This window comes from Grampus griseus, assembly GCF_964374135.1.
Source record: "Grampus griseus genome assembly, chromosome: 5".
Taxonomy (NCBI): Eukaryota; Metazoa; Chordata; class Mammalia; order Artiodactyla; family Delphinidae; genus Grampus; species Grampus griseus.
The window spans coordinates 18,608,488-18,680,576 of NC_138998.1; the positions used below are offsets into that span (position 1 = coordinate 18,608,488).

The 72,089-nt window shown below is 41.4% G+C and overlaps 2 protein-coding genes across 2 annotated transcripts in view; both read left to right on the top strand.

The window, feature by feature from the left end:
* Nucleotides 1–6,254: 6,254 nt before the first annotated feature.
* On the top strand, nt 6,255–14,504 carry TM4SF1 (transmembrane 4 L six family member 1). The gene is made up of 5 exons (XM_082655230.1): nt 6,255–6,590; nt 8,107–8,196; nt 8,287–8,432; nt 10,822–11,002; nt 12,828–14,504. The coding sequence occupies exons 1-5, from the start codon at nt 6,414–6,416 to the stop codon at nt 12,840–12,842; spliced, it is 609 nt and encodes a 202-aa protein (XP_082511356.1). The 5' UTR covers nt 6,255–6,413; the 3' UTR covers nt 12,843–14,504.
* A 44,338-nt stretch (nt 14,505–58,842) lies between these two features.
* The window catches only part of TM4SF18 (transmembrane 4 L six family member 18), a 13,611-nt gene continuing 364 nt past the window's right edge, over nt 58,843–72,089 (top strand). The window contains exons 1-5 of the mRNA XM_082654168.1: nt 58,843–58,921; nt 59,013–59,206; nt 61,899–61,988; nt 67,487–67,629; nt 71,317–71,497. Of these exons, the coding sequence (XP_082510294.1) occupies nt 59,030–59,206; nt 61,899–61,988; nt 67,487–67,629; nt 71,317–71,497 (591 nt within the window). The 5' untranslated portion in view covers nt 58,843–58,921; nt 59,013–59,029. The remainder of the gene's footprint in view (nt 58,922–59,012; nt 59,207–61,898; nt 61,989–67,486; nt 67,630–71,316; nt 71,498–72,089) is intronic.

Here is a 72,089-nt window from a genome sequence, read left to right on the forward strand (position 1 = left end):
TGAGCAGACAGCCCCCAAGAAGGCAGAGCTAGACCCACATCTGGAGCTTCAGAATATGGAGCAGGTGCCCCAGCAGGTGTCTTGTCTGAAAATGTCAATGAGGCCAGGGAGTTCCCTGGCTTGATGAGGGGGTAAAATGATGGCTGTGAAATGTTCAGCTAAGACTACCAGTTGGAGATGAGGGAACTGAGAAGTAAATGGGTGAGGGGAAAAAATGGAACTCTGTTTTAATCTTGGTCCAAGAAGCTTATTTTTTTGTTTGCATTTCCATTTGTTTGTTTTATATTTTAGATTCCACATATAAGTGATAACATAGAGTATTTGTCTTTCTCCTTCGGACTTCACTTGGTATGATAATCTCTAGGTTCACCCATGTTGCTGCAAATGGCATTATTTCATTTTTTTTATGGCTGAATAATATTCCATTGTATATATATACCACATCTTCTTTATCCATTCATCTGTTGATGGACATTTAGTTTGCTTCCATATCTTGGCTATTGTAAATAATGCTGCTGTGAACATTGGGATGCATGTGTCTTTTTGAATGAATGTTTTTGCCTTCTTTGGATATATACCCAGGAGTGGAATTGCTGGATCATATAGTAGTTCCAGGTCTCTGGAGGGACCTCCATACAGTTTTCCACAGTGGCTGCACCAATTTATATTCCCATCAGTGTACAGGGTCCCTTTTCTCTGCATCCTCACCAACATCTGTTATTTGTGGTCTTTTTGAGGGTGGCCCTTCTGATGGGTGTGGACTGGTGACTCATTGTGAGTTTGCCAAGAAGCTTATTTTCAACCCAAGAATAAATTGAGCTACAATCTAAAGTGAGGGGAAAGCCAGGAAGCTGTGGGTAGGATGGCTCACCCCTGCTCCCTCTCTCTGCCTTCTTCTTACTGTGGTTGGATACCCTGATTTCAATTTCAAGTAAAGAACAGCTCCTGGCTTCTTCACCTGGTCCAACGCTCACCTTTCCCTGAAGATGCCTGCTCCTCCATATACATGGTTGCAGAGATAGCTTATTGAAGCAAGTTATTCAGGCCCCCCAGGCATGGGCACACGTCCCAGTCTTGTCCAGTGCAACTCCCTTCCCTCAGAATCTGGGGTTCGGATGGGTCTTTTGAACAGAGAAAAATGTAAACTCGGGTATCATCAGTAGCCATATTCTTTCGTGTGAGAGAGAAAACAAGTTTTTATTAAAAAGAAGGAGGGCTTCCCTGGTGGCACAGTGGTTGAGAGTCCGCCTGCCGATGCAGGGGACACGGGTTCGTGCCCCGGTCCGGGAAGATCCCACATGCCGCGGAGCGGCTGGGTCCGTGAGCCATGGCCGCTGAGCCTGCGCGTCCGGAGCCTGTGCTCCACAACGGGAGAGGCCACAACAGTGAGAGGCCCGCATACAGGAAAAAAAAAAAAAGAAGAAGAAGAATGAAGTCATGGACAGAAGAGTCAAAAACATAAGATGGAGATTGAGGAGGACATTCTGGATTTCCCACGGAGTTTGGTTCCCCTTGTCCATGATTCCCACCATCCCATCTGCATCCCTACCTTTGGAGTTCATAACTAATGTCCCTTTGGGTAAAGCAGCTGGAACTGGCTTCTGTTATTTATAATCAAAAGAGCTCTAATGAGTATGGTTATTATTTATGAATGATTATGTTTTTCAAGTGTCAGTTGAGTGAGAAACTAGTGCTTTCCCAACAAGGAAGGCAAAATACACGTGGAAGAAAGCAACCAGGAGGCAAGAGATATGAGTTAAAATCTTCCTCTTAGAATCCCACAACCACGTAGAATCATAGACCACTGACATTAGTTCTTAAAGGTAACCGCTTTCTACTGCCCACTAGCTAGATGACATTGGGAAGAGTCTTTAATCCCTGTGGGTTTAACTATAAAATGACCATAAAGATTCTGTGAAGGGGTGGGAGCTGAACCATTCACTCTATTGAGGCTTCTTCCAACATTACAACCTATGCTTACATTGATATTATCTTGATATTATCAAAAGGAGTTTTCCCTGGAATTATTCTTGAAGTCACATTCCACACGTCAAAAGGTTAGGAGAGCTTGTTATAAGAGGCACATGACAGCTGCTCATGTGCATGACGGGTAAAACTGAAATTTTTCTAATTTAAACATAACAAATGCCAATTTTGCCTAACTTTTCGTAAGACATTTTGGCTTCACTTAAGAGCAAATCAACTTTGAACTGACCATATTCAACTTCCCTATGTATTTGAACAAAATTTAGCAAATATTTATTGGCAGCTAACCAAATGCCTGACTGTGTTAGCTGTTGTGCCTTCAAAGGAGAAAAGATAACCTGCTCTCTAGGACCTCAGTGGAGCTGGGGAAGCTGGTGAGGATGCGCATTAGTGCCTCGTGGTCTGATTGGTGCTCGATGGGGGTGTGTTAAGGGCAAAGTGGGAGTGATGAGCCTCTGGGAGGTGGGCAGGGGTATGATGGGAGGTGTCACGGAAAAGTGATGAGTTCGGCCTAGCGAACAAAGCTGTGGGGATGGAATGGGGCAGGGAGGAAGGACAGGGCCCTCTGGCAGTGGGACAGCATACTCAAAACGTGCTCAGGGACATGCAGTCCTGTAGTGCAGTATAAACCACTCTTTCCAAAGGTATTTGTGAGTTGAGGTTGATTCCAGATGCAATGAGGGAGATAAAAGTGAACTTTTAATAACTGTAGGAGCTCCAGTATTTAAAAATTAGTCACAAAAAATAATAAAGGGATCCAGTGTATATGGGAGTGATGGAAAATTAGGGACGTAGATATAATGAATCGTAAATGGAGTAGAGACATCTTGCCTGGGAGAGTGTGTTGATGAAAATAGTAATAATAAGTAACATTTAAGGTGTGATTGCTAAATGCCAGGTGCTTCCCACCTTAGACACGTTGACTCACTTCATACATTGTAACTCTGTGATGTAGGTTCTATTATTATCCTGTCTCAGAGGCCCTCTTCCTCACCCATTCATTCCACTTTCCTGCACTTATCACCAATACACAATGCATTTTATTTCTTTAGCACTACTTTTTATTTGTCTCCTTCTGATAGAATGGACTCTTCTTAAAGGTAGGGATTTTTGTTTATTTACTGCTTCATCCCCAGCACTTAGAAAACATAGTAGGAGCTCAATAAACATTGGTGAACAAACGAATGATAGGAACTGAGGTACAGAATCGTTGATAACTCGCCCCAAGCAAACAGCCAGGCAGTGGCAGGATCAAGGAGCAGTATTATGGACTCCAAAGCTAAGAGGGCTCTGGAGTGAGATTGTGGGCTCACAGAGAGGCAAAATAGAGTTGGGGGGCTGGAGTACCAGCCTGCTAAGAATAGCCTTAAAAAGTCATTGATTCATTTATTTATTCATTCAATTTTCAGCAAACATTTACAGAGCACCTACTATGCAGGAGGAGAGGGGAAGACAGACAACAGAAAAGGAAACAAGTGAATACATAGAATAACTTCAGGGATGATAAGTTCCAGGATGATAGCAGAACAGGGGCATGTGATGAAGAGTAACTGAGGCGGGGCACAGCATCATAAGACAGGGTCCTAGGAAAGGGCCTCTCTGAGGTGATGTATGAGCAGAATCTTATAGCTTGAAGCCCTGGAAGAAGATAAGACTCAGAACAAGGAAGACAGGAAGGTAGAGGTGGGGGAAGTACCAGCGGTGGGAGTTGGAGAGTGGAAAGAAACCCATGGCGATAGCAGGTCTGCACAGGAAACTGAGAGTTCACGGCCAGGAAGAACGCCAGGGTCATCTGTTGGGCAAAGTCTGGCTAGGACCAGAGCCAAGTGGTTAAAGAAATTGTCCAGAAAACCATATCTGATCTTAAACCGAGGGCTGAAACAGAAAAGACCCTGCTTTAGGTTATCAGCTGAGAGGTAGAAGCAGAGGGTGGGCAAGGGAAAGGGACTCTATATTACAAGAGAATTTTGTCAGCTCAAGCCTGAAAGCACCTTATGCTGAGTTGTGACGTGTCGCCACAATTCGTGCGTGCACTGTCTTCTGGTAGAGCTGAGGCACCATTGGAGGTGACAGTGGCCTTAGAGAACGTCTAATACAAATGAGACTTTCCTGGGCTGTGGACTGGACCAGTGATCCCCAAACCTGAGTGAACATAAGACCCATCTGAAATGATTGTAAAAAATGCAGGTGGCTGGACCCCATCCTGGTAAATTGCTATTCAGGACGTCTAGCAAGGGAACAGGAATCTGCCTCTGTCACGCAAGTGGTCTCTGGACAGGCCACACCTTGAGAAACGTGGGAAAGGATCCACTAACGGGCTTCAGGGAGTCCGTGAACCCCCAGGAGTGGAAAGAAAAATGTGTGAGTTTGCATATACATACATTTCTTTTTCTGGGGAGGGGGTCCATACCATTACAAGACTCAGAAACTTAAGAAGCACTGACTGAGTCCTACCCCTTGTCTTAGCAAGTAGGAAACAGAGTCCCGGGAATGTACGCGACTTGCCTGACGCTCAAAGCTGGCCGAGAGCAGAGCTGGGCTGTCACCCCAGACTTTCTCTTTCCAAGGCCCCCCTCCCTCTCTTCTCCCTGCACCAGTGACAGTAGGGGTGGAGTAGAGAAGGAGGAAGGGGATTGAAGCACTTGGAGGCAAAGTCGTCAAAGGGTCTCTCTTCCACTTTTTAACCTCTATCTATGGGATAGGTCCTCAGAGGTGAGGGTTAGAATGACGATGCCTCAACAGAGGACCCAGTCATTCACCTGCACTGCCACCCCAGACCCTGACACCAGTGGAATTCCATTTCCAGTAGGACTTACAGCCAGGACAGAGGGCACACGTGCCTGGTTTTTGGATGCATGGTGGTGATGGGTTGATGTTCTTGTGAAGACCTGCCTCCTTATAACTGAGCAGGGGGGTGGTTTCAGGCTTCCCTGTCTGCACTCAGTTTTCCATCCATCTATTTCTTAGGCCACTCTGGGTACTCATCCTTCTTAGGACACTCAGGCCATATGCTTCCTCTTGGGTCCTTTTCCCAGTCTGGATCCCACATCATTAACCCCAGCTGGCCGCTCAGTGTTGGTACGTGTCCTGCCCTCTAGATTTGATCCGAATCCTTCAGACTCTGGCCTCGGCCTGAGCTTCTAGATTCACCAGTGGGGCTCACCTTCCTCTTTTGCACGAACAGCTCCTTGACCTTTTGCCTCTATTTGGTACTCATCATTTTGTCCTGGTGATGGGGTCCCTCCAGTCCTCCTGGCCTCACCTGGCCACTCAGTCCTCCCCCTACCCAGCTGGCCGGTGCCACCTGCTATTCAAGGGCTAAACTTATTCAGAATCTGATCCCTCCTTCTGCAAGATAACCATACCAGAAAGTTAGTCTAACATCCTTTCTTTGCTTTGCCTTTGGAGCCTGCGACAGATCTGACTGGTAGACTACCGCTTGCCCCTGTGCCCTGCTCAACCATGTGTGTTTCTCCCAGTAATTCCAGACCCTCTCAATCTTGTTTCCCCACTCTGCTTGCCAAGTTCCTTTCTCTTCCGCTCCTTTCTTTTTCTTTCTTATTCTTTTTAATCCTTCTCCCAGACTTTAGGCCTCCCTTAGACCTTCCTGGCAACCCTTCGCCTGACAGCAGTACTCAGGAATAAAACGGTGCCTGAGCCCTTTGTGTTAACTAATGCCACCTTTGTTGTGGTGCCAGATTTGTTTTGGAGGCAGATGTCCGGGAAGGCTGGACAGTAGGCGCAGTCCTGCCGAGCACACCAGAGGCAGAGGAAAGAAGGCAGCTCTGTAATTTTCCCCAAAAGCATCCTTAAATCCGTGGGTGATGGCTTGGACACCTTGCCTGTAACAGATAAGGAAACGAGCTCAGAGCTCAGGAGACTTGCCCCAGGTCTCGGATTAAATCGGTGCAGAGGTGAAAGTGAACACAGAGCCCTCAGACTGGAAGCTGTCCAGACAGCTGCATGGAACAAAATCACAGCCCCAACCAGAGCTGTCATGCTGTGGACGCTTGGCACTTACTGGAAAGTTATATTAGAATTTCCTGTGGATTTTTTTTAATCCTGCGAAGGAGTTACACAGTGAATTCCTTGTGGAGGATTAATCATCTTCTCTCTTGCTATGACTGAGGCGGTTTCTCAAGTCCTGCCCCTGGTTTCGCTTGTCCCAAGGATTTCATTTGAAGGGCGGGACATTCCCCCACGTCCTCCACTCCCGCCCCCGCCCCCAACCGGAGCCTGCCATCAGGACCAATGAAAGCCAAGAACCTCATCCACCCGGTGACTTAGAACTCCGAGTATTTAAGAGGTTGCAGGAATGGGCTGAGAATGTCTTTTGCTTTCTCCGCAGACAGGCACGCTCTCATCTGATTTGGGCCATCACCGAGCCAAGGCGCAGGGTGAAGGGGGAAAAAATAAACTCTGCCACTATGTGCTACGGGAAGTGCGCACGATGCATCGGACATTCTCTGGTGTGGCTCGCCATCGTCTGCATCGTAGCTAATATTTTGCTGTACTTTCCCAATGGAGAAACAAAGTACGCTTCTGAAGACCATCTTAGCCACTTTGTGTGGTTCTTCTCTGGCATCATAGGAGGAGGTTTGCTGGTAAGTCATTCAGAATCATTCCAGCCTTAAAGAATTGTTTCTTGTTAGACGAGATGTTTTCATAGAAAGTTTTCTATGAGGCATGTTTCCAAATCCAGGAATTTTGTTCATTCTTCTTTTGAAAGCAGATGATACAAAAGTTGAGATAGATATAGTGTATTGATTTTATTAGATGTTGTTTTACAAAATCCCCTTTCAATGAAAAGTGAACTACTTTTTTGCTAAACTCTCTTACTTTACAGCTAGAAACAGATACTAGCTTTTAAATCAGATTTGAAAAACTATAGTTTCTAGTCCCGGAGCAGGTAGTCATTTAACCTTTGCTCTGGGGTGCTGGGAGAAGTCCACTGGTTCTCTGTCTAAATCAACAGAGTTTTGGATCCAAATTCTCTGCTGTTTATTCTCAGGCATCAGTAACAGAGAAAAATATTGAATTGTGAGTGCACGGCTATTGAGAAAGGACTATAAATTTTCTCCTTTATGTAAGCTTGCTGTGTGGCATTTAGGAAAAATCCTTCAGTTAGCAGCAAATCAGTGGTTGAAGGTAATAGTGGAATGTGTTGTTTGTTCCAAGGTTTGTTTTGAAGTGAAGTGAGAGGAATTTGCCTGCCAACCTGGGAGCTGAAAGTATTAGTTTCAACCACAGCATGGAAATACTGTGGACAAACTTGAGTTTGCCTCTTTGAAATGCTAAGATTGAGAATTTTGAACAGAAGTTTTATGGAATTGCTAATACCACACAGAACATTTTTCTTAGTCAAGTAAAAGATACTTAGACTTAATACACTAACTATGGTATGGCAAATCTGCTTTGAATTTAAGCATTACCATCATGTGAACATAATCATTTGTCTTTTTTTTCCCCACTAGTTCTCAGGTCTGTTTTTGTTTTGTTTTATTTTTTGAGGTATAGTTAATTTCATAATCATTTGTCTTTAAGACAACACCTTGCTTGTTTAAACTTCTTTTGATCTTGAACTCAAAGTATGTCAAACTTATGTTATTTTAAGAGGTTTATTGTGAAGCTACAACCATGCAATGTGTCTTCAAAGAAGCACTTCACCTCTATTATACAGAGCTTTCATCTCTCTTGTTTATAAAAAAGTTTCAGTTATTCTGTTGAAGATTTGTTGTTATCTTCTATGTTTTCAAGAGAAAACAAACAAACCAACAGACTTAAAAGACAAGGTTTAATAGTTTCCGAACAGAGTTTGCCTCTGGAACTATGTTATGAACTCTTACGGATTAACACATGTATAGGTAATTATTTTACCCCTCCCATGCTACAACCTGACCCTACCTGATGTGATACATTACATGAAAACAAAGGGATATTACCCTTTAGAGCATTTTTTCTCTCCTCAGCGTTTCCATTCTTTGAGATATTTTGTCAACCTAACCCAAAGACATTTAACAGTGTCAGAAAGAAAACTATTTTACCAAAAGATGCTGAGCCTGACTGACCCTATGGACCGGGGGAAAGACAATGACTTTAATTTGCGTGTTTTCTAAACAGATGTTCCTGCCAGCATTCATCTTCATGGGGCTGGAACAGGACGACTGCTGCGGCTGTGGCGGCCACGAAGACTGCGGCAAAAGATGCGCGGTAGGTTTTCCTGCGCCGGGTGGGGAAGTGGTCCCTAAGAGGTAGCTGCAACGCTCTGTGTCTCACTTCTGGTGATCCTCCTTTCCCTAGATGTTTTCTTCTGTACTGGCCGCTCTCATCGGAATTGCGGGATCTGGCTACTGCGTCATTGTGGCAGCTCTGGGCTTAGCGGAGGGACCAAGATGTCTTGATGCCAGTGGCCAATGGAACTACACCTTTGCCAACACGGAGGGAGGGTAAGTGATTGACCCCCATCAGGTCGCACATTCTTATCCACCACGTGTGTATAGTGGTAAACCCATCCAACTAAAAAGGCATCAACCATTCATTCATCCATCCTCTCAACCAGGTTTATTCTCACTAACTCAGGCACAATTTAGGCAAGGGGTATCAGAGGATGAATGCCCAGTCCCTGACCCAGAGAAGCTTTTTAATGGATTCACTGACTCAGTCCTTGTGATAACGGTATGAGGTGACTTCCACTATTGCAGCCACTTTACAGATGTGGAAGTGGAGGCACAGAGAGATGAAGTAACTTATGCAAAGTCACATTGCTAAGACATGGCAGTCATGATTTGAACCCAGGCAGCCTAGCTGTGAAGTTTGTGCTTATACAGTGTGTATACTATGCCAGAGCAATTGGTTAATTTTACTATTTTCTAAGAAAATATTATGGAATCCTTATATAATATGGATGAAAACCATATGAATTTAACCAAAGCCCAGGGTCAATCATACTACCCCCCCAAAACACACACACACTCACATATAACATAATAACTGTGTATAACACATCCTTTATTTAAAGTGATCAGGCGGTATAAGACAGATCTTATTCATGACTTTAACATCAGGAAAATTTAAGTGGCTCCATTGTTTTATGTTGATACTTATTTCTTATCCATTATTGAGAAAAGAACAGAAATAGCTGATGGAAACTGATGTACATAATGATAAATGAATGACATTCTGTTTTGAATTTTGAAAGGTTTAGTAATGAGATTTGTGAGTGAAAATAATAAGAATAGTGAATTTGAATTGCCCTTGTATTTTCAAGAATGTTTGTCTCCCATGAATTTTGTAGCATATAATGAAGCCATCAGACCATGAATATGGAATTAGATAGACCTGGGCTCAATCTCAGCTCTGCAGTTACTGTCTCAGTAACCAGGAAAAGGTGAACTGAGCTCTCTGCACCTCAGTTATTTCATCTGTAATAAAATAAAGCCAATGGCAGTTGTCTGGAGGATTAATAAGATACTATGTATAAAATATTTGTCACAGAAGCTGACTCATCATGAGCAGTGCCATTCTTAGCTGTTAATATTATCTACTAGCTTTCAACAGGTACAGCCCAATGGTAGCTTCTGAAGGAAAATCAGCACTCACAGGAGTTTGAAATTTTGGTGCTCAAAATTGTTATTGATCATGATTTTTCAGCTCATACTTTTCATGCTTTGTTGTGAACGTACTGAATGTACCAGTACAAACTGGTTACACATGTATACAAAAACATATGATCTACTGCACAAACCCACCTCTAAAATACATTATGATTAATCCAAGGAGAGGTGAGAGTATCATTCAATGTTTTTATAGCTGGTTATTTTATAGCCCCTCTCGTGATCCACCCCAGCTTCTGCAAGAAACCTCCTGCTTCTGTGTTATTCCTAATTTCAACTTGTCCAGAGATTTCAATATGGGGAATAACAAGCCAGTGATTAGTTGCTCAGTAGCCAAGGGGAGCCAGAGAAATTTTTTATATTGTGTTCTGAAATTATGGATTTTTGTTCCACTTTATATGCAGAAAGACGGGACCAGGAGAACAGAATTTTTTTGTATGTAATCAACAAATTGAATTTCTGATTGGCTCAATGAACCATTCCAAAGCGAGGTCTCTAATTTGCAGCCCTTTTGTTCTGTTGTGGTAGGAAGAAGTGATAAGGAAAGAATGATACCAGATCTCTTAGTGGAATTAAGTCAATCTTAGATTTTCCCACGTGATTGAATCCTACTTCATGAAGAATATATATGTTCAGATAATGACCCCAGTGTGGTTTGCTAACATTTTACAGTGACTTCGGATTGTTATTCATCATTCGATGACTTTTCCAATGTGTTGAGTACTTACTATGTGTCAGATACTGGCTTGGGAATTGGATATACAATGATGAATAGGTCTGGTTCCTACCTTCATGGAGCTCAGACTTGTGGACCAGATGCATAAGCAGCTCTTCTCCCTGGCCTAAGTTAGGTGTCCTTCCTCTATGGCCCCTTCACCCTTGGTTTACCTGATCAGTGTACTGGTTACACTGAGATTAGCTACTGTTTCTTCTCTTAAGTGATGCTTTTCCAGGACAGAACCCAGGCCATTATATCCCCAGCTCTGTCTTGATGTCTAACCCACACCGAGTGTTCCATAATCTTTGTTGAATTTCTTGTTTATTACGGCAACAAGATCTGGGCTAAATTCCTCATTTTGTGGAATGACTTGGATTGGAAGAATCTGATATAGGGCATTGAAGAAATCTATTGATTAATGAAAGAACACCACACAAAAAGTATGCTTGTGAGACATCCCACTGGGTGTGGCCATATGTCAGAAGTTTCTCTTTTTATCCACAGTTACCTTCTGGATAGCTCCACATGGTCCCAGTGCATTGAACCCAAGCATGCAGTGGAATGGAATGTCTCTTTGTTTTCTATCCTCTTGGCACTTGGTGGAATTGAATTCATCTTGTGTCTCTTTCAAATAATAAACGGAGTGCTTGGGGGCATCTGTGGTTATTGCTGCTCTCGCCAACAGGTAAGAATCTGTGTAAAAATGCACCATAGTTTTCACCCTAGAGAAAAAAGCCAACATCAAACCCTGCTCCAACTACCAGTGTTTTTTCCATTTTTGTGGCATAGCATTTACAGCATTCAGTTTTGCACTCAATAGTAAGCTTCCTTGAGTGTCACAGTCACTGGGTTATCTTGGTTTTTTGTAGCTGGCCCTGTGAATATAAAACAATGTCACCCATAGACAGAGTGCCCCTTCAGGATCTAACCCACTGCCCCTGCTCTGGTTGCAGAGACACAAAAGAAGTGTCCTTTCATTGCTTGCTCTCACATTCCCAACTAGTATACACAAGTAACAGCCATCATCCATGGCCCTAAGCATTGTGCTAAACCCCTATTCCAGAAAAGCCTATGATGCAGAGATTGAGCAACATTTCTAAGATCACCTAGTAAGGAAGTAACAGGCTTCAAACCCTGCGTCATTTTGTGCCATAGCTCCTTCTCTTAACCTGTATGCAGCACTTGCTGTTCTGTTGGGTTTTCTACAGTTCCTTCCTAATAAGGAGTCACAATAATGCTCAAACAGCTAAGCCTAGAGAATCACTAGTAGCCTTTGAATAGCAGCTCATTAAAAGTCTTTCACTGTGAAAGAAAACCAGGAAGCACTTGTTTCCTGGGGATATGATTTTGAGGAGAAATACGCATTTGTTAGTAAGGAAAGGTTTTGTTTCTATATTTTCCTAAAAAACATATATTACTGAATTGATGGAAGTCCAGCTTTGGTCCAATTTTTTTTTTTTATGTCTTATTCTGTAAAGCAGGATTAGATAAAGAAAACCTTACTTAATTTGTATTTTCCTAAGCATTCACTTCTCTGGTTCAAGGTCTCCTAACTTTCTTTGAAAGTAAGACAAAACCTAATGAAAACAAAAAGCCCATTGCTACCGTGAAAAACTTTGCTGAACATAGATGGAAACTTTCTACGATTTTTGAGGGGAAGTTAAAATAAAATTCTAGATTTCCTTATCAGGCAAATACAGCAAAACTAATAATTGCCTTGGGAGCTTGCCAAATTTCCAAGAAAACAGCGGCGTGGAAAGCCTTCAATTCGGAGTTGTTTCCAGGCAATATGGTTGCGGTGGGGGAGGCAAAGAATGCTCTTGGGATTACTATAAAATAAGCTATCTTTAGCCTTGAATTTCCTACAAGGCAGAGTTTAAATTAGGTGAGAACCCACTGCACTTCAGCGCTGGTGCATCTAGGGGACGGGCATAAGTGTCAACGACCAAAATTGCTGTAGTGGTTCGGCAGAATGACACTCTCCTCTGAGTGGGGGGAACCAAGAGTCCCACTGGGTTTCCCATCTGAGTCACTGTAGGGAGGCTTCTTCCCAGGCACTGCGGGTCAGATCTGTTAAGTTTGTTTGTAAGACAAAAGACAGTTTCAAAGAGCAAGGTTTTTAATGTAGATGAGTCAAATCTGTAACTCTGTAGCATTTAATTCAAAAGTTGCCTGCCTTGAGCCCCCATCAGTGTGAAACTCCCAAGGCATTATCTCTTAAATCCCTGAGATTAAAAACCCACCCCAAGCATATTCAAAGCCAGCCAAGCATCATAAACTGCAGTTTCCATGGCCTCTTTCTGCAGCTTTTACTGGGGAAGGACAACAGTCTGGTTTGTTTAGGAAACATTTTGTGAGCATTGTCAAAGCTCTCAGTATTGTTGACCCAACCTCTGCTGAAGCTGAGATCAGTCTGCTTTACGTTTGCTTAAAACAAGAATTTAAAGCACTGAAATGTCATCATTGTTTAGCCTGATCAGAACCTGATGCTTATTTCATTTTCTTTACAGCAATATGATTGCTAGAAGAACCACCCCAAGATAAAACTACAATCTTCCTCAATGTCACTGTAATTTATATAATTTACTTGTAATAATTTGTAAAACTTTGTACTAGTGTGTCATACAGCACATGTTCTACTTTTATAAGTGTGTGTAAAGACTGGCATCTTCACGGGATGTCTGTTTGAACTTAGCAAAGAAATTCTTTTTTTTTAGGCATAAGAAAATAAACCACACTCTGGAGGTAATTTACAAACTGAGTGACAGTTCTCAGCCTACCTGAGATAAACTCTGGCCGAGGTCATGTTTTTTGAGAAACATTTACAAGGATAAATATCACATTCTGATTACTACTGTAAATATTTATATGTGCATGTGTTTATGAAATGAAAGATTTCTAGTTGCTTTTTTTAAGACCGTTAAGGAGAAAATCCAACAACCTGAAAAGATGTATTTTTTCACTGTTTATATGGTGTTTCCCATTTGCCTGCCTGCAAATCTCTAACAAGGGACCTTTTGAATTGATTCGTGTTATAAAAGAGACAGATACTTACCTGGCGTGGGAGGACAGGTTGAGAATGCGTGAAGCCAAATGAATGAGTCAAAATACACATGCAGCGAGTTGTCGCAAGGACTACCAGATCCTGAATTTTCCTAACACGTGGAAAGCTTTTCGTCCTTCAAAGACAAGACTGAGGATCATGGATTTAAAAAGAGAAAGGCCTGGATAATTGGACAAGAAGAAAGATGGGGAACGGAATAAAGCAGTTGATCAGCATCATGGGAACATGGGGGAGGAAGGGCGGGAGGACCATGAGGAAATACCCCCCCCCCAATTTGCTTGTTTAAATACAACAAATAAAGTATTCACTACCATTTTGTTGTTTAGTTTCATCATCCTTTGTTCCAAGTTCCTCCTTTTTTCTTCCTTTTTTTTTTTTTTTTTCCCAGTCTGCAGGTTGTACGGTCTCCATTGCTAGGGGCTTTGTGTCTTCTGGTTTCTTTATCCTACTTTCTCTTCTTCATCTTCTCCCTCCTCTTCCACCTTCCTCTGCTATCCTTGCATTTGGGCCATCATCTTAGTTAGGCAACCTTCCTTTCCACTGGGTGCTCCAGACATCCAGCTCCTGAGGAATGTAACAGACATTTTCTCTCGATATCTTACATCTGTTTTATCGTTAGGCTCTCTCCAGTGACAGGATCCCCTGACCTATTGGGAATTGTCTTCAGAAATTGTCAGCTTTTGGAGTTTATTGGCCTATGCAACAGGCAAACTAGTGAATAAAGAAGCTTCACTGGTTGTTAGACAGCAGAACTCCTCCTAAGAGCCAGGTCTCCTGCCTCTGTCTTTCTGGCAGTCTGGTGAAGCTTATGGACTCCTTTGAGGAATACTGTTTAAAATGCATAAAACAAAGACATAGGACGACAAAGTAAACCCAGATATATGACTATTTTATCAAAATAGTTTTTAAAATTATAAGATAGTTGTCTTGATAGGCAACTCCATCACACCAACATCTGTAGACTGGAAAACAATGATCACGTGTGATTTAGCAGTGGGCTAAGGAGGGGGGAGTCTAAGAACTACTGTACTTTTGAAATATGATTCCAATTGAATGATATTTTGAGATACATGCAACAATTTTAATGTGATACTGAAAAGATGTGTAATTTTGTGTTGTTGTTCAAAGGACAATCAGTGTTGCTGATACTGCTGTGATTTGTAGCCTGCAGTCACAATAAAGGAAATACTACATTTTCATTAGACGTTAATAAAAACCGTGACAAATTTTTTTCCCATCCAAGTTTAACACCTCCTCCCACCACAGATATCTATCCATGGGCCTCTTAGGAGTTCTTAGACACCAGGCTAAGAACCCGTGCATCCAAAAAAGAGGCATAATGATCAGTCATAAGCATTTTTCCCTCCTAAATTTGTCCTCAAAGGAAATGGAAATAATGATTATTAACCATGATAGTAATAATAGCAACTCAACTATTGAGTTCTATGTCAATTACTGTACTTCGTTTCTACACACATTATTTCACTGAACTCTCTCAACAGCCCAAGTAGGGGATACTTGTCTCCATTGTATAGAGTCTAAGACCAGAGAGGTTAAGTAGTCTACCCAAGGCCACATTTTTAGCAAGTGATAAGACTATGCTTAAATCCAGGTCAGTCTAACATGAAAACCCACTTCTTTCCTTGGCCCCCTCCACCTCCTCTGCTGCCCCTGCCCAGGTGCTGGAGTCTTGTCTCCTTCAATACTGGAACTCAGACTCTCTGCCCACCAAAGGGAGCTTTGACAGACCCCTGTGACCTCAGTCATCTCCATCAGAGCCCAGATTTGAGTGACTCAACGTTTCCTCTAGTTTGTAAATCCTTTCACAGTAGACATTGCCATTGTCCAGAGGAAATAGCTCACACAAGTTCCCTTCTACCCTAGTTTATTTCTATTCATAGCTCACACTCTGGGTCTGTAATAGTCTAAACCCCTCAATTCAGCTGGAAATTCCCTCAGGGATTGTACCGAAACAGCTTATCATCGCCTGGCAACATAAAAACAAAAATTTCTGTAGAAACTGAATCACCTGAAGAGCACACGTGGCCTCAAGGTTAGATAGTTCCTTCTGAGGATCATTTTACCGTACTTACCAGATGTGCAAATAACCACCTGCATAAAGGAAATCTCTTGAATTGAAATCTAAGGAAATTGATGGAATGGTACCTTCACTACAATCTCTTTTTTGTACGTGTGTGAGATCTCTTTGATTACGTTTCCTCTGACACTTACCCTAGTATGAACGGGTATGGGATTTGGTGCAATTTTTCAGAAAAGCGACAATCTAGAAAGTCTGCCCATCCTTTTTAACCCAATATTTTTACCTTTAGACCTTTTTTTTTTTTTTTTTTTTTTGCGGTACGCGGGACTCTCACCGTTGTGGCCTCTCCCGTTGCGGAGCACAGGCTCCGGACACGCAGGCTCAGAAGCCATGGCTCACGGGCCCAGCCGCTCCGCAGCATGTGGGATCTTCCCGGACTGGGGCACGATCCCATGTCCCCTGCATCGGCAGGTGGACTCTCAACCACTGCGCCACCAGGGAAACCCTAGACCATTATTTTAAGAGGATCATCAAGGATGTTCAGTTTCCAGGGATAATTTTGGGAGTATTGATTATACCTAGAAAAATGACAAGAGCTTAAATGTCTGACAACAAGGAACTGGTTTGATAAAATGTAGTCAACACAGTAAAATATTATGCATATTTATATTTATAACATATGCATACACTAAAAAGTAATTTGGATCAGATTCTGGGTGATTTTTGTCTTGATTCATTTTGCTTATCTATACTTGCTGAAGTGTCTCCTATAAACATATACTACTTTGGGGAAGAAAACAAAAAAGAGAAAAGAAAGATTCAGCTCCTAAAATTCAGGGAACAGTCCACAGTCTTTAAAGGACACTTCCCAAGTGTACGAGAAAACCATTGTTCTTGTGGGTGAACAGAGGAATCCTTCCATGGTAAACACTGGAGAATAATTGTGTCTGCAGTTAGGTGGAGGGATGAGCCAGGTGAGATTGGCAGTGACTACAGGCTAAAAAATATTATGGGGAAAACCATAATTTCCACTCTGTGTTTGGGAAACATAAGTACATGGTATCTACGTCGTCTAGCTACTAAATGAGATGTTTTATAAATATCAAATACGTATCTGTTTTTTCATTTTAAAAATGAAAGTAATGAAATACTTCTACTTTAAGCATTGGCCTTTTATCAGGACATTTTGTAGCACAGCCCGAATTTTCCTCATTTTACTTTTCTGAGATGAGAGGAGGGTTAACAACAGCGTGGGTTTATAGGACTTGGCTCAGCCTGGTTTGTGAAAATGATCCAACGTGTTTGAACAAGTAGAGGAACTGAGTCACCTACCCAAAAGTAGTACAAATTGTTCCTCCTTCCCTTTTCACATGAAATATTTCTGTGTGTGTGTGTGTATATCTTTGTCAATTTAGATACTTATTTTGAATACTGCAGTTATAGAAGTCTGCTAGGCCTTTCTGGAGCTGGATTTCATGTTAATTCTTGGAACAGATCAAACAGATTCCCTCCCTCCCTCTCTCTCTCTCTCTCTCTCTCTCTCTCTCTCACACACACACACACACACACACACACTCACCACATATGTACACACATTTTCCTACTATATAGCAATTAAAAGGAACAGACTACTGCAAACGAGACAACATGGGTGAATCCCACAAATAATGAGAGCAGAACCCATCTACACTGTCTCTACCCCCAGTTTTGTCAACACAATTCTGGATGTAATCTTAACTGATGTAGCCACATCCTTACAATAGAGGAAGGGGTGGTGAGTCCCTTTATGCAATAGCCCACACATTAGGTTTTTATAGGAGTAACACTGTAAGTCCCTAAGAAGGGCTGTTTCAAGATGTCTATATTCACAAGTTGCATCCTGTATGTGGAAGACTGTGTGTTCCAATTGCTAATTCTCACCACAACCTCCTTTGTTACATGTGTACAAATATCACCGATTCATGTGCAGGGTTCAAGGCCAATGGCAGTGACCTCTCCTGTCTCAGGTGTACATGATGCCTAGAAGGGTTTGAAAGCAAAACCGAGGTCTCCATGTTGGGATCTCTCACAATACCTGACTCCACGTCATGTAAGGCGACCCCTTGACTAAAGCAATAATTTAAAAACTACAGTCAGCTCTCCCCATAATCTCTGACACCTATTAAATTTTGAACTTTAACAAAAAATTTTTAATCTTTTATTAAATCCTCCTTTTTTTACATGCAGTAAAATGCGCAAAAAATGTACTTCTCAACGAACTTTTATATTTGTTTATACTCATGTAACCACCATCTAGATCAAGATACAGGACATCTCCAGCATCCAGAAAACTCTCTCATGTCGTCTCCCAGGCAATACGTACCTCTCGAGTAGCTACAGTTCTGATTTCCATCAGCATAGATTATTTTTGCCTATTCTTGAACTCAATATAAATTGAAGCATAAAGCATGTTTTTTTGGTGTCTGGTTTTTCTCACTACACATTATGCTGTTGAATGCTGGCTCCTGGCATATCACCAGGACAATCTGTTCATAAGACAAAGCTGAGTGTATTGCCTACTGCCGTCAGGGAGAACACCACCTTGAAAGACCTTTGGTAGTGTGTTGGAGGGGGAAGGAAAAGTTGAATTTGAGATTTTAATTCTGGTTTAAGGTGAATCTTTTGATGGGAAGGCTTGAATAGGATTAACAAGAATTATGATATCTTTTAGGATTGTTGGGAAGAGTAAGGCAAGAATTTTGAGGTGAGAGGTTCAAAGACTCTTGAGTTGGAAACGGTTGATATTTTCTATTGACGAGATGATAGGTCTTTCAGGAAGTTCCTATAATGAACAATAAAGTTGTTTGCCTGGGCAAGAGTGTCCTGGAATAGTAAAGCTATGCTAACAAAGACTATGGAATAATAAAATCCTAATAAACAGTAAGCCCTGGAGTGGTTTATGGTGTCAGTCCTCAGTATCCAAGCTCAGGGTGGGGAGTAGATGGTTTCAGTTTGCAATATTTTTGAGATTCATCTGTGTCACCTCATGTAGCAGTAGTTTGTTCGTTTCCTTTGCTGTATGGTGTTCCATTGTTTGAATATACTACAGTTGATTTACCCATAACTCTATTAACAGCTATTTGGGTTGTTTCCAGGAAATATGTCTCTATGATCATTCTTGTACATGTCTTTTTTTTTGGTGCATATAAGAACTTATTGATGTAGGCTGGTTTGTTTTTGCCTTGTTAAGGAATCAAACTGTCAATGGAGATTCTTTCATTGGGCTTTAGTTAGCATCTCAGGGGGCCCAGAGTTTCCCCTTGGCCCAGCGACACCAAAGCTTGGTTCATCTCTTCCTGCCAGGGGACTGTCAATCACTTACTGGTTCGATATTTCTGGATTGCACATCGTGTGGCCTGCACTGCACAAGGTGCTGAAGACACAGCTTGGAGCTTTCCAAGTTCCAGCAGACAGAGTTCTTGACGATATTGCTTACTATTGTATCCCCAGCTCCTAAATCAGAGCCTAGCATGCAGTAGATGCTCAATGATCAGGGGTCATCAAACTATGGCTCACGGGCCAAATCTGGTCTGCTGCCTGTTTTTGTAAATAGAGTCATGGGGACACAGCCATGCTTATTTGTCTACATATTGTCTATGGTTGCTTTCCTGCTACAATGGCAGAATTGAGTAGTTGTGACAGTGAACACATGACCCACAAGGCCTAAGATAGGTCCCTATCTGGCCCTTTACAGAAAGAGTTTGCTGACCTCTAGCCTAGTTGCCCATTTGCCTAGCTAAAAGTTGATATTCTATGACAGTGGAAGAGGAGAAAAATGAATATTTTTGTTATTTTTAAGCTTATTATAAAAATTTTCAAATGTTTTAAAAAGAAGAAGTAGAGAGAGAAAAAAATGAACCCAATTTGCCTACCATCTAACTAGAAGAATGGATATTAGGGGATGTATTAGTTTCCTAGGGCCACCATAATAACATAGCACAACTGGATAGCTTAGAACAACAGAAATTTATTGTCTCACTTTTCTGGAGGCCAGAAGTCTGATATCAAGGTGTCAGCAAGACGACACTCCCTCTGAAGGTTCTGTTCCAGGCCTCTCTTAGCTTCTGGTAGCCTCAGGAATTTCTTGGCTTGTAGAAGGTCATCTTTTCCCCGTGCCTCTTCACATCGTCTTTCTTCTGTATATGTCTATCTCTGTGTCCAGATTCCCCTTTTTTACAAGGACACCAGTAGTATTGCATTAGGGCTCACCCTAATGACCTTGTTTTAACTTGATTGCTTCTATAAAGACCATATTTCCAAATAGAGTCACATTCTGAGGTGCTGGGTGTTACAACTTCAGTGTGTCTTTTTTGAGGGAACACAATTCAACTCAGAACAGAGGAAGAGATAGCAGTCTCTATCTGAAACTTCATCAGCATCTTCTAAACTAAACAGATATCCTATGACATGTCCTTGAAAACGTCTAGGAAAAAAAAAAGAAAAAAAAGCCTGGAAAAGAGTGCTCTCAATACAAATCTTCCTGAAGATTCATCACACTCATTTCCTAAGCTCTAAGATTCTTGTTGTAAAAGCCTGGTTAACTCAAAACTTCCCAAATTATTTAACTATCAGACCCTAAGGTTGCCGTTTTGGAAAGAAAGTGAACAGCAGGTGAAAAAGAAAGCACAGAGCTGGAAACATGATAAACTCATGAAAGAACCATAGAGGTTAGAGGTCAGAGGAATCCTTCAATGACAACGGGGAGCTTAGGATGAAAAGAAAAATTTCAGTATAATTAGCTGCTGCCTGTTCAATGGACAGGATCTCTGATATGTACTCTGTTCATTTCTTCTGCTCTTGAATAGGTGTGCAGGGTACCACCTTTGTACATCTTGCTCCAATTCTATAGGAAAATATTATGTACCCTTTAAGCAATCCAGCTCCCTAGGTTTTGGGGGAGTCCTAACTTCCAATGTCACAATTTTGGAGAAAAAATTTCTATTGTAGCTGTCTTAGTCTCCAAGTGGGAGACCTCTCTGAGTAGGAGAGACAGGAGAATTTCAGAGATATAAATAACCCAATCATAAGATATTTCATCCCTCCATAATTTAGGGTCAAGCCAGTTCTCCCACCAACTCCATTTCTGAGTCCAAATGTGTTTATCACGAGGTGGGCTTGTATGTAAGTATGGGCAGTGATATATGAAACCTACAAAACCCTGCAAAGGTTGAAAAACAACTTCCACCTGCATTTGCCAATACTTCCCCTTGTGCATGGGTGCAGAGGTACTAGGGGAAAGGACATGCCATGGTTGTATCACAGGCAAAGCTGGAGGCTGGAAAGAGACAGAAATGAAATGACATATTAGTAACCAGTTTCTGCAAAGGCAAGCTCGGTGAATCAGTCTTCAGCGCCCATGGCCAGAGGGTCAGGGAGCCCTTTGAGTCAGGTCAACTGTGAACTACTGGGTGTTTCTTTGGCCCAGGGAAGTGTCACCCTAGGGGCAACGGTGAGTCTCATCTTGTATAATGAGAGAAATATTCATGTCCACATCCTCAGGGCTCCTTATGCAGGAGAGAACATCAGAGTTTGATGGTTTGTGGAGATGTCCCAGATGGAAGAATGGTGCTCAGGTATAGAATGTGTAACACCAAGGGTGAATCCTAATGTGAACAATGCACTTTGGGCGATTATAATGTGTCTTGTAGGTTCATCAGTTGTAACAAATGTACCACTCTGGTGGAGGATGCTGATAATGGAAGAGGCTGTATCTGCACGGGGGCAGAGGGTATATGTGAGTCAAACTCTCTGTACTTTCTGTTCAATTTTGCTAAAATTAAAACTGCTCTAAAAAAATTGTCTATAAAAAAAATTGCTCTAAAAAAATTGTCTATAAAAAAAAAATTGCTGTGCTTTTGAAATTCCCAGTGTCTAGACCACCCCCCAGATCAATTGAATCAGGACATTCAGGCTAGCAATCTAGACATCAATACATTTTTAATACAATCCATGTAATCCCAATGTACTGTCAAGGCTGAGAACTACTGCCCTAGAAAGTGATAATCTCACTTCAGTGGATCTCAGACCTGGATATCAATTAGAATCACGTGGCACTTAAAAAATATCAATATATAGATATCCAGGCCTCACTCCCTGAAACTGATTCATTTGGTCTAGGATGAGGCCTGGGTACCAGTATTTTTTTAAAAAGCCCTTCAGCGGATTCTAATAGGCAGCCCAGGTTGATCTGTAGCAAGAAGGGCAACTTCCTGGAACATATGCTTTAAACTCTCCAGTCCTGTCCCCATGGCAGACATCACCAATCATTCCCAATGAGCCCAGACATGGCCTTAGGATCCTTCTATACTCAGCTTATCAGGCAATCGCTAATAACTGATCAGAGCTGCCAACGGAATCCCCTTTGGCAGCTCTGCTCTATAGATCTACTCCCTCTCCAAACCACAGATGGCTTTGTTGGCTCTGCCTCCCCCAATTCTGCCTCCTCTATCTCCTCCAATTCTGCCTCTCTCCATCCCTTGGAAAGTCTGACATTTTCATAGAAGAGGTCTCCAAAGCTGTGACTCCACGACAGCTTTTCAGGCTTTAGAACAATGTTGTACCTTCATGCTGTGCCTATAGTCTTCAAATCTCAAGGACTTTTCTGCAAACATTAACTCATTTGTTTGAAAAGGTCTGCTGCTGTGAAGACTAATGAGATAACATTTACGAAACACTCTGTGTTCCCAAGATGAAAGACAGCTTGCTATTCATGTAAAAGACGTATTCAGAGACCACTGAAAACTCTCACAGGAATTAGCAGCCTTTTGTGCTTTGCTGTGAATATCATTTAAGGTCAGGAGAGAGGCCACACCACTGCTCTTTGGAGAAGGCCTAGTGACGTGGGAGACGTAGCAGTAAGAATAGCTTCCTAGAACCCCAGCCTTTGTCGCTTTCTAGTTTTGTTACCTTAAGCAAGTTTCTTAATGTGTCTTCCCTCATACGTCCAGTGGGAGTGATAATGTCTGGCTCAGATAAAGTAAGCGAGAATGCTGGCGTGGACCCTCACGTCAGCTCTTCCAAGGAGCTGGGAGCTGCCTCCGGCTGGTGTTAAAGGGCCACATATGCAGTACATTTGCACATCACAAAGAGGAAACATACAGGACAGCGTTGATTAAGAATCCAGAAAGGAACCTGAGAAAGGAACCTAACATGAGAATTAGGAGAACTTATGTCTTTTAGAATTTTCCCATGTAGCTCTATAATTAAGAACAAGATCTGTGCTGAGTCCAGCTTTGCCCTAGAGGTCATGTTGACCTTTTTAGTAAAAACAAAACCTCTTAACGGGTGTATACTAAGCAGCTACTCCACAGAAAGCTAAATAATGGGGATGAAGAGAAAGCTTTCATTTCCCCAGTGCATGAGAAGAAATTCCTGCCTTAAAAAGCAGATAATATGTGAGATGTAAAAATAAATAAGTAAATAAATCTGAAAGTAGGTAAAACATAAATTAAAAAAAAAGCAGATAACATTATCAATTCTAAGATACACATTTTTGTTACATATACCTGAAATTGGAGCACATCTTACAAGTGAAGGCATGTCATAGTCTAACAGCATTTCTTTCCTTTCTTAATGGTTCATTGAATAAATGGGGCATCTTTTTTCTTTTTTTTAAAGGAACGTTTATTTATTGGCTGCGTTGGGTCTTTGTTGCTGCGCACGGACTTTCTCTAGTTGCAGAGAGCAGGGGCTACTCTTCGTTGCAGTGTACGGACTTCTTGCGGTGGCTTCTCTTGTTGTGGAGCGTCGGTTCTAGGCGCACGGGCTTCAGTAGTTGTGGCACGCAGGCTCAGTAGCTGTGACTCACAGACTCTAGAGCGCAGGCTCAGTAGTGATGCACGGGCTTTGTTGCTCCACGGCATGTGGGACCTTCCCAGACCAGGGCTCGAACCCATGTCCCCTGCATTGGCAGGCGGATTCTTAACCACTGCGCCACCAGGGAAGTCCTCAATGGCATCTTAGATTCAGTGAAATATGACAATAACAATCCCTCAGGGTTGTTAGAGGCTTAAGTGGGGTATCATTGGAAAAGCACCTGTATTTATTATTAACTGTTGCATAGCAGATTACCCCTAAACTTAGCAGCTTAAAGCCATAAACATTTTCTTTCCCTCACGGGGCCAGGAAGCCAGGAGCAGGTTAGCTCAGGTTCTAGCTAAGGATGGCTCAAGAGGCTGTAGTTACAGTGTCATCGGGGTCTGCTGTCATCCGAGGCTTGACTGGGGGGAGGAGAATCCACTTTCGAGGTCACTCATGTGACTCTCAGCAGGAAGCTTCAGTCCCTGGCAATGCGGCCCTTTCCACGGAGCTGCTTGCCACAAGGCAGCTGGTTCCTCCTAGAATGAGTCATGAGAGAGAGAGAAAGAGAGAGAGAGAGAGCGTGCCCAGGATGGAGGATGGAAGCTGCAGGCTTTTATACCTCATCTCGGAAGTTACATGCCATCTCTTCTGCTGTATTCTATTGGTCACACAGGCCAACCCTGGTATAAGATAGGAGGGGACAACATAGGTGGCAGGGATCACTGGAGCCATCTTGGAGACTGGCTACCACAACACCCAACACATGGAGTGATGAAAAGAAAGTAGGAAAAAAATGTTAGATTTTCCCCTTTCTATAGCGCTTTCCTTTTTACCTCATATGAATTTTGCTAGAAGAGATTGAGTCTGCACTTATGTTTGTACCACCATCAAACTCATAGTTTCAGTTTATTCAGCGGTATCGCTGGAGTGGCAAATGGCATGAAGGTGAAAGGATGTTGCAAAGAACAATTTGTGTTTGACTATTTGGTGTGGCTGGAAACGAGAATCTTTCTTTCTGGCTTCTGTGAGCAAAATGGAGAATCTTAGGATTTCAGTAATCTCTCTTGAAAGAAATGCATCGAAACTCTAAAGGCTAGTCACCCAAGAGAACTTGGCCACCCTAGTTCTTCTGGCCTTTGTAGAGCAGTGGTTTGGCACCAGATGGGAGCTCTACATACAGCAAGAGCTCACAGGATCTCAGACCTAGGCTCTTCTGGCTGGGCACAAGGGGACCGGTTAAGCAAATTATCATCATTCAGCATAGCGGAAAGAATAAACAGGTGCATTATGAAATTCTGGAGCCAGCGAATCCAGATTTTCACAGGATTATTGGAAATAGAAGCCTGTTTATGATAAGATCAATTTACGGCATCCCTGGATATAACCCCGCATATCCTGAGTATATGATTCTCAAAGTGTGGTCCTCACCCAGCATCATTAACATCACTTGGGAACTGGTGTTTGAAATGCAAATTCTCAGTCCTCACTCCAGAAGTAGTAAATCAGCCCACATGGGAGTGGAGCCCAGTGAACCACCTGTGTTTTAATGAACACTCTAGGTGATTCTGATGCTTATTCAAGCTTGAGAACCACTGCCCTGAAAAGCTTGAGAGCCATTGCCCACTGTAAAACACTCTTCCTTGGTATAAGACATAATCTTTCTCCAATACCCAACCCCGACCCCCAAACACACACAAAGGCAAAAATAAATTTTAGTGTTTGGAGATGCACTTGGGTGATAAAGCTGTAAAGAAAAGTAAAAAAATGATTACTCTAAATTCAGGATGATGGTTATTTTTAGGGAAGAGGGAAGGAGATGTGGGCTGTGCAGGAAGGGGCACACAGAGGACTTCTGGGATGGCTTCTGGGATGGGGCTGTTGCCCATTTGAAGGAGTGTGGGAGCACCCACCCATGCATGGGTTTCAGGAAGACACAGTGGAAATATGGTGGCTAGGGATTTGACACACTCACACCTCTGTTCCCAGCACAGAATAGCTATGCAGCTCTCTTCATAAAATTAGAGTCTCAAACAAAGGAAACCTATTATATGTATATTTGACAAAATATGGGGTATTTTCCAACACCAACAGTTTTCCAATTCTTTGGACACTAATCAGGTGTCAAACGATTAAATTCAATTCTGATACTAAGTCCCTGGAGTTAGTGTCAGATTCTACAGATTTAAGGGTTCAATTCCCCAAGACTGCCCCTACTTGATATACCAGTTGCAAATCCTGGCCACTCATACTTCTGACCAAATGGCTATAAGTTGCAGGTTCTCACCATCCCCTTCTTAGGCATGATAATTTGCTAGAATGACTCACAGAACTCGGGGAAAGAATTTACTTAATGTTTGCTAGTTTACTCTTAAGATATAACTCAGGAACAGCCAGATGGGAGAAGTGCTTAGGGCAAGGTCCAGGGGATGGGCACAGCTTCCACTCTGTCTCTGGCTGGACCACCCTTCCAGTACCTTGATGTGCTCACCAACCGAGATGCTCATCAAATCTTGTTGTTCAAGAGTTTTTATAAAGCTTAATGTCCAGCCTTCCTCCTACTTCCTGGAGGTCAGTGGGTGGGGCTAAATCTTCTAACCTTTGAATTTCTTCATCTTTCTGGTGACCAGCTCTATCCTGACGCTCTCTAGGGGCCTCACCCTAAGTCACTGCATCAGCACAAGCTCAGGTGTGACCAAAAGGGGTTCATTATGAATAACAAAAACATTCCTATCACTCAGGAAATTCCAAGTGTTTTAGGAGCCCAGAAATCAGGGACAAAGACCAAATATATTTCTTATTATACCACACAGAGGAAAAATCTGAAAGGGGAAATATGTTAAATGTAATAGAGACTCGACTGGCATGACAATCAGTTCAAGGGACTCTGGGCCTCCCCCAAGGCTGTCTATCCATTTTGTTCTCTTCCTTTCTTCCATCTCCTATCTCTGCATCACCTGGCGCATTGACCTCATTTATTACAGATGACAGTGTGTGGGCAGAAATGCATAGTGTCAAATAATCCCTCAATTAAATGATTTATCATCCCAGCTTCGTGATCCCAGAGGAAAGACTCATCTCTCCTAGTGTCCATAAATAAAATCCCAGGGAAGGGCCATATTGCCTTGCTTGGGTCAAAAGACCAACTTGCTGTGGCCCTGGAGTTAGGGTATTTTGACTGTCTGGTGTGGAAGGAAAATAGAAATGGAGTCAATATTGCCAAGAGAACTCTCTAAAATGGAGCCAGGAAGCCATTGAAAAAGTATGACTCGTGCATGTCTCAACCTGTATGGAATTTGACCTTTTGACCATGCACTGTCCTACTCCAGATACTTATCAGACACTTACTCTAAAATAACTCATGATGGCCTATCTACTTATCGAACCCCTACCCTAAAATTAGTTGTGATTCCTTAAGGACAAATATGTCCTGACTTGCATCAGAGTTGATCACAATCCTCTCTGGGCAACTTTAACCACCTTGTGGTTTTTGTCTTTATAAACCCTTGACTTTTTCTCTTCCCTAGAACACTCTTTCAGTTTTATGTGAATCTGTGTCTTCTGAATTATAATTCTTAAGACCTCAGATGAGGCTGGTTGTTCTTTTAGGCCTTGATACTGGGCGTGGGTCATGTGTTTACACAAGGGGTGGTTGGGACTACCCAAACCCACCAGAATCCCATGGAATGCTAGAGGGTAGTTCCCCAAGCAGAGAGAAGAGGAATTCCAGGTGGCTAAGACCATCATACATGTTTGCTAGAAGTTTTGATGGAAACCCCACATGGTGGTACTATGTGCCTGGGATAGAGAGAGAGATATAGAAAGTAGACAGCAGGGTGAGGCTTCTCCAAAGGTCAGCTGCAGTTGGAACTCATTGGTCCCTGGAAAAAGACATGTGTGTTCAGTGGAAGGATGCAGAAAACTAGAACAGATGCTGAGGGGTCTGCTTTGACCATCTACCTTGACTCATTTCCATCTCTCATCCAGCCTCTAGGAAAATCCTTGACCATCCCAGCCTGGGAGTATTCTCCAGAGGCAGAGGTGCAGAGCTGTGTGGCAGAAAGAGCACTGGACTAGAAGTCAGGACCTTGAGTCCCAGGTTTGCCCCTGACTTGATCAAGTTCACTCCCTTCTCAATAAACACGGCGTTAGACCAGACCATAGTTAAGCAGAATATGGTAAAAAGCAAGGACAGGGCTGGGGCTGGGGAGAAACAGAAGGAAAAACACCTTCAAGGAGTTGGATACATTTACTATCACAAAGTTATTGTATTATAAATCTATAACTTCATTGAAAAGTAAAAACGATAGAATGGAAATATATTTTGTGTTATTTTATCTTAACCCTGTAAAAGGAGAATAATCTTCTCTTGTATCTCTTCATTTCTTTAGTGAGAAAAGTACAAGCTACTTTCCCTTATGGACCAGGATGGAAAATAGCTTTGTGGACTCCTGGGGGGAGTTTTCCTTTAAGAGGATACATATCATTTAAGCCACACCAGACACGTAAGTAAAGGGTGAGTAGCCTAGACTGCCTAGGGAAAGGCAATATAAAGAGACCCTTTAGGGGCTTCCCTGGTGGCGCAGTGGTTGAGAGTCCGCCTGCCGATGCAGGGGACACGTGTTCGTGCCCCGGTCCGGGAAGATCCCACATGCCGCAGAGCGGCTGGGCCCGTGAGCCATGGCCGCTGAGCCTGCGTGTACGGAGCCTGTGCTCCGCAACGGGAGAGGCCACAACAGTGAGAGGCTCGCGTACCGCAAAAAAAAAAAAAAGAGACCCTTTATGTTTGGGAAGTTGGGGGGCACCTTGCCCCTTGGCCATCACTAGAGAGAAAGGATGGGAGGGAGTTCTGTGAACAGTGGAGTCCTTTCTGATTCAGAGCTTCAGGAGCCAGCTCTGGGTATACAGAAACTAAAAGAGCTTAGCTGAAAGGGCAGCCACGTTGGGGGCCCTGGCAAAGCGGAGTGCTGAGGGAGGGCACTGTCCTCCGTGAAGAGCCCCTGTGGCTCCTTCAGGGACTGGCATCCTGAGGGCTCCTCACAGAAAGCATTTTAAGGTGAACCAACTGGTCTTCAACAGTGACACCATGTGGTCGAGAGGAGTAAAGACAGCATTGGACCAATCGCCTTGCCACTGGGGTTGAGGATGCCTGGCGAACCTGTGTCCAAACTTGAACGACTGGAGAGAGTGTGCACTTCAAAAGGGAGACACTGACGCTCTTGTTCTAGGCCAGGTGGGGCTACAGCGATTTTTTTCAGTATTGATACTTTGAGTTGTTGGAGCAATTCATACTGGTTACATACATTCTAAAACAAAGGTTATAAATAGACTTTACTTACATTTCTGAAAACCTATAACCACGTCAGTTTGACTTTTGCCGGTTTTGCTGGAGCCCTGAGCATCGCACTCCAGGCCACTGAACACAAGCTTTGTTTCGTTTCCTCTTTCACTGCAAGGTGTGCCAACTTGTTTTCTGAAAAGGGCGAAGAGGGAAGAGTGGAAGGACCCAGTTTTTGACTTTCAAACGGGACCCCTCTGGGGTCATTACATTTTCCTCTAAGGTAACTTTAGTGCAAGTGTCTACATTTTTCTATGGAACTGTTTAATGTTTTAAGAATCTCCTGGGAAAGTTATTCATGCTACTCACTACAGGCTTCTAGTTAAGAAATGTTTCATTTGATTTCTAGCTGAACACCACAGTATCGATTTCTCAAAGCATTTATAGATTTATTAGGAATATGACTGTGTAAACTAGTCAAATGGGTATAGACCATGTGGCTTGGAATGTCATACATTCAAACAATAGGGAGCGTGTGAGCCCCACCATGTGTCAGGTGGGGCTGGGCATGGAAGTCCCACCATGTTTGGGGGCTTGGAAGGTAGACTGGTACAGAGCAAAACATAGCCTCTCCATCAGGGAGCCTGCTTGGCAGGAAGCAAGCACAGGAAGGGCAGAGAGGAGGAAGATCCGAGCCAGTGTCAGTTGCCACCGCTGATATTGAGAGGCATAGATAGACAGATGCCAACAACCAAACACAGAACTAGCTCTTGAAATCAGTCATTCGCACGGGAGGCAGTGTTGCTCTGAAGTTAGGTGTGTCAAGTGCTGGATTTGAATCTCAGTTCCACCCCTTAGCAGCTGTGTGATCTCGGGCATGTCACTGAGTCCCAAGTGCCTCAGTTTCCTGTGAATTGGAGAGAACACCCACCTCCAGGGAGGTTTTCATCAGAGAATACTGGCAAAGTGTAATGACGAGTAAAACTGCTCTATAAATCGAGCTTTACTGTAATAATGATAGTGAGTCCAAAATTTGTAAACCAATCAGATCTTTGATGTATTTTCGTTATGTTCAAATCAAGAGTTGATCCATTTAATCAAGAGTTGTGGGTTTAGACCAGATTAGATTCATCATATTTCTCTAACTCTTTGGATCTCAACCTTGGCTGCATATTAGACTCACCTGGGGTTTTTTTAACCTACTGATGCTCAGACGTCAACCCCACAGAGTCTGATGCAGTTGATCTGGAGTGTGCCTCGGGCTTCAGGATTTTCAGTCATGAACGGATGTGCAGCCAGGGTTGGGACCCGCTGGTCTAACTGAATATGAAGAGTGAGCAGATCTGTCCTTGGGTCACAGGCAACCAGGGAAGTTGCTGATGTCTTTCTCCTTCTATATCCACATTCTGAGCTAGGAGCTGTCTTGGAAACAAGCAGTGGGAGAGGGTGCTAAAAAACTGGCACTAAAAATTGACTGAAGTACCAAATAATTCTATCCCCATGAGGCTTCTGTGAGTCCTTTTGGTACCAGGGCACGTTCCTCAGCCAGCAGCTCTGGGATGCGTGGAACAGCTGTAGTTAGAAAGATGGATTCCGGGGGCAGCTCTGCCCTAGCCCGGCCAAGAGAGTATGGGCAAGTCAGTATGCCTGTGCCATCTTGGCTTGGTTATCTGTGTGTTTACGAGATGAAAATGTTCTTCTGCAAACCCCACAGAGCTGTTCTTAGGTCACTGAGATGATGTCGAGAAAATACTTTGTAAATCATAAAATACTATAGGAATGAAATCAAATACCCAGTAGAGATTAGACATTGCATTTTATGAGACTGTAAAAAAATTGTAAATTATGGCTTCTGCTGTCCTGAGCTAAGTTTTCCACCACACTGTAGCAAAGTTGTGATCATTGAGACCATTTTACAAAGTAATTCTATATGCAGGATTTCACAAAAGCAATACTGCAGTGCACTCTATTTTCTATCCTAATCAGTAACTTATCATGATAAACCTTTTGCAAAACACTGTCTAGGGAGTGGGCCTGCCTGGTAAAATGACTCCTTTTTGTGCAGAAAAATAATTACTCTAATGAGTTTCTGTTATGCAATTATAAAGCACAAGGGTCCATGCAATTTTACTGAGGATGAAAAGTAACCAGCATTCAAATTAAGGGGTCTAATTTGTTATGTAAATCGAGTGGGTTTTTTGTTTTGTTTTGGTTTTGGGTTTTCAGGGTTTTTTTTAGCAGAATTATTTCCTTCCAGTTTATGGTGACTTTAGAAAACATTTCTTTTGTTAAAGAACAACATGTAACTGACTACATTTTAAAGATCTTATTGGCTTTTTTCAGCGATTCATGAATCTGGCAGTATCTTATCTAGCAGATAGAAAGGAGCTCCAATTAGTTGTACAGTTCAAGGGGGTTTTATAGACCAATGTGAGCAGGAACAAGGAGGTTACACTGGGCAAAAGCAGATTGGTTATTGCAAGGCTATTTCCTTACAGAGAGCAAAGGGAAGCCTCAGAGCAGGGCCAGGTACCTCGTGCCGAGCAGGTGAGCAGTGATTGGTTGATGTAGACCTTCCTTTTCTGGGAGAGCCCAGCATAGAAACTTAGCTAAAGTTTTGGTTTGCTGACATGGAAGCAAACTCCATCTTGGGCCCAGTCTGGCTACTTTAACACTTTCCTAAGTCTGACTGGGACTGTCTAGCGTTTGCGTGTTATTGTGTGTTCTTATGGGGTTACGTGTGTTGTGCTGAACAGCTGGATGTAGAGGTGGAGTTTGTTGTTAGGGACCATAGGGGAAACCTGCAGGCTGATCTCCATCTCACGCTGCAGGAAAAAGGTTATATGAAAAAGGCAGCTGCCCATCTAAGGAAAGGTCAAAGGTATATTGAGAGGCAGGCTAGAGCACAGACTCCTTCTAGAGTCACATTACCTTGTTTGAATCCCGTTTTAATTCTTACCTGCTGTGTGACTTCGGGCAAGTAATTTAACCTCTCTGGGCCTCAGTTTCCTCTTCCATCAAATAGAGATAATAAAAGTACCTAAAACTCATTAAATTTTTATGAGAATTAAATGAGTTAATATTGATAAAATGCTTAAAACAGCTGGAACATTGTAAGCATCCTATAAGTGCTAAATAAAATATACTTTTTAACCCACTATTATATCATCTGTAATTTACTTTAAGATGCGTCAGTATAGGCAGACTCCATGAGTTAACTTAACTTTAACTGACAGCTTAGTGGTGAGAAATGAACAATGAAATATCCAATTTGAGAGTCCACACTCCAAGGGAGGTTAGAGCAGAGCTTCATTATGTAAATCAGTACCAGGAGGTAAGCTGTTTGATTTAGTGTTAAGAAGAAAAAAATAGCAAATGATGACAACAGCAAACAAGCAACTTATTGAATAATGTGCTTTGTACAATGTCATTTACTTAATACATTCATTCATTCAAAAAATATTTATTAAGAATCAACTATGTGCCAAGCACAGTGAAAGGTACTGGATATATAACATTTGTCTAAGATGGATGGGAAGCCAGCACAGTGGGCTCTAAGATGAGACCTGAAGGATGGGATGGTGCCCATGAGCCAGGACAGGTGAGGACAGAGTTCCAGGCAGTAGGAACAGCAAGGACAGGACCTGGGGGCAGGACACACTCTGCAGTTTGGGGCAACTGGAAGGCAGTTTGGGTGGTTGGATAGTGGAAGGCAAGAGGATGGCCAGCAAGGGATGCTCCTCTGGGCACGTTTCACTTGACCTCTCCAAAGCACTGGACCTACTGAACCTTGAAATTGTCTCCTCTTGATTTCCATGTTGCATCTACTCCTTGGTTTTCTCCCAGCTTAGGTGGATTGAATAGTGTCCCCCCCACCACCCCAAATTCATGTTTACCTAGAACCTCAGAATGTGACCTTATTTGGAAATAGGGTCTTTGCAGATGTAATTAGTTAAGATGGTTAGTTAGATGGATTAGGATAGGCCCTAATCCAATGATTAGTATTCTTATAAGAAGTCCGTGTGAAGACACACAGAGAGATGAAGTCCATGTGATGACAGAAGCAGAGATTAGAGTGATGCAGCTCAAACCAAGGATTGCCAACGATTGGCAGCAACCACCAAAGCTGGGAGATCAGCATGGAACAGATTCTGCCTCAGAAACTCGTACTAGTCTCTTAGGATGCTTTGAATTTCTGCGATGTCTGTTGTATCTTCTCCTTTTTCATTTCTAATTTTATTGATTTGAGTCCTCTCCCTCTTTTTCTTGATGAGTCTGGCTAATGGTTTATCAATTTTGTTTGTCTTCTCAAAGAACCAGCTTTTAATTGTATTGATCTTTGCTACTGTTTTCTTTGTTTCTATTTATTTCTGCTCTGATCTTTATGACTTCTTTCCTTCTGCTAACTTTGGGTTTTGTTTGTTCTTCCTTCTCTAGTTCCTTTAGGTGTAAGATTAGATCATTTATTTGAGATTTTTCTTGCTTCTTGAGGTAAGATTGTAGAGCTATAAACTTCCCTCTTAGAACTGCTTTTGCTGCATCCCATAGGTTTTGGATCATCGTGTTTTCATTGTCATTTGTCTCTAGGTATTTTTGATTTCCTCTTTGATTTCTTCAGTGATCTCTTGGTTATTTAGTAATGTATTGTTTAGCCTCCATGTGTTTGTGTTTTTTACGTTTTTTTCCCCTGTAATTAATTTCTAATCTCATAGCATTGTGGTCAGAAAAGATGCTTGATATGATTTCAATTTTCTTAAATTTACTGAGGCTTGATTTGTGACCCAAGATGTGATCTATCCTGGAGAATGTTCCATGCACACTTGAGAAGGTAGTGTAATCTGCTGTTTTTGGATGGAATGTCCTAAAAATATCAGTTAAATCTATCTGGTCTATTGTGTCATTTAAAGCTTGTGTTTCCTTATTTATTTTCATTTTGGATGATCTGTCCATTGGTGTAAGTGAGGTGTTGAAGTCCCCCACTATTATTGTGTTACTGTCGATTTCCTCTTTTAGAGCTGTTAGCAGTTGCCTTATGTATTGAGGTGCTCCTGTGTTGGGTGCATATATATTTATAATTGTTATATCTTCTTTCTGGATTGATCCCTTGATCATTATGTAGTGTCCTTCCTTGTCTCTTGTAGCATTCTTTATTTTAAAGTCTATTTTATCTGATATGAGTATTGCTACTCCAGCTTTCTTTTGTTTTCCATTTGCATGGAATATCTTTTTCCATCCCCTCACTTTCAGTCTGAATGTGTCCCTAGGTCTGAAGTGGGTCTGTTGCAGACAGCATATATATGGGTCTTCTTTTTGTATCCATTCAGCAAGCCTGTGTTTTTTGGTTGGAGCCTTTAATCCCTTCACATTTAAGGTAATTATCGACATGTATGTTCCTATTACCATTTCTTAATTATTTTGGGTTTGTTTTTGTAAGTCCTTTTCTTCTCTTGTGTTTCCCACTTAGAGAAGTTCCTTTAGCATTTGTTGTAGAGCTGGTTTGGTGGTGCTGAATTCTCTTAGCTTTTGCCTGTCTGTAAAGCTTTTGATTTCTCCATCGAATCTGAATGAGATCCTTGCTGGGTAGAGTAATCTTGGTTGTAGGTTCTTTCCTTTCCTCACTTTAAGTATATCATGCCACTCCCTTCTGGCTTGTAGAGTTTCTGCTGAGAAATCAGCTGTTAACCTTATGGGAAATCCCTTGTATGTTATTTGTCATTTTTCCCTTGCTGCTTTCAATAATTTTTCTTTGTCTCTACTTTTTGCCAATTTGATTACTATGTGTCTCGGCGTGTTTCTCCTTAGATTTATCCTGTATGGGACTCTCTGTGCTTCCTGGACTTGGGTGGCTATTTCCTTTCCCATGTTAGGGAAGCTTTCGACTATAATCTCTTCAAATATTTTCTCTGGTGCTTTCTCTCTCTCTTCTCCTTCTGGGACCCCTATAATGCGAATGTTGTTGTGTTTAATGTTGTCCCAGAGGTCTCTTAGGCTGTCTTCATTTCTTTCCATTCTGTTTTCTTTATTCTGTTCCGCAGCAGTGAATTCCACCGTTCTGCCTTCCAGGTCACTTATCCGTTCTTCTGCCTCAGTTATTCTGTTATTGATTCCTTCCAGTGTAGTTTCATTTCAGTTATTGTATTGTTTATCTCTGTTTGTTTGTTCTTTAATTCTTCTAAGTCTTTGTTAAACATTTCTTGCATCTTTTCGATCTTTGCCTCCATTCTTTTTCCGAGGTCCTGGATCATCTTCACTATCATTATTCTGAATTCTTTTTCTGGAAAGTTGCCTATCTCCACTTCATTTAGTTGTTTTTCTGGGGTTTTATCTTGTTCCTTCATCTGGTACATAGCCCTCTGCCTTTTCATCTTGTCTATCTTTCTGTGAATGTGGTTTTTGTTCCACAGACTGCAGGACTGTAGTTCTTCTTGCTTCTGCTGTCTTCCCTCTGGTGGATGAGGCTATCTAAGAGGCTTGTGCAAGTCTCCTGATGGGAGGGACTGGTGGTGGGTAGAGCTGACTGTTGCTCTGGTGGGCAGAGCTCAGTAAAACTTTAATCCGCTTGACTGCTGATGGGTGGGGCTGGGTTCCCTCCCTGTTGGTTGTTTGGCCTGAGGCAAACCAACACTGGAGCCTACCTGGGCTCTTTGGTGGCGCTAATGGTGGACTCTGGGAGGGCTCACGCCAATGAGTACATCCCAGAACTTCTATTGCCAGTGCCCTTGTCCCATCGGTGAGCCATGGCCACCTCACCCCTCTGCAGGCGACCCTCCAACACTAGCAGGTAGGTCTGGTTCAGTCTGCCCTGGGGTCACTGCTCCTTCCCCTGGGTCCCGATGCACACACTACTTTGTGTGTGCCCTTCAAGAGTGGCGTCTCTGTTTTCCCCAGTTCTGTCGAAGTCCTGCAACCAAATCCCAGTAGCCTTCAACGTCTGATTCTCTAGCAATTCCTCCTTCCGTTGCCGGACCCCCAGGTTGGGAAGCCTGATGTGAGGCTCAGAATCTTCACTCTAGTGGTGGACTTCTGTGGTATAATTGTTCTCCAGTCTGTGAGTCACCCACCGAGCAGTTATGGGATTTGATTTTACTGTGATTGCGCCCCTCCTACCATTTCATTGTGGCTTCTCCTTTTCTTTGGATGTGGGGTATCTTTTTTGGTGAGTTCCAGTGTCTTCCTGTTGATGATTGTCCTGCAGCTAGTTCTGAGTCTGGTGTTCTCGCAAGAGGGAGTGAGAGCACATCCTTCCACCTCGCCATCTTGGTTCCAATTCTCCCAATGACATCAGCAAGATGAGTAGTCTGAAGTAATGTCGCCCGTCTTTGAACAGTCAAATTAGTTCTGCACGAAGCCAGCTGCTGATGTGGAGCACAGAGGAAACTCTTAAATTGAAGTATAGTTGATTTAAAATATTGAGTTAGTTTCAGGTGTATCATAGATGACTCAAACATATAAAAAGCTGTTGAAATTCACTCATCATAAGATAAATGCAAATTAAAACTATACAGAGATATTATTTCTCACCTGCCAGATTGACAATAATTCAAAAATTTGACAATGCACTCTGCCAGCAAGGCTGTGGGGAAACAAGCACTGTCAGACAATGCGAGTGATAATGCAAAATGGTAAAACCCCTGGTGAAGGGAATTGGGCAATAGCTAACAATAATAATTATGTATTTACCCAAAAAAACCCCTTCTAGGAAACTATCTTGATAGTAAACCTCGACAAATATGAAAGAATGCATGTACAATGTTCTTCATTACAATATTGTCTGTAATAGTAAGATACTGAAAACAATCCAGCAGCCACTAATAAATCAAACTGTGGTACAGCTACATGACGGAGCCTTATGCAGTCATAACAAAAAAATTTGAAAGATTTCTATAAACTGATATGGAGTGATTTCCAGGATGTATTGTTAAGCGAAAAGAAAATGAGGTGCATATGGTATATTACCATGTAAAAACTAAGGGAACATAAGGATATGTATATATATTTGCTTGTTTTTTCAAAAAGAAAGAAAGAAAGGAACACAGGAAGGATAAAACAGAGACTAAGGAAAGTATCTGTTTATGAAGCTGGAGAGGTCAGCGTGGAGGAAGAATGAGAGTAACACTTCTTTGAGTATACTTTTTTATATTGCTCTGACTTTGGAACCAAGTAAAAATTGTTCATTAAAAAAATGTAATAAAAAGATTTTAAAAAGCAAACCCTAAAATTGACTATAAAAAGAAGGAAATGAATCTCTGTACCAAATTATTATCAAGATTTTTTTTTTGCAGTCCCTTTTGACCCCAGAACATGTCTCACTAAGGATTTACAGAGGACTGTGTTCAAAGTTACTTGAATTACTCTGCTCTGTATTAAACACAGTACCCCAATTACACATCCTTGATGGCCTTATATTCTAAAGAAAAGAAGGATTGCAAAATATTTAAACTCTACTTCATAGATTTATGTTTGGTAGTAATATCAGAATTGTAATTCTAAAGTTGTTTTTTATATATTGTAGATTAAAGCAAAAAAGTAAGTATGCTAATGCTGTTAGGAACTAAGACTTTCAGTGCAGTCACGTAGAATGTTTTTGGTCTTAGAAGATGCCTGTGGAAGTTTTTCCAATGAAGCTTCATGATGTCCGCAACTTTCTTTTAAATGATTGAGAGAGAGGAAAAAAAAAAAGAAGTACAGTGATAAACATAAAGCAAAGGGAGCAAACCATAAGCAACTGTGAATCTAGTTGAAGGATAAACAGTGACCTTTGTATAATTCTAATTTTTTCAATTTTTCTAAGTTCAAAATATTTCAAGATAAAAATGTTTAGGATAAGTAATATATCTTATTTGGAATTTTATAAAACACATTTTGCTATTTAACTCTAATCAGAAACACATTATTTATATCAGTAAAAATAAGCTAGATTTTGCATCAGTGAGAAGCAGCATCAAAGTATCAAGGGCTTAGAAAATCAAAAGTTTATTTCTTGCTCATGCTATCTAACCATTACAGTTAACACAGAGGGTCTGTGCAAAAGGAGAATGGGAGTTACTGGGGCTCTCTCACAAATAATGAAATGAACACACACAACTCATTAATCACGTGACCCACCCCACCCCTAAGGGGAGTCAGAGATGGGAGGTAGGGGAATATCTGATGAGTAGTATAAGGGACTCATAACTTGTTCATTATGTTTTATGCCAAAGTAAACACTGACAGACGTAGGACTTAGTCATTAAGAGCACAGATTCTGCAGCGAGATTATCAATCACAGTTCAGTCGCTTGCCAGCTAATCTTGGACAAATTATTTAATCTCTTTTTTGCCTCAGTTTCTTCCAGTATAAAAATTAGGTCTAATAAGAGTAACTGCTTCGGGGAAAGATTAGGTGATTTAATACAGTAAAAGCATTTGAAATAATGACTGGCATACTACCATCATCAACAGCATTCTTATTTTACGGTATGAAATTCAGCATAATGCATTAAAGAAAATTTGTGATGCCCCTCCCGCAAATCAAACAGGAGAAAGATGTGCAATGAAAAGTAAACTTCTCTCACATCTGAGCCTGATCAACCAGTTTTTCTCCCCAGATACAATTGTTACCAGCCGTGGCATTTATGAATTTATTGCCTTTTAGACCCAAATCCCCTCTTCATTTCTCTGCTTGTGATAATCACACACCTTTCATTTTCCGGCTGACACGATGTTAAAGTTGGCCAGTAGGGGACGCTGAAGGGACTCTGGAGGAAAAATGGGCTTCTCTTCCTGGATTTGGTGGGCTTTGCGTTCTTCTTGCTCCTGTGGTGCTGCGCTGGTGTGTGGGAGACCCAACGATGGATCTCACCCCAGCAAGTTCCGTGGGTGCCCCCGCCGCTTCCCCAGGGTCAGCTCAGCGACAAGCCTGTGAAGCCGCTTCCTGGCAGCTTTCCAGTGAGTCCAGTCATGGCCCAGCCAGCTTCCCACAAGTTCCACAGTTCTTCCCATGAGGCAGTTTCCCGTTGAGTTTCATCAGCACCCCCCAGCTAGTGATTTCTTTCCCAGCAGCCTCAGCCTACAGTTTCCCCAGTAGCGGAATTTTCAGCTTGTCAGCCTGCCCTGTGACTTATAGTTTGTCAACCGTGGGCCAGCTCCGACCTGAGGCAACCCAGCAAAATACTACACCATCAGAGGGGCTGCCCCCTCTGTGTCCAACCTTGAGGATCTCACTCTTCCAGGTTCATTCCTTTATTGGGTACCCTTTCTCAGACCTAGTGTATTCTTTTTTATTATTATCATTATTTTTTATTGGAGTATATCGTTGATTTACAATGTTATATTAGTTTCAGGTGTACAACATAGTTGACTCCATATTTTTATAGATTATACTCCATTTAAAGTTATTATGAAATATTGGTTATATTCCCTGTGCTGTACTTTCATCCTTGTATCTTATTTATTTTATACATAGTAGTTTGTGCCTCTTAATCCCTTCTCCCTATCTTGCCCCCCGACACTGGTAACCACTAGTTTGTTCTCTATACCTATGAGTCTGTTTATTATTTGCTATATTCATTCATTTGTTTTATTTTTTTAGATGCCACGTGTAAGTGAAATATAAAATATCTGTCTTTCTCTGACTTACTTCCCTAGACATAATACACTCCAGTTCCATCCACATTGCTGCAAAGATCAAAATTGCATTCTTTTTTAATATTTTATATATATATACATACACATATATATATGTTTATTCATCTGTTGATGAACAACTTAGGTTGCTTCCATAGCTTGGCTGTTGTATATAATACTGCTATGAACACTGGGGTACATACATCTTTTGAAATTAGTGTTTTCATTTTCTTTGGATATATACCCAGGAATGGAATTCCTGGATCAAATGGTAGCTCTGTTTTTAATTTTTTGAGGAACTTCTATACTATTCTCCATAGTGGCTGTACCACTTTACATTCCCACCAACAGTGAACAAGGGTTCCCTTTTCTCCACACCCTCTCCAGCATTTGTTGTTTTGTGGTCTTTGTGATGATAGCCATTACATCAGGTGTGAGGTGATATCTCATTGTGGATTTTATTTGCATTTCTCTGATAATTAGTGATGTTGAGCATCCTTTCATGTGCCTATTGGCCATCTGTATGTCTTCTTTACAAAAATGTCTACTCAGGACTTCTGCCCATTTTTAATTGGGTTATTCGGTGTTTTGAGTTGTATGAGCTGTTTATATATTTTGGATATTAACCCCTTATCAGACATAACATTTGCAAATATCTCCTCCCATTCGGTAGGTTGTCTTTTTATTTTGTTGGTAGTTTCCTTCACTCTGCAAAAGCTTTTAAATTTAATAAAGTCCCATTTGCTTATTTTTTCTTTTGTTTCCCTTGCCTGATGTGACAGATCCAGAAAAAAAAAACATTGCTGGGGTGATCCTGGCAAGCCAAGCCTGATCACCAGGCAGTTTTCTGTCTGCTGCCTCCGTGCTGTGAGCACAGTTTTCAAGAGTGGACTCTTGGTTTCTCACAGCCCTAAGGTAAACTCCACTGCTTTTCAAACCAGCTAAGTGTTCTCAGGGTCGGAAGCCCTAGGGTATTATTCAGAATTCTCTTATTCTCATTTAGTAAATTATTAATCATTTTCCATATTAAACCTTCACTATTCAAATTATTGTGTAATTTCTGTCTCCTGAATGGATCCTGACAGATAAAACAGTTCCTTGTAGTAGAGACATTCTATGCCTATATAAAGTGTGTGTAAAGATAGATAGACAGATAGATAGATCATACCTTTTTGTTATATAAATAGCAATATTATATACAGTGTTTGTCTAACTCAGCCATCATTGCATATAGATTTATCTCATTTTAACAGTTGTATAGTATTCCATTATTATAGACTGCCATTAGATGGCATAAATTATGCCATAATTTATTTAACCAGTTTCCTATTAATAGGGAGTGAGATTATTTCCAGTCTTTTTCTTCACAAATAATATTGTAGTATTCTTACTTGATAGGTCCATATCCCTATGTGCAAACATACCTTATCTGAAAAATCACTTCCTGGAAAAACTCTACCTTCTTAAATTCTCTCCAAACTATTTCTATGTCCACTTCTGCCACTGTATTATAGGCATTTTTCTTTTAAAAATTAATATTTAGTAATTTTCATTAATTAGAACTAAGAAAGCATTTTGTATACATTTTAATTGTTTAAAGAACATGTAAAATCCGTGAAAAACATATTCCAAGGAAGAGTACCATCAGATGCTTTGAGACAGGCATGGGCATGCATATATACACACACAGAAACTTTATGTGTTCCCAGAGCATAAATTTCTTCTTGAGAATCCATTACATGCTTTTAAAAGTTAGTAACATTTTCCTCACACTTGTGCCAAATTGGCCACTAAAGTAATATAAAAATGGCTGAAAATGTTTTAATATATTCTGAAATACTCCTCAATATAACTTTATTCAGCATTTCATTCTTGTAGCAGTTAACTGACTGTATCAGGTACCACTTCTTTTATTAATACATCTGTTTTCTAGACCATTGAAACATATTTTGCTCTTCTTTCCCCTATTCTCTATCCAGTCAGTCCTCAGGTCATATTATTCTTTTTCTTTTCCTTTTTTGAAAGTGAGGCATATTGAGATATAATTTCTATATAATGAAGTTCACACTTTATAGGTATACGATTTTGATAAGCGTATATGACTGTGTCAACTCCACCACAATAAAAATACTATATAAAGTATTTCCATCACCCCAGAAAGTTCTACGTGCCTCTTTATAGTCAACTCCTACCCCCACCCCAGCCCCTGGTAACCACTGATCTTATTTCTATACCAATAGCTTTGTCTTTCTCAGAGTCATACAGTATGTAGTCTGGCCTCTTTCACTTAACATAATGCTTTTGAGATTCATCCATGATGTTGTAGTATCAGTACTTCACTCCATTTTTATTGCATAGTATTCATTCATGAAGATAAAATTTAGTTATCCATTTACCAGTTGAGGCTTCCAGGTTTTCGTGATTATGAAAAAGCTGCTCTAAACATTCCTATACATGTTTTCACTTTTCTTGGGTAAATATCTCAGAGCGAGATTGTTGGGTTGTACGGTATGTGTATACTTAATTTTGTAAGACACTGCCACACTGTTTTCCAAAGTGGCTGTACCATTTTGCATTCCCACCAGCAACAAATGAGAATTTCTGTTGCTCTGCCTTTGGCCTTCTTTAATTCTGATGGAATTACTGCAGTAGTCTCTGGAATGACCTCTTCGTTCCATGCCTTCCAAACTCTGATCCATCCTTCAAACTGAAACCAGAACAAGACTCTAAAATGCCCTCCATTCTTAAGTGGCTTTGACTTCCTCAGGATAAGATCCAGACTCTCCGGCCTGACATACAGCTCAGACTCTTCGAGCTCTGAGCTCCTTCTCACGCACCCTCCCAACAACATCCATCCATTGTGTCCCACTCGGGCAGCTGGACACAGCCGAGCTCTACTTGCTCTGAGTTGCAGAGTGGACCACTCTCTGTCCCGCCTCAGTGCTTCTGTGCAGCCTAAGGCATTTGTTTGGGCAGAGCATTTATTTTCTACTTTGTATTCCCAAGATGAAAGCACCCTCTGAGTTTTGGGTAGTGTTGGCATTTATGCAACTATCTACCAGGGAACTTTGTTTTTCTTCAACTATGTTTTATGAACATTTTCAAAAATTCAGGAAAGTTGAAAAACTAGTGCAATGAACATCCAAATTCAGTTCAACAATTGTTAACATTTTGTTACATTTGCTTCATTTATCTACCATATATCCATCCTTCACCTCCTCCGCCCCCTTCTTCTTCTGCAAAGCTATTTCAAATTTCATATTGCTGCTAAACCACTTGCTAAATCCATCTCAGGTGTATCTATCTCCTAAAAATGAGAACAACCTGCTACATAACTACACCACTTCTACACCCAAAATAAAACAACTTCTAATATAGTCTAACACTATCTATATGGGTATTTTTCCAACTGTCCCCAAAATGTATTTCATCGTGTTGTCTTCCAGACCAAGATCCAATCGAGCTTTATACACTGCATTTATCCCCCAGTGTATATTTATCTTTGACTGAGTCTCAGTTTGCTCAGCTACATGCTTCTGTTAAGCTAGATGACTCAGTTCTGTCCCTGCCCTTCCTAGGAAACTCCTGTGAAACCCCAGCTCCATTCAAAGTTCCTGGGACTTTTTGTACTTCCCAGAAGCCTATGCTTAAATCTATTGGAGATTCAATATTTTGTATTCCAAAGCTCTTGAACTTTTGTATTTCCCCTATCAGACTCTGAGCAGAGCATCTTGAGGGCAAGGACGGGTGTTCTTCGCCTCAGTAGTCTCCCCACTATGTAGTAATTGCTCAATACCTATTTAAAGAATAAATGGTGGAATATGGTTTCTCTTCACTGTGAAGAGCTGGAATAAATAAATGGACTCTAGAGGGCTGGGAGTCAGGGAGAAGAGGGTAAAGGGCAGGTACGACAAGAGTCTGAGAGGTCATTCCAAATGCAGAATATTGCTCAGGGAACTTTGGGTATGAATCGTATATGACTTCCCGTCTCTCAGGAGGCAATATGCTAGATGTTTACCATTAGCTGGAAACAAATCTAGAATCTAGCCGCGCTATAGACATTCTGGGCCAGATAATTCTAGAGAAAGAATTATAAACACAAAAACGAAGGAGACTGCATCCCAACGGTCCATTTTTGTTTACGTAGCTATTCTGCTGCTGCTTTCCTACTGTGTTTTGAAGGAAACATCCACTCCCAGTGGGTCCCTGGGTTGGACCGGGATCAGAGCTTTGTGCCCACGGTGAATGGGGGAAATCACAGTGCATCCCCTCTGAACTCCCAGGATGAACTCTCTTTCTGAATATTAGCCTTTGCTGCAGTTCAGCTTTTATCTTGGCGGCAAATCTTTTCCTTTGATAAACTTCTTTCAGTTACCTCCTTCTTCTCCACTTCCAACCACCTATGGAATCAATTCCGGGATGATATATTAATTCTGATTCCAGCGTGACTCTGAGACTGTACACAAGGACTATTTTAGGTGGAGTGTTTCCTCTTGAGTCACCTTGTCCCTTGGTAGCAGGCATCCTGCGGATTTCCTCAGCTCCGCTGTTGAGAACAGGAAGCCAAGGCCAAAAGCAGCCAATAAGCACGGCAGCCCGGTGACTCTTCCCGGTTCCTGGAGGACCAGCACGAAAACCCTGACTTAGGAAGAATTCCTTGACAAGAAAATCGGGAGTTCACTGGAGACAAATGGCTTCAGGAAGGTTTTTTTTTTATTTTTATGAGTACACATCTTTTTTTTTTTTTTTTTCCAGGAGGCAGGTTAAGAAAGAGTTTTCTTAGGAGAGAAATTAAGTAATTTTTAAAATTGTCCAGGGAGACTTCATTAGATGCTCTGATTAATGGGATAACCAAAGATAAGGAAATTGCTTATGTCCCCTTGTCACAATTTTATCAAGTTTTTCAGCCAGTCACATCCTCTTCATTCACTTCTGTCACCCTTGCTGACCAAGTGGTGTTTGGTCCTGCACCACCCCCCTCCAAATCTTCATAACTATCTGTGACATGAAAGCATCATTAGAGACATCTTTTGGGGCTTGACCAAGACTGGGATATACTAGTCATGCATGTTTCCCTTCCCTGACCCCGTCTCCATAGCAGACATCAGTCATTTATCTGGCCTGTATGTTTCTCCCACTGAAACCAGTGTGTCTTCAAAATAACAATGTAGGCAGCCACTACCAAAGAATCCAAATATCTAAACTTGAAACCGATTTGCAGTGAAGAAGAGGAGGTTAACGCCTAGACGTGTGTCAGGCCAGGGTGAACATGGTGGAAGAGTTCAAAGAATATGTTTTAAATCTTGGGCTTAACTTCTAGTTCCTGGAAGTTTAAAAAAGTTTTCTTAGATCCATTGTTTTACATGCAAAATGGAGTTAATGCCTTCAGTTTAGAGTCATTGTGAAAATTTATTTTTTGTTTGTTTTTAATGTATGTGAAAGCTTCTAGCACAGTGCCTAGCACAAAGATACTCAAGAGATGTCAATTTATCATGATTATTTTGAAGGGGGCCCTGATTGGGAGCTCACCTCACTGACACTGAAAATTCCTAGAAGCCACAGCACTGATAGGTGGGAACTGCTCAAGGATTCTACCCTCCATAAATTTTAACAAAAGGTATTCTTTTTTTTTGTATCTTATTTATTTATTTATGGCTATGTTGGGTCTTCATTGCTGTGCACGGGCTTTCTCTAGTTGCAGCGAATAGGGGTTACTCTTCATTGCCGTGTGCGGGCCTCTCATTGCGGTGGCTTCTCTTGTTGCGGAGCACGGGCTCTAGGTGTGTAGGCTTCAGTAGTTCTGGCACACGGGCTCAGTAGCTGTGTCTCATGGGCTCTAGAGCGCAGGCTCAGTAGTTGTGGCGCACCGACTTAGTTTCTCCTCGGCATGTGGGATCTTCCCGGACCAGGGCTCGAACCCGTGTCCCCTGCACTGGCAGGCGGATTCTTAACCACTGTGCCACCAGGGAAGTCCCATTAACAAAAGGTATTCCTAATCACTCCTCTCCAAAGTACAAAATATTGGCAATAAAAACTTATGAAGTCTCAACTAAACCCTCTTAGAACCTTGCAAATAAGTTGGTAAAACACTGTTCCTTCTGGGTTTCTTGGTAGCCAGGTACCCTCTTCAGGATTATTCTGTTCTCCCCCTTCCTTTTTACCTTATTTCATTGCCTGTTAGAATCTCTATGACTGATGTCTCAAGGTGAGAAATATTTAAAGCCAAATTAAACAGTTTCAGTTTTTTTTAACATCTTTGCTTAAAAGTTGATGAGAGAGGCATGGTTAAATATTGACTGGAGAGACTGTAAATTTCAATGCTGGATGACACTGTGATCATTTCCCACCCTCAGTTCATTCCCCCTCAAGTTTACTTCCTTTGGTTCCTTGAAGAGTTTTGCAGCTGGCTCTCCAAATGCAGTCATTCTCTCCCAAACTACCATTGTTATAATAGTTGATTTTAATATTCATTGCAAGGAACCATTCCAATAGCCAGTCCTCTCAGTTGCTTTCTTCCAATCCTCCTGCTTTCCACCCTACTTAGGCCACTCACTCCCATGGTCACACCTACTAGTCTGCTAGGGATGCCATGACAAAATACCACAGAATAGGTGACTTAATCAACAGAAATGTGTTTTCTCACATCGATGGAAGCTAGAAGTCCAAGATCAAGATGTTGGCAGGTTTGGTTTCTCCTGAGAACTCTCTCCTTGGCTTGCAGATGGCTGTCCTCTTGCTGTGAACTCCTATGCCTCTGTGCACAGGCACGTCTGGTATCTCTCTGTGTGTTCAAATTTCTTCTTCTTACAAGAACATCAGTCAGACTGGATTAGGGCCCACTCTACCAGCCTTGTTCTAACTAAGGCCCTCTCACCAAATATAGTCACATTCTGAGGTTATGTGGCATCAACATATGAATTTCAAGGGAGCAAAATTCAGCCCAAAATATACCTCTAGACTGTCTCCACCAATTACTGAAACATCTTAATCTCTAATTCCAGCATCCCTTCTTCCCAATCACTGCCTTCTATCTTTCCAGATCTCTTTTGTTTCCATTTTTTAATTGAAGTATAGTTGATTTACAATGTTGTTGTTAATTTCTGCTGTATAGCAAAGTGATTCAGTTTTATATATATATATTCTTTTTTTATATTCTTTTCCATTATGGTTTATCACAGAATGCTGAATATAGTTCTCTGTGCTATACAGTAGGACCTTGTAGCTTAACCATTCCATATGCAATAGCTTACATCTGCATCTTTCCAGCTCTTTTTCTCTCTGCTACTCAAAACCAGTAATTCTTCAACCATACTGGGACACACAATCTACAAATCCAACCCCTTTTTTACTGTCCCTCATATTCTTTTGTCCTTACTTCCCTCCTTCTTCCTTCCGCAGTCCATCACTATAATCACTCTCTTATATATATTCTTGATTCTTTTGTCCCCTTCCCTCTCTTTATGATACTTGCCTGGCAAACTTCCAATCCTGGTTGATTCCAGCTTTCTTACTACTCTCTGCCCACACCTCTGCAGTTGAACTGCACTGGGAAAAGCACTTGACCATGCTGCCTAGTCTCACTATAAATTCATGACCTCAAGAGGGCCCTCGGTGCCTGCCAGCATCTGCCACATCTCTCTAGACCTTTCACCATCCTGCTTTCCTAGGCAACTGTTTCACACCTTCTCCTCTCCCTCCAGACCTGTAACATCCTCTCTCCGTCTTCATTCTCAGCTGATAAACCTGCTTCTGGTTTTACTGAGAAAGCAGAGGCAATCAGAAGTTCCCACACCTCCAATTCCTTATGCTGTCTTCCTTCTGTTCCTAAGACAGAGCTGCCCAGGCTGCTAGCTCAGGCCAGCTCCTCCATCTGTGCACACACTCCCACTGCTTCCCATTTACTCAAGAACACAGCTCTAGCAATTCTCCCCAGTTTCTCTCTTCCACTCCCCTCCCCTCTCCAACCCTCAACAAGAATATTCCCAACAGTATAGGAATGTGCTATAATTTTTTCCTTTAAACTTTTTCCCTGGACTCCCACTTTCCCTCCAGCTAAACTCTCCAAAAGTGTTACCTCTTCTCTCTGTTTCCAATTCCTCTTTTCTCATTCTCTCATGAACACATTCCAGTTAGACTCATGTCTGTCCCACCACTAAAGGTCCTCCTATCAAGCTCATTGATGACCTCCACGTGGCTAAGTCCAATAGCCATTTCTCAGTCCTCCCACATTACTCTCTCTATAGGCAGCCTTAACTCTAATTGATCACTTCTTTCTCAAATAGGAACTCGACTTCCAGGATAAGCTCTTCGTTCTTCTAACTCACTGGCCACTTCTCAGTCTCCTTTGCTGGCTCCCCTTCTTGTCCCCAAACTCAATTCACTGGACTTCCCAGGACCTAGTCCTTGGGTCTCTTTCCTAACCACAGTCATTCGTGCATAGTGTTTCATGTCTTTAAATACCATGTATACACTGACAGCTCTCACATACTCCATCCCAGACCTCTTCCCTAAACTTCATATTTGTGTATCCAACAGCCTAATTGGCATCTCCTCTTGGATTACTAATAAGTGTCCCAGAACTTGGTATGTCTGAAACTGACCACCTCATCTTCCCCTTCCAACCCTGCTCAACCTGCTGTTTTGCTCATTTCAGTAAATGACAACTTCATTCTTCCCGTTGCCCAGGCCCCAAACCACGTGGCCATCTTTGACTCCTCTCTTTCTCTTCCATTCAAGCTGTCACCACATACTGTTGGCTCTATCTTCAAAATATAGACAGAATCCAGCCTTTTCTCACCATCTCTGCTACTACTGTCAAGGTCTGAGCCACTATCTCCCATGGGAAGACTGGATGGGTGAAATGGCTTCATCTCCTTTCTTTCACCCATACCCGTCACAGCCTAATCACAACACCGCAGCCAGAGTGAGCCTTTTAACGTGTCAAGTCATTTTTCTACTCAAAACTAATCTCAGATGTTACTGCTCTTCCCCTCCCTCTCTTGGCTGCAGTGACAGTAGTCTCCTCACTGGGGTTCATTCTACCTCAGTGCTCTTGCACACTTGCTATTTTCTCTGCCTACAGTGCTTTGCCCCAAGTTCTCTACAGGACTGGCACCCTCTGCTTCCTTCAGCTCTTTGCTCATGTCACCTTCTCAGCAAGATCTTCCCTGACCACCCCATCAGAAATGACATCCCCAGCCCCATTCTCTGGCACTCTTGCTTGTCCTTCCTTGACTTATTTTAGCCACACTTACCACTACCTGATAAGTTATATGTGTTACTTAGACATATTTTTTATTGTTAGTCTCCATTATGGTAGAATGTAAGCTGCATGAGGGCAAGGATTTTGGACTTTCTTGTTCACTGATCTCTCTCCCCAACCCTTAGAACAGTGCCTGACACATAGCAGGTACTCAATAAATATTCAACCAAAGACGTTGTTGCTCTCCCCACCATCCCCAAAGCTCTAGTAAATGTGATTTTAGGTTGCTTCTATGTCCCTGGGGGGAGGGGGTACGGAATCTAGTGACCAGACTTTGTTGATGCACTTTGTTAAAAACACTAGAGGAAGAAAAAAAATCACATCCATTAGGGGGTGCCACGAAACCTCTTTGGAACCCACCATAGTTTGACTACTAGTTTCTAGTTTGTTTTATTTGAATCCCAGTGTGGCTCCAAGTAGCTCTATTTTTTAAAAAATATAAGTATAATACAATTTAAAAGTATTCATGTAAAAATAAATTTTTATTCTCTTGAATTAAAAGCAGTTATGTTATGGAGTGTTAATACTTTCTGGAGGATAATATAAATTAAATATAAATACATCTGGGGCTTCCCTGGTGGCGCAGTGGTTGAGAATCTGCCTGCCAATGCAGGGGACACGGGTTCGAGCCCTGGTCTGGGAAGATCCCACATGCCGCGGAGCAACTAGGCCCGTGAGCCACAACTACTGAGCCTGCGCGTCTGGAGCCTGTGCTCTGCAACAAGAGAGGCCGCGACAGTGAGAGGCCCGCGCACCGCGATGAAGAGTGGCCCCCGCTTGCCGCAACTAGAGAAAGCCCTCGCATGAAACGAAGACCCAACACAGTCTAAATAAATAAATAAATAAATTTATTAAAAAAATACTTCTAGGGTTAAGATTTTCAGGGTTCATGATACAAAACTCTTTGGGTATTGAGAGGAATAAATAAGCAGACTTTACTTCTGATCTCTGTACCATTTTGACCATCATGTTCCTGTAACTGCTTTTTTATTATTAATGACGGCTCCCATTTACTGCCTGCTCCTTCTCTATCACCTGATACTGTGTTTTGCACACATAATCCTGTTAACCCACACATTATCTTTGTGGGGAAGGTACTGTTTTTAATCCCCATTTCACAGCTTAGGAAGTTGAGACTTGAGAAAGTTAAGTTAAGCAGGGTTCTGAGGTTACCAGCAGACAGTGGCAATGAGGTCAGGCAACCCTTGAATCCTTTTGTTTTGTTTTGTTTCATTTTTGACTGTGGCACGCAGCTTGTGGGATCTTAGTTCCCAACCAGGGACTGAACCCGGGCCCTCGGCAGTGAAATCACAGAGTCCTAACCACTGGAACGCTGGGGAATTCCCAACCCTTGAATTCTTTTTTTAAATTAATTTTTATTGGAATATAGTTGCTTTCCAACCCTTGAATTCTTTACACCACTGTCTACATTATCTTTAACATATTAGTGCCAAGATTCCTTCCCATAATCTTCTCCTTATGTCATCAGAACTACAGGGATCTGTAGTTCTTTAAATTTAGGGCAATAACTTGGAAGGGAGTAGAGAATGGACTTGAGGACACGGGGAGGGGGAAGGGTAAGCTGGGATGAAGTGAGAGAGTGGCATGGACTTATATACACTACCAAACGTAAAACAGATAGCTAGTGGGAAGCAGCCGCATAGCACAGGGAGATCAGCTCGGTGCTTTGTGACCACCTAGAGGGGTGGGATAGGGAGGGTGGGAGAGAGGGAGATGCAAGAGGGAAGAGATATGGTGTGGGACGCCGCCAGGGCGGAGCTGGATTCTTGGTCCAGAGGAAGGAGAAATTACATTGTTGCATCTTGCTTGCACTACCCGGGAGTGCCGCGTAAGGCGCCACGCGTGCATCCCGTGGATTGTAGGCGTAGCAATATATTGTCACATGTACTGACACACACCAATCCAGGGCTGTTGGGTGGACCTTCTGGCCAGTATAAAGCCTGCCATATTCTGCTGCGTAGGGTCTTCCTTCCATCTTTCTTCAACCAAGCTGTGCTCCAATAAAGTGTGATACGAGAAGAATCTTGCGTGTGGCGGCTCGTTATTCTGCTGGTCGGAAACGGCCCGCTGCAAGTGGTGCCGAAACCCGGGAACTTCGCGCCTTGCATGGAGGACCGATTCAGAACTCGACACACGGAGTGAACCGGTAATTTTGCCGGTACGTAGCTTTTGTGCCTTGCACTGTCTTGTTGTGTGTGTAATGGTGTAAATCTTTTAGTGAAAGTCAGTAAAAGTACATAATGGGGAATACTCATGTTAACCCCACGGCAAATTTTTATGAGCCGATACAGGCACTTTTACGGGATCGGGGGTTGGTGTTATCTCACAAGACTATTGGCCGTTTACTGAATGATATAGATCAAGCAGCGCCATGGTTTGGAGTTTCGGGTACTTTGACTATCCCTTCATGGGAGAAATTAGGAAAGGATTTGCACCGTTTTCATGAGGAGGGTAAGCTGTGCTGTGGGACTTTCCCTTTGTGGAATTTAGTTCGATCTTGTCTTAAGGAGGGAAAGTGTACAGACATAGTGAAACAAGCGACGCAAGTTTTGCGGTCATATCAAGATAGTGCTTCCGAAGCAGGCAGTCATAAGGCTACAGATGATAGGCCTACAAAAGAAGAATTAGTAGATAATAAGGTTAAGAAAAAGTTAAAATCTAAACAACCAGACGCCCAAGAGACTGGGCGAGAACCAATGTATCCGCTATTGTCTGGCTTGCAAGCCATGTATTTATCAGATGATGAGGAGCTAGATCCCGGCGATGCTGCGGATTTGGCAGAAGCTGCTGCAAAATATGAGGAGGAGCGTTATGGCCCTTTTGGGGCTTTGCCCCCTTCTCGACCTCAGGAATTTTTTGCCTCAAGAAGTGTTGTTCAACCTAGGCGTTCTGCGCCTTCCATTCCTTCCCCGCAATGTACTTTTATTCCCCGCGAGGCTTGGTTTCAAGTTCCTTCTTCTTTGTCCAATGCGTTTCCAGTATTTGAAGATCCGGCTACACGCCAGCGATATTATGATATGATAGATCATAAATTAATTAGAGATCTTGCAGAAGCTTCCAAACGAGATGGCATTTCTGCTAATTATACTATTATGCTTTTGCAGCGGCTTACAAGAAATGCCTTGACTCCTACTGATTGGCAAGATATTGCTCGTGCGTGTTTAACGATGGGGCAATATTTAGACTGGAAGTCTATTGTTTCTGATTTGGCTCACAGTCAAGCGAGGGAAAATGCTGCCAATGGGCAGCCTGCCTGGAATGTAGATATGTTATTAGGACAAGGACAGTGGATAAATAATCAGACTATGTTCCCTGTACAAGTTTATCAGCAAATAAATGAGATTAATATGCGTGCATGGCGAGCCCTCCCAAATAAAGGGGAGGTGTCAGGGAATTTAACAAAAATAATACAGGGAGGCACAGAGCCATTTTCTGATTTTGTAGCCCGGATGATGGAAGCGGCGGGAAGAATTTTTGGTAATGTGGATGAGGCGATGCCTCTAGTGAAACAACTTGTTTATGAACAATGTACAAAAGAATGCCGCCGAGCCATTACACCTTTTAAAGGAAAGGACATTGAAGTGTGGATGAAAGCTTGCAGGGAGATTGGAGGCCCTTTGTCTAATGCAGGGCTTGCCGCTGCGGTAATGACAGCTGCTAAAGGTATGCAAGATCCTGTGCGATCTGGGAATTGTTTCCGTTGTGGAAAACCAGGACATTTAAAGAAACAATGTAGAATGTTAGGAGCTAAACCTAAGATGTCTCAGTCGGCACGCCCTCCTGGGACATGTCCAAGATGCAAGAAAGGGAAGCATTGGGCTAATGAATGCAAATCTGTGAAGGATATTAATGGCCAGCCTTTACTACCCCTAACTCAATCCAAGAGCTTCCAACCAACCTTTGGAAATGCCCAGTCAAAAAACGGGTTAATGGGCCCACGGTCTCAGGGCCCGAAAATTTTTGGGGCCCACGAGAATGTGAACTTGCAGCCACCCAAGCCCCGCGGCGAGCCACGGCAGGCTCCGCAGGGCTGGACCTCCGTGCCACCTCCCGAATGGTATTGACAACCAATATGGGCATTCAGCCTATAGATTCAGATATGCATGGACCATTACCCAAGGGCACGGTAGGATTAGTGTTGGGCCGTTCTTCCTGTACCTTGAAAGGTTTGATAGTTTCCCCAGGGGTAATTGATTCTGATTATACAGGAAATATAAAGGTGTTATGTCAATCACCTAGGGGAATAATAGTTATTGCCCCTGGTGATCGTATTGCACAACTTTTAATTTTACCCTCTTGCCATGATAAATATCCCTCTTTGCCCGCTGAACGGGGCTCTCATGGATTTGGGTCATCAGGCATTGATTCAGCTTTTCTTTCTTTGTCTCTTGATGATCGGCCAATGATAACTTTATGGATTGAGGGCCGTAGATTTGTAGGCCTTATAGATACTGGAGCTGATCGTAGTATTATTACCCAACAAGATTGGCCAAAAGCATGGCCCCTTCAACAGTCTTCACAAACTCTGCAAGGTTTGGGATATGCTAAAACACCTAATCTTAGTTTAAAATTGTTGACTTGGAAATTTGAAAAGCATAGTGGTTGTTTTCAGCCTTTTGTAGTAGATGGCTTGCCTTTTAATTTGTGGGGCCGAGATGTTCAATCTCAAATGAAGTTGGCATTGACCAATGATTATTCTGAAGCAGCCCAGAGAATAATGCTGAAGCAAGGTTATGTTCCCGACAGAGGCCTAGGCCAGCGGTTACAAGGTATACAATCCCCTTTGGAATTGATTCAAAAAAGTGATCGGGCAGGCTTGGGTTTTTCTTAGGGGCCACTGAGTCTATGATTCCTATTACTTGGATGACTTTTGACCCTATTTGGGTTCCTCAGTGGCCTTTATCCCGAGAAAAGTTATTGGCAGCCACACAATTGGTTACAGAACAGATACATTTGGGACATTTAGAGGAGTCTACTTCACCTTGGAATACCCCTATTTTTGTAATTAAGAAAAAATCTGGTAAATGGCGATTGCTACATGATTTGCGCGCCATCAATCAGCAGATGCAAATAATGGGACCTATTCAGCGTGGTCTACCGGTTTTGTCCACTCTTCCTAGGGATTGGCCGATTATAGTAGTAGATATTAAAGATTGTTTCTTTTCTATCCCTTTACATAAAAATGATAGGGAGCGTTTTGCTTTTACTTTGCCAACGGTGAATCATGAATACCCGGATAAGCGGTATCAGTGGATTGTGTTACCTCAAGGAATGGCAAATAGCCCTACTATGTGTCAGTTATATGTGGATACCGCTTTACAGCCCCTTCGAAAATTGTGTCCATCTTTACGTATCATTCATTATATGGATGATATATTGCTAGCTGCTCCTATTATGGAAGATTTGGAACATGCTTTGACTGTGCTAGTGCAATGCTTGCAAGAGAAAGGATTATATCTTGCTCCTGAGAAAATTCAGAGGGGTGACGTAACACAGTTTTTGGGAGCGCGGATTACTAATCATACAATTTTGCCACAGAAATTGATAATCAGGACTGAGCATTTACGAACTTTGAATGATTTTCAAAAGTTATTAGGTGATATAAACTGGTTACGTCCTTATTTAAAATTAACCCGTCATGATTTGATGCCTTTATTTCGTATTTTAGAAGGAGATTCCGATCTTCTTTCTCCCCGAAGTTTAACACCAGAAGCTATTATGGCCTTATCCAAGGTGGAACAAGCAATGAGTGCTGCACAATTGATTAGATTTGATTCATCCCTTCCCCTTTGGTTATGTGTTTTGCCAACTTTTGGATTTCCTACTGCTGTATTATGGCAGGATGGACCTTTATTGTGGATCCATACTAGATCTCTTGGATTACGAACATTAACCTATTATCCTTCCATGGTTGCTGAAGTAGCTATTTTAGGCATTAAACAGTGCTTGAGTTGCTTTGCAGTGATGCCTGATAAATTAATTATACCTTATACTAAAGAGCAAATGGAAGTTTTGATAGCTACTGTGACTGAGTGGTCTATTCTTGCGTGTATGTTTCCTAATGTTTTTGACAATCATTTGCCTAAAAGTGAATTATTGAAATTTGTAATAAATCATCCCATATTGTTTCCTAGGATAACTGCTTCAGCTCCTTTAAAGGATGCATTGACTATTTATACTGATGGTTCTAAGTCGGGGAAAGGTGCTTATATGGTAGAGGGTAATGACCCCGTGATTTTAAAATTTTTGTCTTAATACCCCTCAATTGGTTGAGTGTGAAGTAGTATTAACGGTATTTAATAGATTTCCTCAGCCTTTTAATTTGGTTTCGGATTCGTTATATGTGGTGAATGCTGTTAAAAATTTAGAATTAGTTTCTTTTATTAAACCCTCGAGCATTATAGCTCCTTTATTAGTACAGTTACGTGCTTGTATTTTACAGCGCGTAAATCCCTTTTATATTACTCATATACGTGCACATAGTTTATTGCCTGGACCAATGGCGTCCGCTAATGCACAAGTAGATTTGGCAACTCGTGCTTTTCCCATTTTAGATCCCCTTTTGCAGGCCCAAGAATTTCATGCTTTATATCATGTTTCTTCTGTGGTACTTCGGAAAAAGTTTTTTATTTCCCGTGCCGCTGCTCGAAAGATTGTAAAGCAATGCCCTGTCTGCGTAACCTTTACACCTGTTTCTCCTGTTGGGGTTAATCCTCGTGGGTTACTTCCGAATAGTTTGTGGCAAATGGATGTAACTCATTTTTCCTCTTTTGGGAAGTTACAGTATATTCATGTTTCTATTGACACTTGCTCTGGCGTGCTTCATGCCACTCCGTTGGCTGGAGAACGAGTACAGCATGTAATTACTCACTGTCTGGAGGCCTGGGCTGCATGGGGCAAACCATTACAATTAAAAACAGATAATGGCCCTGCATATACTGCAAAATCATTTGCGCAATTTTGTCAGCGTATGGGTGTTTCCCATGTTACGGGTATACCCTATAATCCTCAGGGACAAGGTATTATTGAGCGTGCTCATAGAAATCTTAAAACTGTTTTACTTAAACAAACAGGGGGAATTGCTGAAGGCTGTACTCCAAAACAAAGAATTTCGCTTGCCCTATATACAATAAATTTTTTACAAGAGGGTATTGCAGCTAGTACTGCGGCTGATCGCCATTCGGTGCGGGAGTTGCAGGATTATGGGAAAGTTATGTGGAAAGATGTTTTAACCAACACCTGGAGAGGCCCGGATGCTGTTCTTACACGATCTAGGGGGTCCTTATGTGTTTCCCCGCAGGGTCAAGAACCAGTTTGGGTGCCGGTACGTTACACTAGGACGGTTGAAGAGTGATGGCCTTTTTACGTCAGTTACTTCTACTATGCTGCCTATGGAGAGCAATGCAGACAATGGAAGACACCTTTTGGGGAATAAGTAGAACCTGGCCGGTACCCATGCCAGTCCATGCTAAGAGTCGAGTACTCCCAATTTTATATGCTAGTGATTGCTCTATGTATACTCCTTGTATAGATCCACAGAATATGGATTGGATATCATATAATGGCAGTTCTGTTAGAATTAATAAAACCCTTTGTTTTAGTTGGGATTTGAATGTAAACTGTATAGGCTTGTTATGGAAAAGACTTGTTGCCTGGGATAATCCATTGAAACATAATCAAATGCCGTTTAATATGCTGTCTGAAGCCCTATCCAAAATATCCTTAGGTGCTCAATCTGGCTCAGGTGATGGAGCAAATGGCTTAGAGTTAATGAATGTGACTACTTTATTATTTTATCATGATGGAGTGATTCCTGTAAGGAATAAAAAAGTTAATCAGACCAGGGGAAATAATACGTTAAATTTTTTATCCTGTGTTCCAAATGTTAGGTACCCTCCGGTATTCACATCTTGTGCTGGTAAGGATTTTGCATCGTTGCAAGTTGCCCATGGTTTTCGATTATCATTTAATATAAAGTCTTTTGCGGGCAGGAAAAATTGTAATGCTTCTAATGTTACCTGGTATTATGAAGGGTGGCCGTTTTATTCTTGGGTTGTGACTAATGATGCTGGCGCTAGCATGGATCTTTCTGCGTTGGCCATGATTTATTCTAGTAATGGCACCTTGTATAATGTGAGCGGGGAGGTTAAATTAGCTAATAAAAGTCAAGTATATAAATTGAAATTACGTAATATACTAAATTCTTTGTATAATTATTCCAAACCTGCAGCTGTGATATGTGTACAACCCCCTTTTATGTTTTTATTGTCTAATGATACAGAAGGATGTAATAAGGGCGTTTCTTGCTGGATTTCACAATGTTGGAATGGAACAATCGTGCAGACTGCTGTAGTACTACGTATACCTACATTTGTTCCCATTCCAGTTAAGGCAGATCCCGCTACTTTTCCATTAGTTAATTTGGTGAGGCAGCGGCGGGATCTTGGGATTACTGCTGCACTTATAATTGCCTTAACTGCTTCTGTGACGGCGGCCGCCACTGCTGCTGCAGCAATGGTGAATCAGGTACAATCAGCTGCTGTAATTAATGGTATAGTAAAGCAAACGTCGCTAGCATTAGAAAATCAGAATCGCTTTAATACACATTTACATGCTGGCATTTTATCTTTAAATCAACGGATGGATTTGCTGGAGGATGCCTTTGAAGAGTTGTATGATATGCTTCAGCTTGGTTGTGTTGCTAAATTTAATCATCTTTGTGTTACTCCCTATAAAATTATAGGACGTTTGAACCAAAGTAAATTGATTGGAGAATATTTAAAAGGAAATTGGTCTGAAGAAACAGAGAGACTGCTGTTTGAACAACGATTACAGATTATTCATCTTAATACTACCGAGTTACACCCTATTTCTTTTGGGAATTTTGCTTCATGGCTATCCTCTACTTTTCTTTTTTTTAAAGAATGGGTAGGTATGGGGGCTTTTGGCATCCTTTGTGCAGTGGGGATCGCACTATGCCTGTGGTTGGTGTGTCGTCTGAAACGTAAGTCACACACACAGAAGATCATGTTGATGCAAGCCTTGGTGGCCATTGAAAACGGCCAGCCTGCCGGTGCCTGGATCTCCCTGCTAAACAAGTCCTAGTGGTTGCCCCTGCACAGGATGGCCATGAGCCATTGCACTCCTAGTGGGAACCTCTGCCTGAAATCAGCCCTTGCACCCCGCGCTGTAAGCAGCATTGCACTATGGGAGGGTGATTTCTGCCGCCCATGACAATAGCCCTTGAACAGCCATGTCCCCTTGGGGGCAAGACTTGTACGGGCGACCGTTATGTGGTCTAAGGACATAAAGAAAAAGGGGGAGATGTGGGACGCCGCCAGGGCGGAGCTGGATTCTTGGTCCAGAGGAAGGAGAAATTACATTGTTGCATCTTGCTTGCACTACCCGGGAGTGCCGCGTAAGGCGCCACGCGTGCATCCCGTGGATTGTAGGCGTAGCAATATATTGTCACATGTACTGACACACACCAATCCAGGGCTGTTGGGTGGACCTTCTGGCCAGTATAAAGCCTGCCATATTCTGCTGCGTAGGGTCTTCCTTCCATCTTTCTTCAACCAAGCTGTGCTCCAATAAAGTGTGATACGAGAAGAATCTTGCGTGTGGCGGCTCGTTATTCTGCTGGTCGGAAACGGCCCGCTGCAATATGGGGATATATGTATACGTATAGCTGATTCACTTTGTTATAAAGCAGAAACTAACACACCATTGTAAAGCAATTATACTCCAATAAAGATGTTTAGAAAATAATAATAATTTGGAACAGAGGATTCCTAAATTCACTTCAAACTTATTCCTCATAAAGTCTTAATCAAATTACCCAAATTCTTTTACCTCTTTTTCCTAGGCAGTAAGAGATATGAATTTATTCCTGTTATTATTTTATTGCGAGGTAGAGATAATAGATGTGAACTCTTTAGAGGAAAGCAGTACCCGTCTTATAACAATAAACTCATCAACTGTGGTGTCTTGTTTTCCTGACTCACCAGTCTTTCCCTTTCTTTGTCCTTTTTGTGCCCCCTGCAGTTTAAACAGTGCTTGGTAAGTAGTGAGCACACAATAAAGAACACTGAATAAAAGACAGATACATAAAGTCAGAATATTTGAGCAAAACGCACATCCGGTGCCAATATAAGATTCCTTGGTGGTTTTCTCTTTAACCCCCCTGTCCACTGTGGGGTGAAATTTGCCAGACTCCATTCCAACCGCCCCCCCTCCAACTTCCTTCTGCAAACATGCCCAGGATTCAGTCTTGAGTGCTCTAATCCAGAGGAAAATGACTTATTTTAAAAAGCAGTAAAAACACCACATTCCTTTGGCACAGGATGAAGACCAGCTCAGCTTTTCAGCCGTTGATCTTTGTCTATTGTTCTCCAAACAGTAAACCACTATTTCCACACCGACAGATTGCAGGCTGCAGTTCTGTCCGAGTCCTGGGCTCCTCATGAATATGAACTGAAGGGCTCTGACCCAGAAAGTGGTAGGTAATCTTGGGGAGGGGGCAGGGGGGGAGACAGGTAAGGAAGAAAAACAGGCTTGATGTAATTCTACACTCTTGAAATCTCCTGCAGGTTCTGAGCAGGGTAACATGGGGTCTTGGAAATGTGGAAGCTGCCTGAGTAGTCTGCTGATTCCTCTTGCACTTTGGAGTATAATTGTAAACATATTATTGTATTTCCCCAATGGGCAAGCTTCCTATGCCTCCAGCAATAAACTCACCAACTACGTCTGGTATTTTGAAGGAATCTGTTTCTCAGGTATTATGGTAAGTGTGACTTTGGAGACTTGGGATTGCAGAAGGGGGAGTTTTTACTAAGCATGAACTTGTTCCTAGTGAAAATGATGAATCATGGAAAAATCATTCTTCTAATCCTTGGTTTGGGTTTGGAAGATGGAGGGGGGTGAAAAGGCAGGTAGTCCATGAGGACTTGGAGGGTAGCTTTGTTTTCAGTAAGCTGCTTATTTATGTAGCTCCAGCAATGCAGGAAATTAGTCCTAATGAAAGTTGGTGGGACACTGGCCTATAGAAATATTATATCCTCATGAAAGCTGTGTGTCCACTAATGCTATTTAATCTCCAGTGGCATTGCTCTTTCCTAGAAAGGATTTTCTGTCTGTACTCAGGATTTCTCTAGCTTGGAGTGGTATTAAGACAGTGGGAAAAGCAGAGATTTGAAGATTCAGACAAACTTGAGTTCCAGTCTAAGCTCTGTCATTTGTGTCATGAGACTTTAAAGCAAGTTACTCAATGTCTTTGGGTGGGTGTTGATGAAAACTAAATCAAAGTAGCCACAGTAAGAATCCATGGATGTTTTTCCGATGACTTTGTGCTCTTTAAAAACAAACTGATAGTAAATCATGTTGGCAACTCAGAGGAAAAGAAGTTTTTCCTGATCATATCATTTCTAAAAAAAAAAAAACACACTGTGCACGGTAAGCTTTCTATACCAACAAGAATGCAAAAAAAAAAAAAAAAAAAAGAAAATCCATTATAATCTATCTCTACATCTTTGTGGGTGTTTAATTATTATAACATTTGAATAAATATGTTGGAAAGCAGTTTCATTTATTTGCACGTTAAATTAATAAACTTTGAAATATGAATACACAGTGCTGCTGAAGGTGCTATGTGCTAGGTACATAATGACTGTTGGTGGTGGTACTATAAATAAATGCAAGCCTTTGGGAGACATTTTTCATATGATATATTAAGATCCATGAAAATGCTTATGTCTTTTGACTTGGTAATCCTAAACCTGAGCATACATTCTGAGGAAATAATCCAGAATAAGGAAAGAAATTTATACATAGATGTTTGTGGCAGCATTATTTATAATAGCAAAAAACTAGAAGCATCCTAGCATAGACATGGCAGAATAGATTATGGTCCATTCACTTTATAAAGGATGAAAATTGTAGTTATGAACATGTAGCAACATGGAAAACACATGTTATTTTATATTAAGTGAAAAAAGATATAACAAAATTGTGAATACATTATGATTGAAATTATGTAAAATATACACATGTCGGAGTACATACTTAAAAACATGTGAGAGTAGTGGTATTTTGGGTAATTTTCCTCCATTATTCTTGAGCCCTCTGTATTGCAGCTATATTTTACAACAAAAAGGGAGAGAAGTTTCTCTTTAAACACGGGCTATGCCTGTGTTTCTCCTTTGGCACAGGACTCTAGGATCTAGGTCTAATTATTTCTAACAATATTGTAATGAGGCTGGTTACTGCACCTGGTTTATTGTGGCTTATCTTGTCATTGTTTCTCTCAATATATAATTGTACTAAGTGGAAGATTTGCAAGACCTTACTAAAGTTAAACCAGAATCTCTTTAAAATTGTGTTAATTAATGGTGTTGAAAGGAGGAGAATGTAGGACTGTTTGCTTATATTCCATGTAAAATTTAAAACTGTAAAAAGAACCTATTCTCTAGTTTTCACTGTCTAGGAATTCTTGAAAAATATTCTTTCAAGACCAAATCCTTTTTGGAGAAAGGAGAGGAATATAGATAAATAATTAAATGGATAGATAAATAAATCATGGCTGAAGGAATTTGGAAACTGGAAATATTCACTACAAGGAGTAAAATAACAATGAACTCAACTACAAGATTCAGTACTGAACAGTAGAAGGAAAGGATAGGTGGAGAATTTGCCAGAAGCAATTCACAGTCCATACCTGCCCAAACCAAGGACTATAATCTTGGGTTGACCAAAAAGATAGTTCGGGTTTTTCTGTACCTGAACGAACTTTTTGGCCAACCCAATAGTAAAGAAATCCATGTTCTTTCCGGAACTTGAGCCCTTTCTCTAAGATACCAAGAAAGGGAAGTAGAATACACTGAATTCTCCCAGTTTGTTGGCTTCATACAGACAAAACCCACTGGAAAATCTGAATCTAAGATGATCTGAATACTCGGGGACATTGAATTTACTTTACTTTGGATTAAGAGATTTAGTTTCAGAGTAACCATACCTTTCACCTGGATTCCCAGAGGGCAGTAAAAAGAAAGAGGCTGGCAAATGGCAAAGTCTGGTGAATGGTTTTCCTTTGTCCTCCACAACTGAGTCAGTGAGAAGTGCACGCTTGCTGCAGAGGGTGGTATTCTCGTGCCCATACCATTTGCCCCTCCTTAATCATTAACTTTTGATAACTGATAACTATGATAACAGCTAACATTTATCAATCACATGTTATGAATCAAGCACACTATTCAAAATTTTATGTACAATAGCTCATAACAACCCAAAGAGGTGAGTTCTCAGCACCATTTTGTAGGAAAGGACTCTGGAGTGCATACAGTTATTAAGTGGCAGAACCGGGATTTGAACCCAGAGTTACCTGATCCCAGAGTCTATGCTCTGAAGCACTGTGCTCTGATTCTGAGCATGAATGCAAACTAGTATTCCATTTCTGATATCTTTTCTCTTCCCTACTATAGATGCTTATAGTAGCAGCAATTCTTCTTGTACTGGAGAATGATAACAACCATAAATGTTGCCAGAGTGAAAACTGCAGCAAAAAATACATGGTAAGAACAATAGTGTTTTGAGGATGGTTGAGTGTGCTCTGGCTTTCTTTCCTCTCACTTGGGGATGTGAAAATATTGACACTATTGTACCCTCTCCATCATCCTTTCAGTTCAGAGCCCAAGAGTTTCCTCCAAATATTATCTATTTTGTCTACCGTTTTCCTCCACTTTTGTTCTACTGATATTCTTCTAGCAATTCAATATTTAAAGATATATGAAATTAGAAAATAAGATTACCTTTTCCTAACTGGGTTTCTGTGAGTCTATTTTTTCCCTTATCAACTTTATTGAAGACTAATTTACATATAATAGATGCCATCCATTAAAAGTGTAAAATTCCATGAGTTTTGACAGTTAACTCTACCCATGAAACTAGCATCATAGTCAAGATATGGAACATTTTCATCACCCCCAAGAGATAATCGTTGATCTCTTTTTGTCATTATAGATTAGTTTGTATTTTATATAAATAGAATCATACAGTATTGGTCTTCTGTATCTGGCTTCTTTCACACAGCATTAGATTTATCTCAGAGTTGGGTATATATGATGTACATTTTTAAAGCTAGAACTTTAAAGATAATTAAAATAGAGTGAAGAGAGAACAATACAACCACATTTTCTAAGCCTATGCTCAACGCATAGGCACTGGGTTCCTGTATTTCCACCATCATCCACCTCCCCCTCCTCCTGTCATCATCATTTATTCATATTTGCATAGCACTTCATAGTTTGTTCATATTTACCCAATGAATTATATCATTGCTACTCCTGCTTTATAGATGAGTCACCTGTGACTCAAAGAGAATATGATTCATTAACTAGGAGGAGCTTTGCCAGAGGTCTGGGAGACATTCTTTGCGGCAGTGGTTCCACATGTTGTCTGCACATTGCAATGATCTGGGAGCTTGGCCTTAGAATCCCACCCCCAGAGACTCTGACTTAGTTGGTCCGAGGTGCAATTACATTTAAATATGCAGCCAAGATGGTATGGCTTACTTTATTTGACTGTTGCTTTTGGAAGATTAAATTCGTTGTTTAATTCACCATTGTGCCCCTAGTGGGGAAGAATTAGAAGACCAAAATGCTCTCCCTCTGTGTGTGTGCGTGTGTGTGTGTGTGTGTGTGTGTGTGTGTGTGTGTGTGTGTGAGTCTACTTTCTTAACCAATTGAATCAAACATCCCCCAGTAACTGTTGGTATTATACTACAGAAAAGCTTTCAAAATGGTCTAGGTGAAGCAATGGATTCCGGTAAATTTTAACCTACGTACTCAGGGAATTTCTAGAAAAGAAATGTTTGTACCGTTAAGTATCTAATAAAAATCCATGTGTTCAATTTGCCTTAACTCATTATTAGCATCTCCAGCACAAATGGATGCTAGAAATAACGTAGAGTCTGGACACTGGCATAGTCAACATTGGATGAGATGACTGGCATCTCAGTGGAAAGAGCAGGAGGAAGGGAGAGAGGATTCCCTGGATTTTCTGCTTGGTTCTTTCAAAATATGCTCTAGGATAGGGGTCCTAACTGATATGCCCCCAGATGCCAAATACCTGATGGCAGTGAAATATGTGAAATATGTAGACATTAGAGCAAATTTTCTGTTTAAGGAAGAGAGGGAGCTGCTACTCAGGTCCAGCCAATTGCTACCACTACAATATTGGGCAATAATTCTCAATTTTCAATAGGAAGTAGAAATATGGAGTTTTAAGTAAAACTTCACAACTATAAAATGTTGGCAATTAATTCTCATTTAAACTAAATAAAACACATCTTGCAGGCCAAATTTGAGTCTGCACCAGTTTGTAACTTCTGAAGCTCTGGAATGGAAATTTAGGTCATCTGAGATTCATTTTGTAGAGGAGAAAAAAGTTTCCTCAACCCTCTTTGGGTCCCTGGTTGGGTCTGAAAATTAATCTGATGACAGGTTAACATGAGAAAAGCAAACAAATTTTATTGAATTTTCACATGTACATGTGTGATTTCACAAGAGAATGAAGACCCCGAAGATGTGACTAGAGCAGGAAGCATCTAAACTTTTTAGATAAAGAAATAATAACTTTGTGAAGAATTAACAAGACAGAGAGATTTGGGTTAGGGATAGAAAAAGGTGAAGAAGTAACTAGGAAAATAAGGTTTAGTTAAACAACATTTATTTATACAGAGTTCTTGGCCCCAAATTTTAGTCTCTGGTAATAAGAATGTCTTCCTTCCTTCAGGTGCAGGGAGGGTATCTTTCACCTGGGCGTTTTATGACCTGTTTCAGGGAAGAAGGGTGAGAAGGTCGGGGAGGTTAGAGTGAACTTCCCGCTTCTGCCATTTCCACAAACTCCTTTGGCTTAAGAGATTAATATGCCAAGATGCCATGTTTTGGAGCAGCACGACCTGAACCCCATTCCTCTGTGGTGTCGCATCTTCTGCCAACATTCTGTGGGTTGTTATCACTGGAAAACAAATACTGGCCAAATAAGGGCACTTGAAATAATAGATAATATTTTGATTATGCCTTGCACTTTTCAAATAATTTTTATATGCATTGTATCCTTTAATTTTTGAAACAACCCTATTATGTAGGCGCTGTAACCATCTACATCATCTACGTTTTACGGACAATGACACTGTGACTCAGCAAGATTCTTATTCCCACTTTATTTTGAGGCTTACTTCGATTGTGCAATTGTATCCACTCATTAGATTGTAATTTATACATGTATACATACATATATATATATTATGCTATGGTTGTAAATTCACCAAATGGAGAAATTCTCCACTGATCTTTCCAGCAAACTGCTTAAGGCCATTTGGTAAATAAGGAGCTCAATCTTTTGAAAACGTCCTTCTTCCTTTTTCAAAGATGACATTAGCGAATAGGTAAATATTTTTTACAAAGTATAACTAACAGAAATCTACTGTAAAAAAAAAAACCTATTTATCTCATCCCATGACAAGGCAAAACTCTATTAATAATCAATATGAGAAACATAACTTGAAAGAGCTTTCCATCATATGTAAAGTTGCCAATGAGATTACTAGTATCAAATAGGAAAAAAGCATAATTGTTCTTTCCTTCTTTGTGTTTTTAAAATACTTTTTTTCTGATTTTCCATAATGATCATGTATTGATGTTACATTTATAAAATAACTCCAAGCAAAGAAATATAATTTGATATAAACTTTGTTCCAAAACTTGCAGGTTTTTTGTTCTTTTTCTGGTCTCAGCTTTTGAATTTATCAACTGGCCACTGCATGTTTCTGTTTGGCCATCCTACTCTCACTCGAAATCAACATTTTTTAAACTAAATTAAATTTTCTCCCAAGCAATACTGCTTTTCTTGGCATCCCTATTTCTGTCTCCTTTTCACTCAAGTCCCAAACTCTGGAATTTTTTCAGCCCATCTCCAGCTACTCATTTCCTCCTCAATGTCTTTTTGTCCAGTGCATGTCTTTGTTGCCACAACTTGACGTTTTCTCCACATGGAATTCTTATCTGGGGGCTCTCTCACTTCTGGCTGGTGTGCCCCACTGCCGGAGTAATTTTCCAAAATCATTTATTGGTTCATGTCACTTCCTTGCTCAAAAATTAATTCCGTGGCTTGTTAGAAAAAGAGCTATTCCAGGTCTAAGGCAGCATAAATTCAAACTGATCTTGGGACATCTTGTGCCAGGAAGCAAGGAAGTGTTCAAAGAATGATAGGGGTATATTGAAGGGTACAGGAATTGACTTGAAGGGATGTTCCCACTGGTCATATGTGAACCATTTGAGCATCGAAAGGAATAATAACAATTATGAGTTATAACATAATGAATTAGAAAATCCATGCGTCCACAATATTACAGAAAGAGAGGGGCAGAGGAGAGAAACGGGAAATAGAAGTTCTTCTGTACAGAAAAATGATAACTTACAAATGCAGGAGAATGAAAAATTAGAAAAGCAGTACATTACAACCGCTTATTGTGATAATCGGTGATCAGTGAACATGAGGGTCATCAGTAGATGCTAAATCCACCTGCTGACATGTCTTTAGGGAACAAGATATGACACAGTCTCAAAGTATTACCTCACAGATGCCTTCCTAATAGCAAAGTAGAAAATGGACATTTATAGATCTGAAGGACACCACTTTAACCAAGAGATCAAATTTAGCATCATCAGTAGCAGTGAGAGGCCCATAATGTATCCACGCCAATCACATGTTCTTGCCAAAGTGTTTAATCCAAGCCCAATTGTGAGGAAACAATCAGGAAAGCCCTGAATGTGGGGCTTTCTACAAGACAACTGGCTGGGATTTTTTAAAAAGAATTTAATATCCTGAAAGAAAAAAGGCAGCAAGACTAGTGTAGGTTAAAGGAAACCAAAGAGATGTAACCTTGTGCCTAAACCTTCATTGGATCCTGTACAAAAAAAGAAAAACAATTGCAGAATAATAGAATATCTTTATTCTTGGGACGTAAGTGCTGGTGCGTTTAGGGGTGAGATATCCCAATGTCTGCAACCTACTTTCAAATGGTTAAGCGACAAAAATGTAAATAAATATGTGTTTGTCGATGTACATATACATACTGAGAGAGAGGGAGAGAGAGCAAGCAAAAATGGTAAAATCGTCACAAAAGTTGAGTCTAAGAAAGAGGTACTATACTTTCAACTTTTTTGTAGATTTGAAAAAAAATTTTAATCAAAGGCTGTGGGAGAAAAATCCACTTACTCTGAAGGATGAAGTCCAGTCTCCTTGATCCAGCATCCAAGGCCACCTTCTGCCTGGATCTCCCAAGTTACACTCACGTTATAAGTGATATAAGGGCTGGATTGTGTCTTATCAGCCCTGCTTCCTCAGTTTTAGCACCGTGCCAAGCTTCTCCCCTCTGCTCATCTGTAGGAATCCCTTTTAGATCAGATCAATCGACTTAAGTCTCACAACTTAGCTTGTGTGGATCTGGTGGTGAACATTGCTCATTCTTTCTACTCAATTGAAAATACCCACCTCCCCTTCAATCCCATGCTCACTTGAGTATAAACATGACCATCTAGACTAACACAATGATATTTCCCCACATATTCCTGTGTGCGAACATATTCAAATATCATCTTCATAAGAGAAAAACAAGGATCATAGCTTTTGATTCTTAGAGAACCCACCCTACCTAGAAAATAACTTCTTCAATAAAGAAGTATAGATTGATTGATCACATCCTTTCATTGCATTTATGTATGAGTTGATCATTATTTCTATATCAAAGCTCCAGAAAAAAAGGGGAGAAATTTAGTAAATTAACTAATTTTCTCTATGGAATGCCAAAGAAAAAAAATCATTTAAAAACTTATTTTTAAGATCAAGTGGGTTTGGATTAAATGTTTCCCTTTTTTCTGTGGACATTTGTTATTACACAGGCTGCAGTAGGCTTGGATGACTAGGGGAAGTTACCTATCTGATCCCTTATTCACAATATCCCCTTGTCTCATTCTATGGCACTAACCTCCTTCTATGTTTAATTTAGACACTGCTGTCGATGATCTTTTCTGCCCTTGGAATTGCTTTCTCTGGATACTGCCTGGTCATATCTGCTTTGGGCCTTCTTCAGGGCCCTTACTGCCGCACCCTTGATGGCTGGGAGTACGCCTTTGAAGGCACTGCAGGACGGTAAGGAATAATTCCCTGATTTGGGAGGAGGTCTGAAAGTCAGAAACACCTGGCTGCATGCCCATACTCATTTTCCATGATCACTTAGCGGTTCTGTGTCTACCTTAGTCCAAAATGTTCCTAATAGTTTGCTAATGTCCAGACCAATTTGTTCCTACACTGAACTCTGTTTAGATCTTTTTTCCTCCAGTCTTTTAATGTCACATGCATTCACTATTTTAAGGCTGTCGTGGACATTTCTGAATGAAAGGCATGTTTCTGCCGTACTGCAGAACAGGGCTTCGTCGTTATTGGGGTCTGGTAATTGCTGGAGCTTGGGGCTTGGGTGGCTCTGGGAAGTCAGTCTTGTTTTGTGGCCAGGCTGGACATGGAGTCTGTTACAGATGTGAAAGGGCTTGGCTGGGAGAGAATCACAGTGCCGTTGGATGGTGCTATCCGGAGCTATACTATTAGGGGCCACACGGAGGTAGAACCAGGCAAGGTGGGCAGCCAAGTGAGATCCAGGGACATGAGTAGGTGCAGGAGTTTGTGGAAGGAGCCAAGAGCTTATGGGGCATGTACTGAACAAGAGTCCTAGGGGTAGCCTTGCTCCGAAGGCTGGTGGTTCAGTCAAGCGTTGAGGGACCCAGTCCTGGATCACAGAATGCCTCACACTGGCATTGTGCTGGCTCATGGCCCTACCAGCTCGGGAGGGAGCAGGGCCCAGACAGAGATACAAGAAGATCTACTCAATCTCTCCCTGTCTTGTACTGCACAGACAATTCCAATGGAATAAAATGAGGGAGTGTCGGTACCATTCCCTGGGGAAGTTACACTTTCTTCTCAAATCCCCATGGCTGGCTCTATTGTTCAAAGCCCACATCCATTTGGAGCTTTACCTGCTCACCTCAGCCTGCACAGCACAACTGCTTCTGTGCCCATAGCTGCCTTTATTCTAAAGTGTCCACGAGGTACCCCATGCTGTGAGCAGAGCTCTCCCTCAGGTCAGGAGAACCTAGAAAATTACTTCAGGTCTTTCTGAACACTTGGAGGAGGGCTCAGGAAAGGGGACCCTAATGTAGAAAGTCCCACTGGGTACAAAGAGTCGTTCTTTATGCCACCAGCCCCTGAACTTTTCCCCACCCCCAAAACAAGTAAGCCTCCAATTTCAATGCAGGAATCTCAGGCTGCCCACATGCCTCTTCATTCCTCCTTTAAAGTTGCCCTAGATATTTGTATTCACCTGATTCCAGGTCTATAAATGTGTTTAGAGGTGAAAAATTGGAGGCCATGAAGGGAAGCTAAGTTTCTGGGCCCCTAAAGAAGTTTCCAAGGCTTGGTGAATGCAAGGTGGAACAGCTGTTAATGTTGAACAAATCAGCTGAAAATTGCCCAAATCACCTCTTCATATGTACATTTATTCAACAAATATTTATTAAGCGCCTACTAGGACCCTGCCTTGGATTAGGTGCTAGCCAATCAAAGATAAATTACACAGGTTCACTTCCCTCTAGAAACTCACACAGATTTGACAGAACGTTCTGCTGAGATGGAAGCCTTAGAATGAACATTGCCCTTAGAGCACAGAGCTTCAGTGCTTGTAGATCTGGGTTGAAGTCTCCCGTCTCCTACTTACAAACTGTATGGCCTTAGACAAATATCTGGATATCTCTGAGCCTCTGTACACTGGAGATAATAATCATTCCTACCTCACAGAACTGAAAATTAAACAGAAGTAAAGCACAGCTTAGATTTAATAAATTCTCGACATACCAGATTTTATTATTAAAATCATTACTTTGCATAACCTTCTATACCACATGATGGTCTTCCATCTGCCAAGTTGACAGCAAGTTCAGCCATGAAGTTCAGCCACTGGCACGGTGACCAGCGAGGATCCTGCATCAGTTTCATTTAAGAGCATTTGTTGATCTTTGCAATGCCCCAGGCACTGCCTTAGGCCTTAGACATGGCCATTTAGAGATGCATAAATCCCAACAGAGTTCTCACAGTACACTGTGTAGTGAGGAACTAGATACACAGATACAGCTATAGACAGAATTATAACATAACGAAGTACATGTTTTGTTAGAACGGTGTATAGAAATTGTGGAGAGAATGAGTATCAGGGCAAATTTCTCTATTCCTTCCAGACCCTGATAGTGCATTTATGACTCATTCCGTTGATACAAGAAGAATAAATAGGACCGTATCCTAGGAGAAAAAGAGAAATCCTGCAAGGCATCTTGCTTTAAAGTGTTGGATGATCTGTGCAGAGTATATACTGGGAACAGTCTAGAGTAAGGATCTTGAAGGGATTAGCTTCCCTGGTGTCAGAGACTGAGTTAGGAGTAGGAGGGTGTAGGAAGTGGGTCCAGGGAAATGATAACAGGAAATTACATCTGTATTGTGCTTTATAGGTTCCAAAGCATTTTTACATACGTCTCATCAAATATTCACAATAACCGTAGGGTTAGATATTTTATACCCATTGTCCAGATCAAAGAGGTAAAATCCCTGGCCCAAGATCCTACAGATCCAGGAGTTCTGACTCCATATTCAGTGCTGTTTACCCCTTGAGACCTAAGGTCCATTAACAATACCAAGAAATTCTCAGAGTGCCTCTGAATGTCCCAGAGCATAGAGAATAAGAAATAAAGAAAGGGAGGAAAGAGAGAGTTAAGGACCACTTGCCTGGCACCAAGGTTGCTTGAATCGCTGTTTTGAAAAAAGACATCTTGCTATCAACAAGATATTTACAAACAGCTCTGCCCTGTAACTGGGCTTGATTGTTTTTGTGGGGGGGATATATATATATATTTTTTGAGAAGACCAGTTTTTAATTTCGATTTAGTTCAACAAAGACAGTGTCACTCTTGGAGAAATGCTAATGGCCATAGCTGACCTGGAAGTGGGCAAAAGACAGGATAATTCAGCATGGTTTTAAGACTACCTTAAACGTGGAGGTGGTTTAATTCTCAAAATCCTGTGCTACGCTAGACTGATTAAACCATTCAGTCTTTTGCTTTTCCACCTCATAATCTCAACCTTTTTAAGAGCTGCAGAACACACAGTGGACCCCAGACCAGCAGCATCAACATCACCTGGGAACATAGAAACCCAAAGTCTCCACCCCATCCAGACCTTCTGAATCTGAAACTCTAGGCTGGGACCCAGCAATCTGCATTTTCACGAGCTTTCCAGATAATCTTGATGTATGCTCAAATTTGAGAACCATTGTTCTAAAAGGCTTTGGGACAGAGTCTAAGAATAAGAGCATCATTTCTCTTTGCTCTTTTACCACCTGTGTGATTTTATATCCAGTGCTAGCTCAGCCCTGTCCCTGATAGCGTAGGCTAACTCTGGACTCCTAGGAAATGGGCAATCTCTACCTCTCTTGGTATTGACATGTGAGGCCTTTCATTGCTGTTGAACTCTTCAGTATGCATCTTGCCTCCTAAGTGAATTAGAATTGTCTGAGGCAGGTACCATGTTCCTAATAAGCATAGCCCTGTGCTGTGCATACTGTGTGTTCAATTGTGTATCTGAATAATTTTATCTATTCATTCACATTTAATAATTTTGTTTTTTAATCATATATCAGTATCTTAATTTCCCAAACATATGAAAACTTGTAGCCTTCTTCCTTGGACCAAGTCTTTAGGCGTGGCCATGCATCATGTTGACCATTTCCTTCCTCTCTCTCAGTTTCCTTACAGATTCTAGCGTATGGATTCAGTGCCTGGAACCAGCACACGTAGTGGAGTGGAACATCATCTTATTTTCTATTCTCATAGCTCTCAGTGGTCTTCAAGTGATTGTCTGCCTCATCAGAGTAGTCATCCAGTTGTCCAAGATACTGTGTGGAACCTATTCAGTCATCATCCAGGTAACAGAACCCCACTGGCACCTGTACCTCCTCCATTTTACCCCCACTGTCCAGGACTCAATGGATCTTGTTGGAAGGATTTTAGAATTCCATCATTTTCTTTTTATTCCTACTGCCCTCATGTTTACTCAACCTCTAATACCTCAATTTTTCTAATATTCCAATGTGTCTGTTGGCTTATCTAAATGGATTGAATTGATGGAATAACTATAAAATCACATTCTATGTTGTATGGTGAAAACACCACAGGTGTTTTAAATGAGCAATATTTCTATGTAGAAATAACTCAAAGCTCAAAGAAATCTTAGCATTTATTGAGAATGTCCCTGTTCATAAAATAGTCGAAGGCTCACAACCAATCCCAGTGATATAATTTCTCTTTTGAATGCTGCTACATTTAAATAATCCTTTTTTATATTGAGTCATTAGTGAGTGGTTTTGAAGAAGAGAAATATGTCTTTAATCTATTGAAACTACTTCTGCTTCATCTGCTAAAATATTAACGTTAATTTAATTATGGTGGAAACTGCTAAACCTATCCATCAAGTCCAGAGTAAAGAGAAATCACGAATGAGACATCTTGTATCTTGTT

Coding starts and splice junctions, on each gene's coding strand:
- TM4SF1 (XM_082655230.1), top strand. CDS start 6,414: ATGTGCTACGGGAAGTGCGCACGATGCATCGGACATTCTCTGGTGTGG. Junction 8,197..8,286: donor ACTGCGGCAAAAGATGCGCG/GTAGGTTTTCCT, acceptor TCCTTTCCCTAG/ATGTTTTCTTCTGTACTGGC. Junction 8,433..10,821: donor TTTGCCAACACGGAGGGAGG/GTAAGTGATTGA, acceptor TTTTATCCACAG/TTACCTTCTGGATAGCTCCA.